The sequence below is a fragment of the Pteropus medius genome, unplaced genomic scaffold (genome assembly GCF_902729225.1).
Source record: "Pteropus medius unplaced genomic scaffold, Ma_sr-lr_union100, whole genome shotgun sequence".
In the NCBI taxonomy this organism is placed as follows: domain Eukaryota; kingdom Metazoa; phylum Chordata; class Mammalia; order Chiroptera; family Pteropodidae; genus Pteropus; species Pteropus medius.
The window spans coordinates 1-57,932 of NW_024344321.1; the positions used below are offsets into that span (position 1 = coordinate 1).

At 36.7% G+C, this 57,932-nt stretch overlaps 3 protein-coding genes across 3 annotated transcripts; all 3 read left to right on the plus strand.

Annotated features, from left to right (window-relative positions):
- Window positions 1-457: 457 nt before the first annotated feature.
- OR11G2 (olfactory receptor family 11 subfamily G member 2) lies at window positions 458-1,417 on the plus strand. The gene has a single exon (XM_039869888.1). The coding sequence runs from the start codon at window positions 464-466 to the stop codon at window positions 1,415-1,417; it is 954 nt and encodes a 317-aa protein (XP_039725822.1). The 5' UTR covers window positions 458-463.
- Window positions 1,418-26,917: 25,500 nt separating this feature from the next.
- Window positions 26,918-27,910, plus strand: LOC120608095 (olfactory receptor 11H6-like). The gene has a single exon (XM_039869889.1). The coding sequence runs from the start codon at window positions 26,918-26,920 to the stop codon at window positions 27,908-27,910; it is 993 nt and encodes a 330-aa protein (XP_039725823.1).
- Window positions 27,911-47,247: 19,337 nt separating this feature from the next.
- LOC120608096 (olfactory receptor 11H6-like) lies at window positions 47,248-48,240 on the plus strand. The gene has a single exon (XM_039869890.1). It carries the CDS (start codon window positions 47,248-47,250, stop codon window positions 48,238-48,240), a length of 993 nt encoding a protein of 330 aa, XP_039725824.1.
- The last annotated feature ends 9,692 nt before the right edge of the window (window positions 48,241-57,932 follow it).

A 57,932-nucleotide genomic window follows, 5' to 3' on the forward strand; every position in this document is an offset into this window, starting at 1 on the left:
TGCCTACAAGTAGCTGCATTAGGTGACTGCTCATGGAGAACTTAGGAAATGCACATAATCATTCACACATACCAAAAAAAAATTATAGAAACCCTTCTAGATGCAAGGATCATGACACTTCTATGACACTGCTGTTTGACATAACAGTAACCCCAGCCTACTCTTAAAAAGATGTTTGCCAAGAAGAGAGCTAACCCAGTATATTTAGTTTAAGAGGAGAGATAAAGAGAATTATACCATGTAGTGTCAGTCTACATTGCTTTCTCATGCCTGAGTAAGATATTTGAGGTAAGGATTTTAATTTTTTTTTCACTTCTATATCCCCAGCATCTAGAAAATATACCTAGTAAATACTAAACACTCAATAAATATTGAATGTATAATGGACAAATAAACAAATCTCAGTTTCTTGTTTCGAAGAGAAAATGAACTCCTTGTGCTAATCCAGGGATATTCAGTAATTATGGGTCTTTTCACAGCTCACAAACTCATGAAACTCTCCAACAACTCCAGTATCATCACTGGCTTCATCCTCCTGGGCTTCCCTTGCCCCAGGGAGGGGCAGGTCCTCCTCTTTGTGCTCTTTTCTGCTGTCTATCTCCTGACACTCATGGGCAATGGTTCTATCATCTGTGCTGTGCACTGGGATCGGAGACTCCACACGCCCATGTACATCCTGCTCGCCAATTTCTCCTTCCTGGAGATCTGGTATGTCACCTCTACTGTCCCTAACATGTTGGCCAACTTCCTCTCTGACACCAAGGTCATCTCCTTCTCTGGGTGCTTTCTCCAGTTCTACTTTTTCTTCTCGTTGGGTTCTACAGAATGCTTTTTCTTAGCTATTATGGCATTTGATCGATACCTTGCCATCTGCCGGCCTCTACATTACCCCACTGTTATGACTGCACATCTCTGTACCCATCTTGTGGTCAGTTCTTGGGTACTTGGTTTTCTCTGGTTCTTGATTCCTGTCATCATCATCTCCCAAATGTCCTTCTGTGGCTCCAGGATTATTGACCATTTCCTGTGTGACACGGGTCCTCTTCTAGCACTCACTTGCAAAAAAGCTCCTGTGGTAGAGCTTGCCTTTTCCACTTTAAGTCTTGTGCCCCTCATCATTCTTTTTCTCTTCATCATGGGATCCTATACTCTGGTGTTAAGAGCTGTACTGAAAGTCCCTTCAGCCACTGGACGAAGAAAGGCTTTCTCCACGTGTGGGGCTCATCTCTCTGTGGTTTCACTGTTCTATGGCTCAGTGATGGTCATGTATGGGATCCCAAAGACTGAGCATGAAGCTGAAATGCAGAAGACTGTGACCCTGTTTTACTCTGTTGTGACCCCACTTCTTAACCCTGTGATATACAGTCTTAGGAACAAAGATATGAAAAAGGCCCTGCAGAAATTTCTGGGGATATAAAAAATGTTAATCAGTAGGGCTCGTGGGCAATTAAAGCTCAAAACTGTATTTAACTTATTTAAAAATATTTACAAATATTTTGAAATGTCTATGAGCACTCACCTGTACCAGACCGCGACAATGAATTTTTTTTTGTTTTTTTGGACAATTTTAAGTCCTCTGCTCTTATTTATTTCTTTCCTCTGCATCATGGGGTCCTATGCTCTTGTCCTGAGAGCTGTGTTGAGGTTGCCTTCAGCAGCTGGCTAAAGGAAAGCTTTCTCCACCTGTGGGTCCCCTTTGGCTGTGGTTTCACACTTTTATGGTTCAGTGATGGTCATGTATCTGAGCCCAACGTCTGAGCATGAAGCTGGAATGCAGAAGCTTGTAACTGTTTCTTTTTGTGAGAACCCCACTCATTAATCCTGTGATCTATAGTCTGAGGAACAAAGATATGAAACATGCCCTGCAGAAATTTCTGAGAATATAAAAATCAGAACCTCATTCAAAAAAATCTTTAGGCAACTGGCTTATCTTCATACTTTTCACATAAAAAAAAAATTAAGTAAATAATTAGTAGCATTGTGAGAATTATTCTTCCTATTACTGAACCTATTGATCATGGCTGTTTGTACTTTTCTGAGAATCGTTAGTGCAAGAAAAGACTCAGAGACCTTATGCAACTCTCTCACTTTGTAGATGAAGAAGCTGGAGAACGGATATTTGGGGTTATTTGTTTTGGTTATAATTTTTTGATCCCACGGAAGAATCTTATTCATTGTTTAAAGAACTGTTGTTTCACTCATAAAGAGAAAAATACATTAAAAAATGTAAGAAAGTATCATTTTTTGCCATTCAGATGTGTAGCCATCCAATATTCTTTCATCTGAAGAGGGGAAAATATATATACATTACTACAGGAAGTGTAAACTGGTACAACCTCTACTTAGGACAAATTGGAAACAGCTTATCAAAATTTCAAATGCCCATATTCATTAACCCAAAAGTTTCACATCCTCCTAGATACTTGACCTACACATATCATTATGCATATTGGAAAATAGGGATGTATAAAAATATTCATTGCAGTGTTTTTTGTAAGAGCCAATTTTTAGAAACCATTTAAATGCCCATTTATTAAGAACTATTTACATAAATTATATGTCCGTGCAATGGAATACAATGTAGCATTTTCTAAATGAGGGAAATTTAGATGTACAGAAATGGAACCACCTCCAAGTTATATTGTTGAGTGAATAAATGATGAATAATATGTAAGCTATTTATATATGTCATTTATGTGTAAAATTATAACTTTGTGTTTGTGTTTTAAAAAAGGAAAGAATATAATTTCAAAGGATAGATAAGAAACCTAACTGGTTGCATTTGGGAAAAGAGGGTGTCTTGGATATAAGAGAATGAAAAAGACATTTTCATTTTGTAATCTGTGGTATCTTTAATACAAAATTCTATAGTAGATGATTATGATGATCATGATGATGACATTGACAATGACATCTCTACTGGCGAATTTTCTGAGAATTAGACCCTAAAAAGCAGTCCCCCTAAATCCCAGTGTTCCTTCAGGAATCTATGGAGTAGGCCGCCTTCCATGGCAAACAAAGAAGTCAGGATCTAAGACCCAATAGACATCATTTCATTCAGATATTTTGGTACTCAAGGGAGAATGTGGGAAATTACTTTGTCTTCTGAGGATTTGTGAGAGAAAATAAACTGTGTCAAAGTTATAACTAGTCTCTTTTCAGGACTACTATATTTATATTGTTTATTGTTCACTCATTCGTTTAAAAAACACTTAATAAATACCATCAGGTACAGAGCTAGAAAATAAGTCAGATAAAGAGAATAAGTCATGTTTCAGTCTATCATGAAGCTGACAGTCTAGAAAGAGATAAATATTGAACAGTGAAATGTTGTATAACCAAAAGAGTGTTAAACAAAAAAAAGAAGTTTAGGCTGTAATAAAGAATAAAAAAACATTTATTTAAGCAAAGGAGAGATTGCAATCCTGGAGACACATATTCAGGTAGCAACTTAAATTGTGCTCCAAAGAGAAAAAAGAAAGCACGCTTAATAAAGACAAAAAGCTACAAATGCTATTCCCATTTAGGTCTTCATTGAAGGATGCTGATTATATTAACAGAGATTGATTAGATTAGGTTTGTTATGTAAGTGAAGGATACTGGTGGGTGAGACAGACTGGCCCCTTCCTAGGTAAAGAATACAGGTGGTCTGGTTGCCATGTAAGAAGAATATGTTGTCCATGATGTGGTCACACAGATGGCTTAAAAGTTCAAAAGTTCGTGAGTGGGATATGCGTAAGATAAACATCTTTATGGCCTCCATTGTAGTTTCCTTGACACAAATGGCTTTATCTTGGCAATTTCCATTCAGGAGAGGAAGGGAAGAAGATTTAGTCAAACCAACAAAAATGAGGTTTAAAACCAGAAAATGATGATGGGGAACGTGGTACCAGAAGGGAATATGAAAAATAATGGGTATCATTCCATAGATGTTGGTAGTCTTGAACTAACCAGTAATATACACATTCTAAGAAAAGAGTCTATAACAACATGACACAGAAACTCACCAGCAATCAACTTAGCTGCAGAATCAGGTCTCCTGCACTTTCGCTACAAGAAAATGGTTTTATATCTGAGACATCTCTGCCACTGAATAGTAGTAGAAAATATACATAGCAGAGCAATATTTTTGGTTCTCTTTCTCAAAGAAATGGTAGCTGTGTTCTGCTCAGTAGTGGAGAGTGTCAACCAAGCTATGCCCTCAGTAGGTATATTATCTTCTGAAACTTCGCTACTTATGAGAAAAATCAATCAAGAGAAAGAATCAGTCAAGAGAAAGGATCAGTGATGTATCAGAAGAATCCAGTATTCCTTTACCTGGAAACTCTACACATATGCTTTGTCTTCCACAGTGAATAGTTCTGTTTGCAGATAAACAATGTCTTGCTAATACAGCCTTTTGGCTGTGAAAGAATTCATACAGGACATGTTTTTTCCATATTGCTTTTGTTAAGTCTAGGTGATTGATGTGAAAGATGACTTGGGAGTGAAATGAATTCAAAACAATTTTCTTAGAGTATGTAGTGCACTTACAATGACACCACAAGAAGACTACGCTTCCTTTTGACCCATAGAAGGAGACGACACAGGATTTGTTTTATGGGATCGTTCCTTCTAGCTTAGGAATGATGCAACTACAGAACACCAGTATTTGTGTTCTCAACTTGCATTTTACTTAGCTTTCCCTTTTGCCACAACAAAATGATTTGTTCAGCTTTATCTATCCACACTTCCATTTTAATATTCTGCAGCTTATATTTTTAAATTAAGAATTAAAATGCTTAAACGTTACCACTCCTTATCAGTGTTAGAGTTACCAAAAGCTTAAATCAAACATCCTTTTTGAATAAATGCTTGGATTTCTATGTAATTATGTTTGTTAAGTATAAGAGGAGAAGAAATGGAAGATACAATTGTGACAACGTGGGTCATCATACATCACAAGTAAAGGAGCACTGTACGGGTTCCTGCGGAACTCTCTAGGATAACTTATTTTATTAGACAGAAAAGCACATTTTTACCTTTTTAATATCTCTGACAGTTAGATGTAGCTTGTAATTAATGATGTGTCATAGTTTCATTGGCAGATTTTTCTTTCTTAGAGATGTATAAAATAGTGCCGTGTGTTACAGCTGAATGTGTTTTGATTTGAAGACATGCTGCTGGTGTGTTTATTACCATGTGAGGTTTTTCCTGTGAGAATATTGGGATGAGAAGGTCATATGTGTGAAAGAATATCGCTTGAAATTTAAACTCTAAAATGCATTTCCTACTTTTACTATTGAAGGGTATATTGAAGTTTTTTTAATAATCATCTCTTACACGTCCTTAAAATTACATAAATGTCTAAGCTATAAAACTTCAATAAATTGTTTCTTTCTCTAACAAATTCAAACTTTTAATGCTTCTCTTCTCTTTACTTTTTTAAAAATTTCTTGCATATGCATGTGTCCTTTATATCTGTGGAAGGAGGCCAACAGAAGTCGAAGTTCTTCCATTCTCTGTTAAATGAACAGCAATAATTCTAAGGTCTGCTCGACATTAAAGAGGGCCAAAACTACGAATAATATATTTTCAACTTACTGCTCATGAAAGCTCTTTGCAGAAAAAATCTTGAACTGGACTTTTTTAAAGTTCCTATGCTTTAAAACAGCCTTTGTAGTAAATACATATAAATAGGTGCCAGCTAAAGACACATATCATGAAAGAAGGCATGATAGGAATTTTCAGATTTCAGGAAGGGCTACTATTTAAGTACTTCTGCTTTGCATAAGGCATTTGTTGGTGAATAGAAGTTTTATAATTTGTAGTTCATTTATTTTATTTTCCCGAGAATAACCTTTTCCAACCTGTTCTCTGCTTGGCAAAGTCTTTCTTATTCATTCAGATTTAGCCTTCTCTGACAACCTCATCTTTCATTAAAGCAGACTAATATGTAAACATCAACACTGTAGCATGCATTATAGTAATAATTTTTTAAAAAATTTTATGGCGACATTGCTTAACAAAATCCAACAATTTCCACTGCATATTTTATCATTAAAGTATATATATATATATACATATATATATATGTATATATATATATGTATATGTATATATATATATATACACTGTATATTCCCTTCCCAGAGTTGATTTCTTTTTTTTCAATATTAAGTTTATTGCAGTAAAATTGGTTAATACAATTATATAATTTTCAAGTGTACATTATATTTTGACATCTCTATATTCTATTGTGTGTTTACCCTCCAAAGTCCAGTTTCCTTCAGCTACTGTGTATTTGATACCCTTTACACACTTCACTTTCTCACTCTCTTCCTATTATTGACTCCTTTACTCCATCTATGTCCACGCTCCTTCCTCACTCCCTACCTTCTGGTAACCAGTACGCTATAGTCCATGTCCATGAGTCTCTGTTTATCCTGTTCATTTGTTAATTTTAGACTTATATCCCACATATAAGTGATATCAAGTGATTTTCAGTCTGGTTTATTGTGCTTAGCATGATTATCTCGAGGTCCATCCATGTTGTCACAAATGGCAGCATTTCATCTCTTCTTATGGCTGAGTAATATTCCGTTGTATATATGTACCAAAGCTTCTTTAGCCAATCATCTATCGTAGGACACTTCGGTTGCTTCCATGTCCTGGCCACTGTGAATAATGCTACTATGAACATCAGTGTGCAATAATCATTACGGATATGAGTTTTCAAGTCTTTGGGGTAAAAATCCAGTAGAGGAATTGCTAGATCATATGGTAGATTAATTCTTAGATTTTTGAGGAACCTCCATACTGTTTTCCATAGTGCCTGTCCCAATTTGCAGTCTCACCAGCAGTGTATGAGTGTTCCTTATTCTCCACATCCTCTCCAACATTTGTTATTACATGTCCTGTTAATTATATTTATTCTAACAGGTATCTCATTGCGGTTTTGATTTGCATTTCTCTAACACTAGCGAAGTTGAGTATCTTTTCAAATATTTGTTGGCCATTTGTATGTCCTCTAGGGAGAAGTGTCTGTTCAGGTCCTCTGCCCGTTTTTTCATTGGATAATTTGATATTTGTTGTTATTGAGTTGCATGAGTTCTTTGTATATTTTGGAAATTAGGCCCTTGTCAGAGGTCTTGCTTGCAAATATATTTTCCCATTGAAATACCTTTACCTTGTTGACAGTTTCTTTTGCTGAGCAGAAGCTTTGTAGTTTGATGTAGTCCCATTCATTTATTTTTGCTTTTACTTCCCTTCCTTTTGAGGTCGAATTCATAAAATTCTCTTTACGTCCAAGGTCCTTGAGTTTAGCTCCTGTTTTCTTCTATGCATTTTATTGTTTCCAGTCTTATATTCAGGTCCTTAATCCATTTTGAGTTAATTTTGGTGTGTAGTGATAGACAACAGTCTAGTTTCATTATTTTGAGTTGGCTTTCCAGTTTTCCCAGCACCATTTTTGGAGACTCTCCTTTCTCCACTGTATGTTTTTGGCTTTTTTTGTCAAAATTATTTGCCCATATAAATATGGGTTTACTCCTGGATTCTCGCTTCTGTTCCACTGGTTCATGTGCCTGTTTTGCTGCCATTACCATGCCATTTTGATTACTGTCGCTTTGTAGTATAATTTGAAGTTGGGCAGAGTGATGCCTCCAGCCTCGTTCTTTTTTCTCAGAATGGCTTTGGCAATTTGGGGTCTTTTGTGCTTCCATACAAATCTGATAATTTTTTTCTATTTCTTTAAAAAATGCCAATGGGATTTTTATGAGGATTGCATAAAATCTGTATAATGCTTTAGGTAATATGCTAATTTTAACTATGTTGAGTCTTCCCATCCAGGAACACAAAATATCTTTCCATTTCCTTGTATCTTCTTCAATTTCTTTTAATAGGGTCTTGTAGTTTTCATTAAATAGGTCCTTCACATGTTTCGTTAAATTTATTCCTAGGTATTTTATTCTTTGTCTTGTATTTGCAAAAGAAATTATTTTTTCCACTTCTTCTTCTGACACTTTGTTATTAGAATATAGGAAGGCTATAGATTTTTGAAAATTGATTTTGTATCCAGAAACTATACTGTATTTACTTATTGTTTCTTGTAGTGTCCTTGTGGAGTCTTTAGAGTTTTTATATAGAGAATCATGTCATCCACAAATAGTGACAGTTTGACTTCTTTGTTTCCTATTTGGATGCCTTTTATTTCTTTCTCTTGCCCGATTGCAACCACTAGGACCTCCAATGTTATATTGAATTACAGTGGCAATAGTGGACAGCTTTGCCTTGTTCCTGATCTTAGAGGGAAGGTTTTTAGTTTTTCACCATTCAGTATAATGTTAGCTGAGAGTTTGTCATAGATGACCTTTATTATGCTAAGGTACTTTCCTTCTATACCGATTTTGTTAAGTGTTTTGATCATAAATGAGTGTTATATTTCTCGAAGGCTTTTTCTGCATCTATTGATATGATCATATGATTTTTATTTTTTAATTTGTTTATGTGGTGTATCACATTAATCAATTTGTGTATGTTGAATCATTCCTGTGCCCCTGGGATAAAGCCCACTTGATTGTGGTGTATAATCTTTTTAATATGTTGCTGTATTCAGTGCACTCGTATCTTATTTAGGATTTTTGCATCTGTGTTCATAAGAGATACCAGTCTGTAATTTTCTTTTTTTTCATTATCCTTACCAGGTTTTACTATCAGATGCATATTGGCCTCATAAAATCATTTGGATGTATTGTCTACTCTGATTTTTTGGAAGAGTTTGAGGAGAATAGGTATTAAATCTTTGAATGTTTGGTAGAATTCACTGATGAAGCCATTTGGTCTTGGACTTTTACTTTTTGGTAGTTTTTTGATGATTGTTTCAATTTCCATACTGCTGATCTGTCTCTTTAGATTTTCCAGTTCTTCTGATTCAGTCTAGGAAGGTTGTATTTTTCTAAGTACTGATCCATTTCTTCTAGGTTATTATGTTAGGTGTTATATACATTTTCATATTATTCTTCTAAGATCCTTTGTAATTCTGCAGTGTCTGAATTAATTTCTGCCCCTTTCATCCATGATTTTTTAAATTTGTGTCCTTTTCTTTTTTCTTTAGTGAGTCTAGCCAGGAGTTTGTCAATTTTATTATCCTTCTCAAAGAACAAACTCTATGTTGCATTTATTTTATCTATTGATTTTTATTTTTTTTCAATTTCACTTATTTCTGCTCTAATTTTGATTATTTCTTTCCTTCTTCTGACTTGAGGCTTCATTTGTTCTTCCTTTTCTAGTTTTTTAAGATGAAGCATTAGGTTGTTTATTTGGGCTCGTTCTTGCTTTTGGAGATAGGTCTGTAATGATAATAACTTTCCTCTTATGACTGCTTTTGCTGTGTTCTAAAAGTTTTGATATGTTGTACTCTCATTATCATTTCTTTCTACGTATCCCTTGATCTCTCTTTTTATTTGTTCCCTGACCCAGTTATTCTTCATTAGCATGTTGTTTAATCACCATGTGTTTGTGGTTCTTCCTGATTTCTTCTTGCAGTTGATCTCTAATTTCAAAGCACTATGATCAGAGAATATAGTTGGTATGATTTCAAACCTCTTATATTTGTTGAGGCTATCTCTTTCCCAGTATATAGTCAACTCTTGAGAATGTTCCATGGGCACTAGAGAAGAATGTATACGCAACTGTTTTGGGATAGAGGGCCCTGTATATGTCAATTATGTCCAGTTGTCTAAAGTGTCATTTAAGAATGTTATTTCCTTATTGATTTTCTCTTTAGATCATCTGTCCTTATCCAACAATGGAGTTTTTAGGTCTCCTACTATGATAGTGTTGGTCTGTTTCTGCCTTTTGTCTGTTAGTATTTGATTTAAATATTTTGAGGCTCCCTGATTGGGAGCATATGTATTAATAAGTCTTATGTCTTCTTGGTGCATGTATCCCTTTATCATTATGAAGTGTCCTTCGGTATCTTTCTTTACATTTTTTATTTTGAAGTCTATTTGATCTCATATTAATACCGCTACTCCTTTTCTCAGAATGCAATTTGCTTGAAATATCACTTTCCACCCTTTCACTTTGAGTCTATATTTGTCTTTGGAACTGACATGTAACTCTTGGAGGCAGCATATGGATGGGTTTGGTTTTTGATCCATTCTGCAACTCTGAACCTTTTTATATGTGAGTTCAATCCATTTATATTCAGGGAAATTACTGAAATATGAGGTCTTCTTACAGCCATTTTATCTTTTGCTTTCTGGTAGCTTGGTGTTTCCATTGATTCCTTGTTCTTGTGTTTCTGTTTTCTTTATTTTGGTTGGCTTTTGTGGGGTTTCCCTCTGATTCTTCTTGTTTTGTGTTATATATTTCAATCCTGAATTTTTGGCATGTGGTTAACATTACGAATATGAAAAGGGTAGTTATATATATATAGTCATCCATTTTCTTCTGCGCACGCCTTATCTCCATTCCCCTTTGCGAATTTGGATATTTAAATCCTCCCCTTTACAGTCATTGTTATCTCCATTTGTTCCTATGTATGTTGAACATTCATTACTATCTTGCTATAGCAATTCTCTTATTATTTAAGCATACAATGCCCTGTTCTTAGTAAGGATTGCGCTCCTCTGCTTCCATTTGCCTGATAGTCACTTTACTCCTAATTATGTATAACTATGTAGCAGAGTGTAGCTACCTTTTATGAAAATGTTAGACTGGCTCCTGATGAAGATCTAGAAACTGATAACAGGGGTTGCTTCAGGCGAGTAGAATTTGATGTATGAAGAACAAAAGAGTAAAGGAGACTCATTTTCTTCGCACCCACTTTTGAACTTTTTAAAATTCTTTGCCATGTGCCTACATTCTTTGTTTGCAAATAAGTAATAATACAGTTGTTTTTGAACAAAGAATAACTTTCTAGAGGAATTTTCTGATAATTAGATCTAGAAAATCGTTTTCTCCCCACAATTCTAGCTTTCCTTAGGAGCCTAGTCATTTATAGAAAAGTTGAAACGGGGCCCTAAGAACACCTTAACATTATTCCACACAGACTTTTTGGTATTTTAGAGAAAATATGACAAATGTCTTTCTCTTCTTAGGCTTGTACAAATACACTGTTATAAACTCTAACCAGTTTGCCACATTTATGTATATATGTCGTCTCCCTCATCATCAATTTTTGTTGTTGTTTATCATTGTCGTTGAGCACCTATAATACCAGACATTGAGTCAGGAAATAAATTTGATACTAAAGTATATAAGACACATTTTCTTCTCTCACAGTCTCATGGTAGAACTGTAAAGTAAAATTGCAAGGGTTTTCTTTTTATTAAATGGTAAGAGTGCAAAAAGTGAAGAAAGACTAAATACTAGGGGAGATCATGCAAAGCAGCATGTATGAAAGCACGGTTCTGTGTCATGTGAAAAAGGACTCAAGCATAACTAATTAAAGGGCATTGCCTTTTTGCAAGTACACCTCAGGTTACAGAATAGAAGTGCTTCTAGAAATTTTCTGTAGACTACCATATAACTAACCACTCCTAGAAATGATTATTGAGTTCCCCAAATAAGTGCGATGACAAAATGCAATATACATTAAAGTCCAAACAAAAGTATGATATTAAAATTTCAAGTAAACATTGGTTGTAGCAATAGAAAGCCACGTTACTTTGATCTGCCATCCTGTTAAGAATAAAGAAAAATAAGAAATAAGAGAAAGTAATAAAACTTGAAAACTAAAGAAAAAAAAGGAAAATCATAAGTCAAAATTTTTATGAAAGTCCGAGTGGTGAGCACTTAAAGTTATTCTTATTCAGAGAGCACTTACCTATAGTTCGTTCAAATCCGTAAATTTCATGACAAAGCCTGGTTGGAGAAATGAAGATGACAGGCCTCACATGAAGCTGGAGCCCTTAGTGGTCTTCGTCCTCAAGTAAGTATGAACAAGAACTAAACCTGACACCACTTAGAAGGAAAATTAAAATTCACCATCCCCGGAAATTAGTGGCCATGATTCAGCTGTTGCTTGGATTTACACACAGTTTTCTACAATTTTCCCAGTATGTTGCCTTCTTTTGATTCAAAGGTATTTAATTTTCCACTAGAGACACTGCCATTCCCTTCCCTTTGTCTCTCTTCATGAATGGACACACACACACGGACACACACACACACACCCCTCACAATACCATGGTTCTTAACAAAATTTTAAATATTTTAATTCTCTAGGATAACCCATATGTTAGGCCATAAAACAGTCTTAAAATTATTTAATTAAATGTTTTGGAGTGACATTGGTTAATAAAATTATGTTGGTTTGAATTAAACAGTTCAATAATACATTATATGTATATTGCATTGTATGTTCACCAAACAAAGTTAAGTTTCTTTCAATCATTTTACATTTTACCCCCTTTACCCGTATTTACCTGCCTCCTCCCCTCTTTCCCTTTGGCAACCACTATACTGTTGTTTGTGTCCATGAGTCACTGTTTGTCTTGTTCGTTTGTTGCTCTCAGTTTTATATCCTCAGTTTTATATAAGTGAAATCATGAAAGCATGATAATTTCAAGATCCATCTATGTTGTCGCAAATGGCAGTGTTTCATCTTTTCTTATGGCTGAGTATGAGGCAAGCAATACTCTGATATTAAAGCCAAAATCACTATAAGAAAAAAGAAACTGCAGACCAATATACCTTATGAATTTAGGCAAAAATCCTCAAAAAAAATACTAGCAAACCAAAAAGCACAAGCAACAAAAAATAGATCAATTGACTCCATCAGAATTTAAAACTTTTGTCCATCAAAGGACACTATCAACAAGATGAAAACATAACCCATGGAATGGGAGAAAATATTTGCAAATCATATATCTGAAATAGAGTTAATTTCCAGAATATATAAAGAACTCTCTTAAACTCAACAACAAAAATTTTTTTTAATTTGGCAAAAGACTATTTCTCTAAAGAAGATATACAAATGGCCAATAAAGATGTGAAAAGATGCTCAACCTCACTAATCATTAGGAAAATACAAATGGAAACTACAATTAGATACCATTTACAAAAAAATTTTTAGAAGAAAGAAAGAAATAGAGATGATGTGGAAAAACTGGAGCACCAGCACATTGCTGGTGGAAATGTTAAACGGTGCTGGCACTGTAGAAATTAGTATGGCAATTCCTCAAAAAATTAAACATAGAATTATCACAAGATTCAGCAATTACACTGGTAGGTGTATACCGAAAAGAACTGAATACAGGGAATCGAAGAGATACTTGATGTTCACCCATGCTCATAGCAGCGCTATTCACAATAACCAAAGAGTGGAAGCAATCCAAGAGACCTTTAACAGATGAATGGATAAACAAAATACTATATATACAAACAAGGAGGATTATTCAGCCTGGATATGGAAGGCCATTCTGACACATGCTACAACATGGATGCACCTTGGTGAAGTAAGCCCATCACAAAAGGACAAAATTTGTGTGATTTTTTATATGAGGTACCTAGAGAAGTAAATTTATAGAGACAGAAAGCAGCATGGTGATTGCCAGGGGCTGGGGAGAGTGGAATGGGAAGGTATTATTTAATGGGTACGAGATTCAGTTTGGAATGATGACAAAGTTCTGGAAGTGACTGGTGGTGATGGTTGCACAACAATGTGTATGTATTTACTGCCATAGAACTGTACACTTAAATTTAAATGATCATTTCTATGTTATGTATAGTTTACCAAAATAAAAAATATACATTTAAACCATCAAAAAGGTAATAGAGAAAAATGAACTAATGAAAATACTTGAAGAACTCAAAAGAAATTAAGAAAAAAGAAATAAGGAAACAAAAAGAGACAGGACAAAAAGAAAACAACATATCAGTAGATAAGGACTGGAAGCAAAAATTCACAGATGGCAAGTGTGTGAAGAAAACACACTCCTAGAGAGTATAAACAACGTACATTGTGAACATTCCCTATATTTCACAGTGAAAAAGACTTCCTGAAAACAAAAAAAAGTTCTTTGGAAACTTAAACAGACATCTCACCATTGCCTTTGAAACATTATTCCTGCCTTTGCTCTGTGAGCCAATCTAACATAACTACATGAAAACTAAAGGATGTTAAATCAAAGAGCCTTGACGGAGTCATAAACCAGGCCCAGGGGAGACTGAAGACTTCACAACAACCTAAGACAAAACTTTAAGTGCTCCCTTGAGAATCTCAGCAATACATTCTTCCCCTTCATTCACCTGTACCCTCTTTTCTGAAATATCCTCATGATGTTCTTACTGTATTTCTTCAAACTACTCTACAGCAAAAGTAACTAATATGTAAAACTCACCTGTTGAAATTTCTCTGGTAGGTGAGATGAGTGAAATATTTGGGTGCCTGTGGGTGATTAAGGTCTTTTATATAGCCCTTGAGGAAAACATCCATAGGTCAAATGAGAACCTCGCCTCCAGGATTGACTATGGTGCTGTGCTTCTTTTCACTGGCTGTCATATCTCCCAACAGAAATACCCCTTTGCTATAACCGTTTTTTTTTTTTTTTTTTTTTGAGCACCTCAGGAAGGGAGAAAAGGGAGTTTAAATGTTTTAATTCTGTGTATCCTAGGTTTCTCAGGGCCAGGCCCCTGGGTTTTGATTCCATGTAAGGAAAGAGAACCATCCATAAGAAGATAGAAACCCAGTGTTTATTCCCAGCTTTGTCCACACTTAGCCCTGTTATGAACTTCAAGTAACTTTTCTACCTGTCTAGGCATGACTGTATTTTCTTCGATGACATCTACAAATTGATGGAATATCATTTAATAATAATATATTTTGCAAAATTTGTGGGTTTCATGTTTCTGGATAGTCAGTTTCATCCACAGTATCTCCAGTAATATAATAATGTTACATTATATGAGCTGTGGACTCCAGCGCCCCCCTCCTCAGATCTCCGTCAGTTTAACAAGCCCTGAAACTTTCTTGCCTAAAGACTCACGAAGGAATGCCTCATTGTTCAGAATTTTGATAAATTACATACTTTGGTACTAGAAGACTGTTCAGTGTCATGCTCAGTTACTGATTTTCTACAATGGCTTCAATTAAATAAAATTTATTCCCATTTCTTTTGTACATTTCATAGGTAATATAATGTCTTTTATTTAACCATTTACTTTCTGTATCTTGAATTATTAACACTACTAGGTTTTAATGTCTTCTTCCTTTATATCAGAAAAGGTATATGTTTTTAGTGCCATAACATACAAGGAGGTCAGTAAAATAAATCTGAGAAACCAAAAAGAGCTGGCCATAGCCTTGCTATGTGATATATGAGAACTGAGTGAATTTTTAATCTAGCGTTTTAGGTTCACTTAAATTTTTTTTTTCTTCATTTAGGTTTCTAAATGATTATGCTAAAAAATTTACCCTAGTTACTTTGTAATCATATTTATTGGCAGTATTATTATTTACAACAGCAGCTATACATTTTTCCAGAATATTCCAAGAACAATCCCAGTACATTCCAAGAACTGTACTAAGCATATGTATTCAACAGTATTTTCACAAGAGCCCTGAAAAAGAAGTGTTAACTTGCCCAAAAGCATACAATATGTCATACGGTATTGAAACCAAATTATCATGACATTATCATTTATTTTCCTTTAAGTACCATGATATAATGGGACTATCAAATTAAGTATTAGGGATTGAGTCAATCGATTGTAAACCATATTCTGCTGTGGTATGTCATCACTTAGATTGCCAGAGTGACTGTTCTCTTCCGTCTTCACCAAGCTCTTTAAGACTGAGAATGCCCCATTTTTCTTTCCAGGTTAAATGTGTAGCTGCTTTATTCCACCACTGGACCATCCAAACGAAGAAAGCATTTACATTGGTCTTCTATGTGCCCAGGACAGATGTTAAAAATATTTAGGAGGGGAAATCAATAGGATTTGTGATTAAATGCATATAAGAGGTGTGGGTCCCACGTCTGGCTGTGATCCAGGCTTGCGGCTAGAGATAGAACTCCGGATACAAAATGTTACATTAATGTAGTAAGGTGCCTGCGCCTAACTTGTACAAGTACGACTCAGCTTATTGTTTATCACGCATGTTTGGCAGAATGCCACTATTGTTCTCTGACATATATAAAGCCTACGTAGTCTCCTAGTGCAGAAGCCCGCACTCCCCGCAATAAAGCCTGGTGCCTGCTGTTTCATTCTCATGTCAGCTCCTCAAGCATTTTTTTTTTTCAACTGGGCGTCTCACCACTGAAGCCTTCCCTCTTAATCAGCTCGGCACTGACAAGAGATGACAGAATTAGAAACTGCCTTGAATAATTCTCAAGTTTGTGGCTTAGCAAATGCTAAATGGCCTGTTGAGTGAAGAGTGATTCCGTTCACCAAGAAGCAAATACAAAAGGGAAAGGGAGACATTATGATAAAAAAGATGGAATAAGAAGAACTAAGCAAAATAATGGTCATAGGTTTGAAAATATAAAAGAGGATAACGGACTAGGGAGGCTTATATGTAGAATGGACCCTCAAACGTGACAGAGATATGAGGTGAATTGGGATTAGTGTGCCACAGGTTAAATGTGGTTTTGCTACGAGTTTGGTCAGTACATTGATAACAACCTAATTTCATACTAAGGAGGTGGATAAATCTATAGAAAACAATGCAGCCATGGAATTGATGACATAGAATTAAATTTTTGACATGGAAAAATTAATAAAATATATTAAGTTAAAAAAACAGGTTAGAAAACAACATATTTTGAAAATCCCATTTGAACTCTTAAAGAAGGAATGCAGTTCTCCAAGGAGTTAACCTTATTTGCTCCAGGAACTGGAATCATTTTTGTCTGTTTCTTTATTTTTCATGTTTTAATTACTTTTTTAAAGTATTTTTATTTTGAAAATAATTATATTTTGGTAATATAAATTTTGAACGTTATAGCATTAATAAAAAGCTCAGAGTGCACAATGGGCATTCATAGGTCGAGAGTTATCTGAGAAGTATGTCAACTACTTTCCACTTGGGGAGAAAGGTAAAAAAAAAAAGCTATTTCGCTCCTAATTCTTGGTTTAAAAATTAACTCAGACTAAGTTGTTCTATTAGAAATAATTAACTATGAGAGGGAAAAAGAAATCAAAACTGATAACCACTTTTTGTCATTCATAGAATGTAGTCCTTCCAAGATTCCAAAATTTCAAAGAGAAGAGAGGAATTTTTTTAACCTAACCCATTGATACAGACTATCCAAGTAATATGAAGATCTAGTGTTATGAACCCAATTTAATTAAAATGGAATATTTAATTAAAATGGAATGAGCAGTATTGTTGATTGGTGGCTTTAAATAAAAGCTAGTACTTAGTGGATGGGTCATTCCAAAGTAATTGCCAAATAGCCAGTATATGTACCTTGCATAGGTTTCCTACAAGTTTTTCAAGAAACAAAACGAGTTGTATAATGGTGTTTTCCATCTTCTCTGCAGTCCTGGGATTCATCAATATTTCAGCAAAAAGCAATGGGACTGAGTTCCAACTCCTGGCCACACTGGTTGACAGGAATTGCAGTTTCTTCTCACTGTTCTTTAGGATCTATATATTTAACATCATGGAAAATGGGACCATTATCTTTGCTATGCGGGGTGACTAATGGCTTCATACCCCAATATTTATTTTCTACAGAATTTTGCTTTTCTTGAAATCTGGCACATTATCTCTACTATGCCCAGGAGGCTAGTCAGTTTCATCTCAGAGCCAAAAAACATCTCTTTTGTTGGCTGTCTCTTCTAGTTATAATTTTTTTACTTCCCTTGGTGCAACAGAGGCATATTTCCTCCGCATCATTGCATGTGATCAGTAGAATGGTATCTACCACCCATTGTACTAGCCAACTGTCATAATACAAAGAATCTGCTCTGTCTCTTTACCGGGCATTTGGGTTCCTTACTTACTCTGTCTCCAGTATACAGCTCTCTCAATTGCCTTTCGATCATTTTGTGTGTGACATAGTCCCTCTGATGGCTCAGTCCTGTGCCCCAGCTCCTGTCACTGAGATCGTCTTCTACGTTCTGAACTCCCTCATTATCATCCTCACTCTGGTACATTCTTGGCCCCTATTCCCTATTAGTGATAGCCATGTTAAGAGTTCCTTCAGCAGCTGACCAGCAGAAGGCCTTTTCGACCTGTGCATCACATTGAGAGTGGTGTGCTTATTCTTTGAGATTCTTTTCACAATGCACATGAGCCCCACAGGTGATAACCCAGCTGAAATTCAGAAGACTATAACTGTTCTATTTCATGGTAACTCCCATCTTAAACCTCCTTATTTACAGCATGTAAGAAAAAGAGATAAAGGCTGCTCTGAAGAAAGTCCTGAGGATAAAATGAGCATATACTAATCTACATGAGACCAAGCAAACCATTGTCCAGGCATCAAAGAATAATTTATAAGGTTTGATTTACTGCTGCTACTTCTCCAACACACATTTTAAAGGACATATTTCTAGCAGATTCCCTCAGTATTTTATTCTTCGACTAATCTGGAAGAGCTAAAGTATAGTTAATTCATATTACATACCAATCATAACAACAATATTTTCATCATGAGTAACTCCAGTGAATAGTGATCTGTGTGCATTGTATCAGTGCTATTTCATGCTGTTTTAGCTTTGATTATTGAGAATTGGCATGGAATGTAGAACAAGAGCACTATTCCCAGGTGAATCATTATTGGTGTACTTAAGGCATTTATTAAGACTGTCCAATATTTTAAAAAGTGAATAAATAATCTAATTTAAATGCCTAATGGATACACGTCTAAGGATTTAATAACAGAAAAGTTGTCTTATCACCATGACCAACTAAACATAATTGACACTTACAGAGCCTTCCATCCCAAAACGACTGCTTATACATTCTTCTCTAGTGCACATGGGACATTATCAAGAATCAAACACATATTGGGACACAGAGATAGCCTCAACAAATATAAGAGGGTTGAAATCATACCAACCATATTCTCTGATCATAATGTTTGAAACTAGAGATCAACTGCAAAAATAAATTAGGAAGAAACACAAATACATGGAGATTAAACAACATGCTAATGAAGAATAACTGGGTGAGAGAAGAAATAAAAAGAGAGATCAAGAGATACACAGAGGAATAATAATGATAGTACAACATATCAAAACTTTGGAACATGGCAAAAGCAGTCATAAGAGGAAAGTTCATATAATTACAGGCCTATCTCCAAAAACAAGAATGAGCCCAAATAAACAGTAATCAAAATGACATGGTATTGGCGGCAAAACAGATACAAAGACCAGTGGAACAGAATCAAGAGTCCAGAAGTAAGCCCATATTTATATGGGCAAATTTTTTGACAAAAAAAGCCAAAAACATACCGTGGAGAAAAGAAAGCCTCTTCAAAAATAGTGCTGGAAACTGGAAAGCCACCTGCAAAACAATGAAAATAGACTGTTGTCTATCACCGCACACCAAAATTTACTCTAAATGGATTAAGGACCTGAATATAAGACCAGAAACAATAAAATGCATAGAAGAAAACATAAGAACGAAACTCAAGGACCTTGGACTTAAAGAGGATTTTATAAATTTGACTTCAAAGGCAAGGAAAGTAAAAGCAATAAGTGAATGAGACTACATCAAACTAAAAAGCTTCTGTTCAGCAAAAGAAATCATCAACAAGGTAAACAGAAACATTCCGAATGGGAAAATATATTTGCAAGCAACACCTCCAATAAGGGCCTAATATCCAAAATATACAAAGAACTCATACGACTCAATAACAACATAAAACCTAATGACCCAGTCAAAAAATAGGCAGAGGACCTGAACAGACACTTCTCCCTAGAGGACATTCAAATGGCCAACAAATATTTGAAAGGTACTCAACATCGCTAGCTATTAGAGAAATGCAAATCAAAACTACAATGAGATACCATTTCATACCTGTTAGAATAGCTATAATCAACAGGACAAATAATAACAAATTTTGGAGAGGATGCGGAGAAAAAGAACCCACATACACTGCTGATAGGTCTGCAAATTGGTATAGTCACTATGGAAAACAGTATGGAGGTTCCTCAAAAAACTAAGAATTGATCTACCATTTGATCCAGCAATCCTTCTGCTGGATATTTACCCCAAAGACTTGAAAATCCATACCAAAAAGATATTTGCACACCAATGTTCATAGCAGCATTATTCACAGTGGCAAGGACATGGGAGCAACCGAAGTGTCCTATGATAGATGATTACCTAAAGAAGTTTTGGTGCATAAATACAATGGAACATTACTCAGCCATAAGAAGAGATGAAATACTGCCATTTGCGACAACATAGATGGACCTCAAGATGATCATGCTGAGCAAAATAAGCCAGACAGAAAAAGTTAAAAAGCACATGGTATCACTTATATGTGGGATATAAATCTAAAAGCAAGAAATGAACAGGACAAACAAAAAGAGACTCATGGACATGGACTATAGGCTAGTGGTTACCAGAGGACTACAGAGTAATGGTTACTAGTGGGATGGGGGAGGAGCGGGGAGGTAGACAGGGTAAAAGAGATCAGATAAAGGGGTTAAGGGGAGGGTGAAGTAGGTAAAGGAGATCAAATATATGGTAGCTGAAGGAAACTGGACTTTGGGTGGTAAACACAAGATAGAATATACAGATGTCAAGTTATAATGTACACCTGAAAATTATATAATTGTATTAATCAATGTTTCTGCAATAAACTCAATAAAAAATAATAATAGACTTAAAAAAATAAATAAATTATTACCCCCAAAATAGTTTCATTGGCAAAAGACTAGAGAATGGCATGGGCATTTTAAAATTCTTATTTGGAGTTGTCAAATTTAAAAAATTGGTTCTTTATTAAGGAATTTTTATCTGTAACCTGTCTTTGAGGATTTATCTTTGGAAAGGGGAAAAAGCAATAGAGCTCATGTTCCAAACAGCAAGGGGAAATCTTCCTAGACCCTACAGAAGCAAATTCTATTTCTGCAATGTTTTCATGAAAATCTTAAGAAATCATGGAATTAAGGAATCCACTCCTGAGGCTCCTGAACCACGCTTAAACATATTATGATTATGCAAACATTTACAAAAGATTTTCATATCTATATCTCATTTCATTCTATATCAGCTCTATGGAGTATGCAAGAAACGTGAGCATGTATCTAATGTTTAAAGAAATCAGCTCACCAAGTTCTTTCAGCTCATTGAAAACACTCAGGCAAGGACCTAGATTTTCTGTGTCCTAGATTTCTACTACCCCACACCTCTCTTTGGTTTCAACTGTGTTCCCACCCAGTGCCAACCTTTTATCCCAGGTCACTCCCTCTCATATGATGCCTGCATAATCTCCTCCATTGTTTCCCAGCCCATGCCAGGGCTCTTTCAAAAGCTCCTCAGATGCCTAACTCCATCCCTGCTTTTCCAGAAACATCACCTATAACTAAGCTTCAAGTGCCAATTATCCCTAGTAGAATCATTCTTTTTTCATTAAATTTATTGGTCTGACATTGGTTAATAGAATTATATAGGTTTGGGAGTGGCTCCGTAGTGCAGTGGTTAGCATGTCTGCTTTACACACAGAAGGTCCTGGGTTTGTGCCCCAGGTGGAACCATGGCCCATACCCCAGGGGTGCTAGGCCTCGGGTGCAACAGGCCCTAGCGCCCCAGGTGCACGCGGCGAGCATGTGGGAGGAGACGCCTTCAAAGATCTAGTTCATAAGGGGAGACGGCAACATCCATAGGTCAAGGGTGGAAGAGGGGAGGTGGGAATTAAAGAGGAGAAAAATAATTATATAGGTTTCAAGTGTACAATTCAATAATATGTTTATGTATATTGCATTGTGTTCACCACCCAAAGTTAAATGTCCTTCCATAATCATATCTTTGACCCCTTTTACTCTATCTACTTTCCCTCTCCCCTCTTTCCCTCTTGCAGCCACTAAACAGGTTTTTATTTAAATGTCTATTTATTTAAATGTCATCTATTCTACGAGTTTTCGTTTGTCTTCTTTGTTTGTTGCTCTCAGGTTTATATCCCACTCGTAAGTGAAATCATATGGTTCTCAACATTTCTGTCTGATTTATTTTGCTTAGCATGATAATCTTAAGATTCGTCCTTGTTGTCATTCTTAACTCTTTTGCCAAACCATGCTCAATTCATTCCTGATCCTACAGAAATCAATCCCAAGCTTAGAAGCTGTTTCAAACATACCCATCCATGGTCTATGGTCATGCCACCCTGAACAAGCCCGATGTCTGATCTCAGCAGCTAAGCAAAGTCGGGCCTGTTAATACTCCGATGGGAGACCACCTAGGAAGACCAGGTGCTGTAGGCATAAATAATAATAATAAAATAAAATAAATAAAAATAAATGTCAAACATATCCATCCTTAACTCGAACTCTAACACCCTCGTCATCCTCATAGTGGTTCTCACACTTCAGCATGCATCAGATGCGCATTGAAAGTTTGTTAAAACGTATTGCTGGGCCCCACACTCAGAGTTGCTGACTCATGAGTTCCGGGCAGGTCCTGAGAACTTGCATTTTAACGAGTTCTCAGGTGATGTTAATGCTTCTGGTCTGACTATATGTTTGAGAATCTGCTCTGTCCTTACACAATCTCACTCCAAAACTCAGTAGTGTTCTCTACTTGAACTCTGACTATGATTGAATTCATCTATCCCTCAGATTCTGTGCCTCATCTCCTTTGTTCTCCTTACCTTGATATCAATAAAAGAATTCATACTTCCAACCTCAGAGCCATTTACAGCGCTAAACATTCATTTTCATTAGTATCGTATCGCGTAAGTCAACAATATTACAAATCAGATATGCCTTTACAGAAGACTAAATTTTTTCAAACAAATGTGTTCAAGCTATACTTAAAATTGAAATTGAAAAATTAGATTCTTTATCTTACATTGAATATAACGAAATTAAATAAACTATGGACAAAGATATTTTTAAGTGCTCACAGGTTTGGGACCAAGAATCAAGCTCGTCTACTTTGGCAAGACAATCACACATGCCCATACACACACACACACACACATACACACACACACATACACACACATTCACACACTTTTACATACACACATATTCTTTTCTCTTTCTCTCCTCTCCCATTAACTTGTCCAACCCCCTCCTCTCCTGCACTCCACAATCCAGGTAGATCGGTTCCTTAGATGAAGGATATCTCCACAAACTAGAAAATTTTCCCAGCCTCTCTTGGATTTTTATTGTGACTTTTGTGTCTCACTACTCAAACCACTAGGGGAAATATACACAAATAGGTAAGATTAGATGCACGCGCAGAGATACATGCAGAGGGAAATAGGTGCCTCCCAATGAGAATATTAGGGAACTACAAATCCATTCAGGGGAGACTTGAAAACTCTTAATCACTGACAGGAAAATTGCATTTTATTTCTTTCAGAATACTAAAGGAAGTCATTTTCTGGAGCCACCAATACTGCTCTCCATCTTCGAATGAGCTTTTAGATTGTGTAATGAGGACAGTCTTATGACTAGAGTTTCTCTCACATCTTCCTCTTAGAGTCAGAAACACCATCAGGTATGTCTGATGCCTCAGTGCATCACTGCTCCTGGAAATTTACTTCTGTCAGACACTAAGAGCATGCTGGTTCTTCTGTAAGTCCATTCATTATTTATTCCTTTGTTCTTTGTTAGACCCTGCATTTCTCTCAACATGCTACTGACGAGCACTCAGGGTGATATATTCACAGTAAGGGCTCACTCTGGTATCACAGAGTTCACACTATACAAGTCACTTAGGGAAAATGGGGCTTGAATGTCTTGGATATTTACGGGGGTTGGGGGAGCATGAAATTTCCTTCATTTAGAATGCAGCCTGAATCTCGTATCACTTAGTTTCTAATATTAGTGAGTGAAGTTTTGATCGACTAATATCCTTCAGCAAAGCAATTAATTCAGTCTGTTATTTTTTCAGTTTTATTGGAAAGTGGCAAATGAATATTGACAAAGAAGTAAGCGAGCAGACCCTTGTCCTTTGGATTCATCTCTAGATTAACCTTCAAAACACAAATATTTAAAAGAAGAATCCCTGCACCTACAATTCTAAAAGTGCTCTTCCCTGGACAAGTGGCTTAAATCCCCAGCAAGCGGTGGGGTTTATGGAGGAGGAACTGGCTCCTTTAGCAGTTCCTACGGAAAGAATTGTCCAAGCTCCTCGTTCCTCCTCTTCTCTCCAACTGGTCATTTATTGTATCACCTGAAGTGAATAGAAAGATGAACAACATAGATTAAGATTCACCATTTGAGCTACCCATACATGTACTTTGGAAGTGGGGGCAGTAGAAATAGACGCAGTGAGATCTCAAATCGTCTGTGTCATTCATTTTTCCATCTTTCTCTGATCCCATATTCCACAGTGAACTAAAATTTCACTGCAGCACAAATGTCAAAAGGTCTTGGACATTATGAAGTCAAATGACTAGGTGGGAGTTAAGACTTACGAGGTCTGGTTCCAGGTCAAAACTCATGAATTGGAATTATATTTCTCTTCTTGGTGCCAAGGACTTCCTGGCTTGTAAATACAGTAAGTCAATTCATGTCTCATGTCTCTGTCTACTGTCTTGAAAGGCCCAGAATATCTCCTTTATGTCAAATCGAGTTTGATATTATTCTACTACCCTCACTACATGGATTTATCAAAGTTATTCCTAACTGGAATAAGTATCTTTTTTCAGGCCTACGGCTAACAGTTGGACACGCTGTGAAAAACAGTGCAAGGAAACCTCAGTCACACAGAGACATGACTCTGCAGATGTAGGTGGCCGTCTTAATTGTTTTCAACCATAGGTTCCAAAAGGGGAGACTTTTATTTTTCATGTTTATCATCGTACCCGAGAACCTACCACAGTTCTAGGAACGTAAATGGTGAATAAACATTTGTAAAATGCCTAAATGAATAAGTAAATGGAAAATGGGCTACAATTTAAATTCAGCATTCAATTTTTTTTTAATTAAAAGCCCTTTAGATGGTCAAGAGTATGGGGAGCACAGCAAAGGGAATGCAGTCGGCATTAATGTAATGGCTGGGTGTGGAACCAAAGGAGAGAAAGAGCAATCAGAGGGATGGTTTCATAAACTATATAAATCTCCAACCAATGTACTATATACTTGAAACTAAACAAACAAACAAACAAACAAAAAACATTAACTATATTCTCCTACCTAAAAATGATAGCCTTTGGCCTGGCAAACACAGGTATAGTTATGAAAAGTATATTTGAAATTATAACTCTATTAGAAATTTTGGTACATATGGTCATCATAATTACAGCCTATTAAACTAAATTGCTTGGATAAAATTTAGATTTTCATTAAAAAGGTGTTAATTATAAAGAATCTTTTTTGTAATCATTCTAGAAATATTGTTAATCAACGCAAATATCCAAAATTTTCTTGGCAATAAAACATATATCCTCTGGGTTTGCTTTAGGTTTCATCAAATACTGAGAAACAGGCCACTTGCTCTCTGAAGATTGGACACATGGCATAAGGATGCAATTTTGTGAGTATCTTAACAGTGTCATTAGTAAATAATATGGTCAATTAACCTACTTTTGTAGTCAATATATCACTATATTTAAAATATCGATGGTGGCTTACCCAGCGAAATATCTTGAACTTTAACTCTATCCATTATTCAATTGAGGAAAGTATAAGATGATGAATAAACAATTTATGCCCTTTAGGGCTTAATTCCATCAAAAATGAAGGCATGGGGTGGCTCTATAGTGTAGTGATTAGCACGTCTGCTTTACATGCAGAAGGTCCTTGGTTTGCATCCCAGGTGGAGCCACGGACCATATGCCGGGTGCGCCAAACCTGAGTGTGCCAAACCCGGGTGCGCCAGGCCCCAGGTGCGCCAGGCCCCGGGTGCACATCAGGAGCATGTGGGAGGAGACGGTCAACCTTCAGAGTCCAATTCTTGAGAGGAAATGGCAATATCCAAGATCAGGGTAAAAGCAGGGGAAGGGAATTAAAGAGGAGTATAAAAAATAATGAAGGCACATGGTTTTATATACTAAAAAAGTGGACATATCAGCTGCAAAGTACCTCAAAATTTCAGCCATGATGTAGAATGGTGCAGCTTCGGGGAACACGAGCCACTGAAAATGGTGGCCTCCAAAAGAAATCATGTACAGGGGACATAGTAGCTGGCATCAGTTATTTAAGCCCCACTATCACCACCACCATCACCATAATGGAAGAAAAATTAGACTTCTTTTGTATAGGTTCATTGAAAGGGATGAGTCCAAGATCATTGTGTATAAGTAATAAAAGAGACAGATTTTGCTCAACACGAAGAAGTACTTTGAGAGAACCAGAGCTCCTCAAGATGGAAATGGACTGAATTGTTCAGCAAATCCAGATGCCACCTAGCAGAATGGGATCTACAGGGAGCTAGATAGAGGGTTTTCAAACCATTTTACAAAACCCTGAGAGTTCTCAGCTGCTTTCTGAGAGCAGAAAAGCAAAGAGGCTTGAGACTCCCACCCACAGTTACATGCTTATCTGATTTTTATTGGACTTCTACATATGAAACTCCTACTATGGAGGCAACTTTACAGCTATTTTTGTGTCAGATTTATACTCAAATGTGCTTTTATAGAAATATTTGAAATGAAATGAGGTTTGTTCCAAACCAGTCTCCAAATGGACCAGTGAATCTCGGAGTTACTGGCTTTGCACATTGATATAAAAAGAAAAAAACCCTTAAGTCTCTCTGGTCTCCAGTTTCATTATCTGCAAAATAGAGAGATAAATCACACCCCCTATAGCTCAAAGTGTCATTTGGAAGACAAAATGTACATTCTCAATGTACATGTTCATTACTATTCACTCCTTAATTGCTTCTGTGTCTCTAACAGCTTTGGGATCCCAGAACACAGCAACACATTTTGTGACTGAGTTTGTCCTCCTGGGTTTCCCTGGTCCAAGGGAGATGCAGAACTTCTTCTTCTCGTTAATCCTGGTAGTCTATCTGCTGACGCTGCTGGGGAATGGGGCTATTGTCTGTGCCGTCAAATGGGACAGGCAGCTCCACACGCCCATGTACCTCTTCTTGGGAAACTTTGCCTTCCTAGAGATGTGGTACGTTTCCACCACTATTCCAAACATGTTGGCTAACATCCTCTCTGATACCAAGACCATCTCCTTCACTGGCTGCTTCCTTCAATTCTATTTCTTTTTCTCACTGGGCACAGCAGAGTGTTTCTTCTTATCAGTTATGGCTTATGATAGGTACCTGGCCATCTGCCGCCCACTCCGTTACCCCTCCATCATGACTGGGAAGTTCTGTCTGATCCTGGTCTGTGTTTGCTGGGTGAGTGGATTTCTTTGCTATCCAGTCCCCATTGTCCTTATCTCCCAACTTTCCTTCTGTGGACCCAACATCATCGATCACTTTGTGTGTGACCCAGGCCCATTGTTTGCACTGGCCTGCATCCCTGCTCCTTCTACTGAGCTTATCTGCTACATCTTAAACTCAATGATCATCTTTGGGCCCTTCCTTTTTATCTTGGGGTCTTATACTCTGGTTCTCAGAGCTGTGTTTCGTGTTCCCTCTGGTGCTGGTCGAACTAAAGCTTTCTCCACATGTGGGTCCCACCTAATGGTGGTGTCCCTGTTCTATGGAACCCTTATGGTGGTGTATGTGAGGCCAACTTCAGAGAACTCAGCAGGAATGCAGAAGATCATCACTTTGGTATACTCAGTTGTGACTCCGCTCTTAAATCCCCTTATCTATAGCCTCCGAAACAAAGACATGAAAGATGCCCTAAGGAGAGTTCTGGGATTAGGAATTAACCAAAACTGAGACATGTCTTGAAAGAGAGGGAGAATCTGGCACTTCTGACCTTAATTACTTATAACAACATTAGAGAATAGCTTCAAGAAATCATGTTCTGGCTCCCAGTTAAGTAGAGGAAGAGACATATTTTTCACAGTCCATAGCAGTTCAAGTTCAGCTTATTCATGATAAATGTTCAATAAAACATTTTTAACAAGTATAACCTCACTGAGTTAATTGTATGGTGTTATGTACATATTTTTCCTGTGATGTATCTTTCCTGATTTAAAGCCAACTGGTAGAAAATGAGATGCATATATACCTTGGGCCTTTCAAGTGAGAGTTCAATCCTCTAAATTCAGAAACTAAATATGTTTAAAGACAATGAGTCCAGGGGCCACCAAAAGATAAACAAACAAATAAACAAACAAACAAACAAATCAGCAATAAATATTTTCCATTATCGAGGCTTGCACACAAAAAACAAAGCAAGTTTCATACCTCTATCACTTGGAGATCAAGTACAAACTCTTTTTCCTACCATTCAAAGCCTTCACTCAATAAACTGCTCCATGCTGTCTTCTCCCATACTGATCCATTGAGCCCTGCACTTCACAATGCTCAATCTTGTTATTTTACCTTAAATGCATTTTCTCCCAATTAGGCATTTACTCACAGTGCCTCCTCCCCAAATCTACTGTGACTACTCCAACACTTCTTGTCATATGGGATAACAATGCCCTAAACATATTTTTATGCCTCTCAGAAAGCTGTAGGGCAAAGTCAGAAAAGTATTTAGAGAAATTATACCAAGAACAAAGTCTATTTTTGAGTCCAAACACCAATCTGAAACAGGAAAACCATCAGGTGAGAGTCCAATCTACTTAAAATGACAATAAATCCTTTAAGTTATGGCCATACCAAGAGGTTGTACCAGAAGGACAGGCCTGCTGATGTTAGATGAGGAAATATTCTAGTACAGTGTTTCTTAAATCTTTCCATCACCAAAAATGGTCAGAAAACATGGGGCATTTGGGGACAATATTTTTTGGAAATTCAAAGTTTTATCTTTTTTTTCCTCCTATAGCTGGTGATTCTAACCCAAGCATCAGTGTGGTCTTCTGTAGATTTGTTCTAAACTCTAAAATATGTTTGTTTGTTTGTTTGTTTATTTGTTTGTTTTTTTAGCATTTTATTTTTAGTTTCAAGTATACAGTACATTCGTTAGACATTTACGTAGTTTATGAACAATCTCCCGATTACTCTATCACCCCTCTGGCCCTACACAGCCATTACATTACTGCTGACTACTTTCCCTATACCGCGCTCCCCATCCCCATGACCTATCAACTACTAATTTGTACTTCTTTAACCCTTCACCTCTTTCACCCATGTCCCCAACTCCCACTCCTCTGGCCATCACCAGACTTTCCTCTATGTTTGTGAGTCTGTTTTCAATTAGTTTGTTCTTTTTGTTCATAGATCCCACATATAAGTGAAAACTATGGTATTTATCTTTATCTGACTTAGTTCACTCATCATAATAACCTCTACGTCCATCCATATCATTGCAAATGGAAAGACGTCATTTTATTCACGACTGAGTAATATTCTATTGTATATATTAACCATAACTTCTTTATCCAATTGTCTATTGATGGGCATTTAGGTTGCTTCTATATCTTCGCTATTGTAAACAGTGTGTCCATGAATACAGGGACGTATAGGTCTTTACAAATTACTGTTTTGGTTTTCTTTGGATAAATATCGAGAAGTACAATTGCAAAGTCAAAAGGTAGATCCACTTTTAATTTTGAGGAAGCACCAGTCCAAAAGGAGGGTTCCTTTTTGTCCACACCCTCGCCAACACTTATCCTTTTTTGATTTCTTGGTAATAGTCATTCCAACAAGTGTGAGGCGATATCTCATTGTGGTTTTGATTTGCATTTCTCTGATGACTAGTTATCTTGAGCATCTTTTCATATGTCTTTTGGCCATCTGTATTTCCTTTCTGAAGATATAACTAATCAAATCTTCTGCCCATTTTTTAATAGGATTTTTGTTTTTTTTGGTTGTTGAATTGTATGAGTTCTTGACATATTTTAGATATTAACCTCTTATTAGGTATATCATAAACAAATATTTTCTCTTTAGTAGGTAGTCTTTTCATTTTGTTGACTGTTTCTTTTGTTGTGCAAAAACATTTTAGTTTGATATAGTCCCATTTGCTTATCACAAACTAAACTTTCTGCTCCATAATACATAAATATTTGGTATAATACAAAATTATCTTCTTTGAATAAAATTGTCCTTCAGAAAGGAATTTAATTTGCACTTTTGTGTATCTCATGGCAAAAAATCACAAATCCTCTTTGAGAAACACAAAGTTAACGAGACCAAGAGAAATGCTGCACATTATTTTTAATAATCCCTATGGGCCAACTTTACAGAAATATTAATGAAACCCACAAGCAAGAAGTAAGAAGGTTCCTAGAGAAAGCATGGAAAGTTATAAGATCACATGATTCTCAGATACCTGAGAATTCTCAGTAGTGGCTAAAAATGACACATATATTAAAACTAGCACATGGTTTCAAAACACCCTGTAGGAAATAGGCTACTAGAATTTTATGGTGCAAAAGAAGTAAAGTAAGCCATGCATGAAGCTCTCACACAGTGATTCCACATTAAAGCCAGTAAAAGAGAATCTTCGTGACCTCCTTGTAAAGCTTCATGGTCCATAGGAGACATCTTCTCTGATGGGCATTGCTGTGTTATACACCTCAGGTGGGCCTATTCCCCTATACCTTTGTTCATTCAATATGCTCAAGTGATTGGGCATCAAAAATATTGGTTTCTCCTTCAGCTCAAGCACAAAAATTTTTAAAATCTCTCAGAGTAGTTATATCACCATGGAACTCACACTCTCCAAAATAAGTTCACTAACTGGTGCCAAAGTCATCCACAGGTCATCCCCATCTCAAAAAACTTGGGTGCACCGGGAGTAGTATGACATTTACAGGTATTTTGAATAAAACAATATGGAACTAGCTCCATTCACTGGAATGGAAACCAAAAGAAAATAAAGGTGTGGCAGAGGGAGCTCCTCTTTCAGCTCTCCCCTCTTTGTGCATTCCATTACTCATGGGCACTGTCAGGACAGGTGACATTAAAAAACAATAATGGATTCTGGGAAACATGGCAGAGTGAGAGATGTCCTCAGATCTCTCCCCTTGAAACAACAATAAGCTGAACATCTAAAACTTAACAAAAAACACCCAAACTACACAGCAGCATATCTGAGCGTGGGATCTGTGTATAAGAGCTACCACAGGTCAGAACCCCAGGTGTCAGGCAGTGGACTGGAAGAAATAAAGAAGCTGCCTATCATAGCCGCTAGAGCTCCCTGCAGGAGGAGGGGGAGGGAGAAGGAGTGGCAGGTTCCTTGAACAGCCCTGCCTGGGAAAGCTGTGAGCTTCCCACGGCGGCCCATGGCAGAGCCCAGTCATCAGGACAGAAGGCAGAGAAGTGGGACGGCAGAGAAACGACAGTTGATTTTTACCGCACAGTTGCAAAACAGAGGCTGAGCCACAGCACCCAACTCCCAACCCAGAGGGCCCCTTTCTCCATATCCTCCGAGACTGATCACTGCGGAGCCCCAGGAGAATCTGAGCAAACACTGCCAAGACTGTCGCTAACACTGACAAGGACCGAAACTGAGGGTAGCGAGCATGATTAAATATCTACGAGAAAATAAAGAAGGCGTTAATTTAGGCTTTATATAAAGCAGGATCCAAGAGGCTTAGATGCCACCTACTGGAAACCAAAAGAAAAGCGCCTTCTTTGCAGCAGGCTAAAGAGACACCTTTATATAATAAATCTTTTTTCTGGAAAAACAGCAGAATACACTTCCATTAATGCCCAGGCAGAGAAGTAGTCCATTAAACACCGTGAACAACCAAGGTGACAAGGCATCTCAGGAAGAAAGAGAAAAATCTCCAGAAAATAAGCTTACAGACAGAAATATGAGATTTAAATGACAGAGAATTCAGGATGGTATTTCTGAAAAAACTCAGTAAGTTCCAAAACAAGTCATATCAACAATTTCAGAAATTGAAAGAACAATGAGATGGGATGTGGATCTATAGTGTAGTGGTTAGCACATCTGCGTTACACACAGAAGGTCCTGGGTTCACGCCCCAGTGAAGCCACAGTCCATGGTCAACGGCCATGCCACCCGGAACAAACCCAATGTCTGATCTCAGAAGCTAAGCAGGGTCAGGCCTGGCTGGTACTTGGATGGGAGACCACCTAGGAAGACCAGGTGCTGTAGGCATAAATAATAATAATGATAATAATAATAATAAACAAACAAAACAAAACACCACTACATGAGCAGAGCAAGGAGATTGAAACTCTCAGAAAGAACCTAATAGATATTCTGGAGATGAAGAACACACTTCAAGAGTTGAAAAATGAAATAGCAAACTTGGGAAATAGAGTCGACCAAATGGAGGAAAGGATCTGTGATATCGAAGACAGAAATCTAGAAATAAATCAGAAGGAAGAAGAGAGAAACCGAAGAATGAAAAATAATGAAAGAGAACTTCAAGAACTACTGATACCATCAGGAGAGGAAACATAAGAATTATGGGCATTATCGAAGGCGAGGAAAATTAGCAGGAACTAGAAAGCATTTTCAGACAAATAGTGGATGAGAATTTCACAAATCTAAGGAATGAGCTGGAGCTTGGAATTCAAAAAGTCAACAGGACACTCAACTATCTCAACCCAAAAAGGCATTCACCAAGACACATTATATTAAAGTTAATCATTTTCTTTCTGTATCTTGAATTACTAGCTCTTATGTTTTAATTTCTTCTTCCTTTATATCGAACCAAGCTGTATGTTTTTAAGTACCATACATATAAGGAGGTCAGTAAAATAAATCTGAGCAACCAGAAAGTACTGGCCACATGTTTGGTGTGTGATACATGAGAACTCAGTGAATTTTTAATCTAGCATTTTAGGTTCACTTAAATTTATTTTTTTTTTCATTTAGGTTTCTAAATGATTATGCTTAAAAATTTACCCTCGTTACTCTGTAATCATATTTGTTGGCAGTATTATTATTAACAACAACGGCTATGAATTTTTCCAGTATATTCCAGGAACAATCCCAGTACATTCCAGGAACTGTGCTAAGCATATGTATTCAACAGTATTTTCACAAAAGCCCTGAAAAATAGGTGTTAACTTGCCCAAAAGCACACAGTATGTCATACAGTATTTGAAACCAAATTATCGTGACATTATCATTTATTTTCCTTTAAGTACCATGATATAATGGGACTATTGAGTTAAGTATTACTGGATTGAGTTGATGAGTTGCAAACCAGACCCAGCTGTGGTATGTCACCACCTAGATTGCCAGAGTGAACCTCACCAAACTCTTTCAGACAGAGAACCTCTTAAAATGAGGTTCTCAGTCCTTCTTATAGAGGCCCATTTTTCTTTCCAGGTTATATGTGTACCTGCTTTATTCCACCACTGGACCATCCAAACAAAGAAAGCATTTACGTTGATCTTCTATGTGCCCAGGACAGATGTTAAAAACATTTGGGAGGGAAAATCAATAGGATTTGTGATTGATTGCATATGGGAGGTGACGGAATTAGAAACTGCCTTGAATGACTTTTCATTTTGTGGCTTTAGTAAATGCTAAATGGCCTCTTTAGTGAAGAATGGTTCCATTCACCAAGAAGCAAATGCAAAAGGGGGAGGGAGCCATTATGAACAAAAAGATGGAATAAGAAGTACTGAGCAAAATGGCAGTTATAGGTTTGAAAATATAAAAGAAGGTAACAGACTAGGAGGGTTGTATAGAATGGACACTCAAACATGACAGAGAAATGAGGTAAGCTGGAATTAATAAGTCACAGGTTAAATGTGGTTTTGCTACGAGTTTGGTCAGTATGTTGATAACAACCTAATTCCATTACTAGGGAATTGGTTAAATCTAAAGAAAACAATGCAGATCTGCTTCCTGTCCATATTTGGATGCCTGGTGACTGACTCAACAAAGACTCTAAAGGGGTGAGCCAGTGAGGAAGGCACTATTAGTATCTCTGTTACACCGATGAGGAAACAGAAACATAGAAAGATGAAATCAATTGCCCAAGATCACAGTTGGAAGTTGCTTGCAAACATCAGCAGAGACTCTAAGGTATAGAATTGGAATAACCTTTTGCTCCAACCCTGAGTGACAAGACAGATAGTTCCATTCATCTATAGAGTGATGTGGATATGTATATTAGAAGAATGAAAAAAATTATAAACAAATATGATATCAGCAAAAGTCCCTAAATGCCCTCCATCCTTTTTCTAACAAATCTAAAGTCAACTTCAGGAGAAACATGGTGGAGTGAGAGATGTCTCCGGATTTTTCCCCTTGAAATAACAATAAGCTGAACATCTACAACTCAACAAAAAAACACCCAAACTGCACACCAGCATGTCTGAGCATGGGATCTGCGCATGAGAGCTACCACAGGTCAGAACTCCAGGTTCAGGTGGTAGATGAGGAAAAATTAAAAAACTGCCTCTCTTGCAGCCACCAAAGCACCATGTAGGAGGTGGGAGAGGGGAGAAGGTGTGGTGAGTTCCCTGAACAGCCCTGCCTGGGAAAGCTGTGAGTTCCACGCAGCTGGCAGCTAGGCCCAGTCATCAGGGTAGAAAGCAGAGAAGCAGGACGGCAGAGAAACAACAGCTGATTTTTACCAGCTGCAGTTGCAAAACCAAGGCAGAGCCGCAGTACTGAAGATCCAACCCATAGGGCCCCTCCCCCATACCCTCCGCGATCAAACACTGCAGAGCCGAAGGGGAATCTGAGCAAACGCTACTGAAACTGTCACTAACACTGACAGGAACTGAGAGTGAGGGCAGTGAGAGTAATTAAACATCTATAACTAAAAAAAGGACATTATTAAGACTTTATATGAAGCAGAGATCCAAGAAGCTTGGACGCCACCTACTGGAAGCCAAAAGAGAAACACCTTATTTGCAACAGGCTAGAGACCATTATATAATAAATCTTCTTTCTGAGGAAAAAAAAAAAACAGAATACATTTCCATTAATGCCCAAGCAGAGAAGTAGTCCATTAAACACCATGAACAACCAATGTGACAAGGCATCTCAGAAAGAAAGAGAAAAATCTCTAGAAAATAAGCTTACAGACATAGAAATATGAGACTTAAATAACAGAGAATTGAGGATGGTACTTCTGAGAAAACTCAATGAGAGCCAAAACAAATCACATCAATGATATCCAGGATTGAAAAAGCAACTATATGAGCAGAATGAGTTCTTTAGCAAGGAGATTGAAACCCTCACAAGGAACTTAATAGATCTTCTGGAGATAAAGAAAATACTGCAAGAGTCGAAAAATGAAATAATAAGCTTGGGAAATACAGTTGACCAAATGGAGGAAAGGATCTGTGATATCAAAAACAGAAATCTAGAAACAAATCAGAAGGAAGAAGAGAGAAACCGAAGAATGAAAAATAATGAAAGAGAAATTCAAGAACTAGTTGATACTATCAAGAGAGGAAACATAAGAATAATAGGAATTCTCGAAGAGGAGGAAAAGGAGCAGGAATTAGAAAACATTTTCAGACAGATAGTGGGCAAGAATTTCCCAAATCTAATGAATGAGCGGGAGTGTAGAATTCAAGAAGTCAACAGAACACCCAATTATCTCAACTCAACAAGGCCTTCACCAAGACATATTGTATTAATTATCAAAAATCAATGACAAAGACAGAATTCTCAGGGCAGGCAAGTAAAAGAAGACGGTAACCTCTAAATGAAAACCCATTAGATTATCATCGGACTTCTCAGCACAAGCCAGAAAGGAGTAGAATCAAATTTTCAAAATATTAAATGAAAGGAACTACTAGCCAAGAATAATGTATTTGGCTATGCTCTCCTTTAGCTATGAGGAGAAATAAAGACCTTTCCAGACATACAAAAATTGAGGTAATTCTCCACTACAAGACCTGCACTACAGGAAATACTGAAAGGGGTCAGCTCAACTAAGAAAAAAAATGACAAAAAAATACATAACTAGGAGTAAAGTGACTATCAGGCAAATAGAAGCAAAGGAGTCAATTGTTACTAAGAACACGGCGTTAAAAGCTTAATTAATAAGAAAAAAATGCTATAGCAAGATAGTATTAAACATTCAGCATGCATATGAACAACTTAAGACAACAATGATGGAAAGGGGGAGAATTCAAAGATTCAAATTCACAAAGGGGAATGGAGATAAGGCACATGCAGAAGAAAAGGAATGACTATATATATATAAAAATCCTTTGTATATTCATAATGGTAACCACATGCCAAAGATTCAGAACCAAAGTATGTAACATAAAACAAGAAAAACCAAAGGGAAAACCGCAAAAGCCAACCGAAATAAAAATAAATAAATAAAAAACAACAGAAACACAAAGACAAGGAAGCAATGGAAACACCGAGCTACAGAAAGCAAAAGACAAAATGGCCATAAGAAGACTTCATATTTCAATAATCACCCTAAATGTAAATGGACTGAACTCACCAATAAAAATGCACAGAGTTGAAATTAGATCAAAAACAAAACCCAATTATATGCTGCCTACAGGAGACACATCTCAGTTCCAAAGACAAATATAGACTCAAAGTGAAAGGGTGGAAAATGATATTTCAAGCAAATGGCATTCACAGAAAAGCGGGAGTAGTGGTACTAATATCAGAAAAAATAGATTTCAAAATAAAAAAGGTAAAGAAAGATACTGAGGGACACTTCATAATGATAAAGGGAATCATGCACCAAGAAGACATAACACTTATTAATATCTATGCTCCCAATCAGAGAAGCCTCGAAATATGTAAAGCAATTACTAACAGAACTAAAGGGAGAAACAGACCAAAACACTATCGTAGTAGGGGACCTAAATACCCCACTGTAGGATATGAACAGATCATCCAAACAGAAAATCAATAAGGAAATAATAACCTTAAATAATACATTAAACCAACTGGACATAATTAACATATACAGAGCCTTTCATCCCAAAACAGCTGCTTATACATTCTTCTTGAGTGCATGTGGAACATTCTCAAGAATGGACCACATACTGGGACACAGAGATAATCTCAACAAGTATAAGGGAGTTGAAATCATACCAACCATATTATCTGATCATAATGCTTTGAAACTAGAGATCAACTATGAAAAAAAAAGTGGAAAGAACCACAAATACATGGAGATTAAACAACATGTTACTGAAGAATAACTGGGTCAGAGAAGAAATAAAAAGAGAGATCAAGAGATACATAAAAACAAATGATAATGATAGTATAACATATCAAAACATTTGGGACACGGCAAAATCAGCCATAAGAGGAAAGTTCATATCATTACAGGCCTATCTCCAAAAACAAGAACGAGCCCAAATAAACAATCTAATGTTTCATCTTTAAAAACGAGAAAAGGAAGAACAAATGAAGCCTCAAGTAAGAAGAAGGAAAGAAAAATAATCAAAATTAGAGCAGAAATAAATGAAATTGAAAACAAACAAACAAAAACAATAAAAAAAATGCATCAAAGACTTGAGAAAGTTAATAAAATTGACAAACCCCTGGCTAGACTCACTAAAGAAAAAAGAGAAAGGACACAAACAAAATCAGGGATGAAAGAGGGGAATTAATGGCTGACATAGCAGAAATACAAAGGATCATACAAGAATGCTATGAAAAAGTATATAACACCAAATTTAATAACCTAGAAGAAATGGACTAGTACTTAGAACAATACGACCTTCCTAGACTGAATCAAGAACTGGAAATCTAAAGAGACTGATCAGCAGTATGGAAACTGAAACAATCATCAAAAACCTACCAAAAAGTAAAAGTCCAGAACTAGACGGCTTCACCAGTGAATTCTACCAAATATTCAAAGATTTAATACATATTCTCCTCAAACTCTTCCAAAAAATTGAAGAGGAGGCAGTATTTCCCAACTCATTTTATGAGGCCAATATTGATCTGATATCAAAACCTAGTAAGGATAACACACAAAAAAGAAAACTACAGACCAATATCTCTCATAAACACAGATAAAAAAATCCTAAATAAGATACTAGCTGAATAAAGCAACATATTAAAAAAATTATACACTATCATCAGGTAGGCTTCATCCCAGAGGCAAAGGGATGGTTCAACATACACAAATCGATCAATGTTTATGTGATACGCCACATAAACAAATTAAAAAATAAGAATCTTATGATCATATCAATAGATGCAGAAAAGCCTTTAACAAGATACAGCATCCATTTATGATCAAAACACTTAACAAAATCGATATAGAAAGAAAATACCATAATATAATAAAGGTCATATATGATCAGCCTTCAGTTACATTATACTTAATGGTGAAAAACTAAAAACCTTCACTCTAAGATCAGGAACAGTGCAAGGTTGTCCACTATCACCACTGTTATTCAATATAACATTGGAGGTCCTAGCGAGTGCAATCAGGCAAGAGAAAGATATAAAAGGCATCCAAGTAGGAAATGAAGAAGTCAAACTGTCACTATTGGCAGATGACATGATTCTTCATATAGAAAACCCTAAAGACTCCACAGGAACACTACTAGAAACGATAAGCAAATACAGTAAAGTCTCTGGATACAAAATCAATGTTCAAAAATCCATAGCGTTCCTATATCCTAACGACTAGGTATCAGAAAAAGAAGTGGAAAAAATAATTTCTTTTGCAATTGCAACAAAAAAATAAAATACCTAAAATAAATCTAACAAAACATGTGAAGGACCTATATAATGGAAACTATAAGACTCTGTTAAAAGAAATCAAAGAAGATACAAAGAAATGGAAAGATATTCCATGTTCTTGGATTGGAAGACTCAACATAGTTAAAATGACCATATTACCTAAAGCATTATACAGATTTAATGCAATCCCCATCAAAATCCCATTGGCATTTTTTAAAGAAATGGAACAAAAAAATCATGAGATTTATATGGAAGCACAAAAGACCCTGAATTGCCAAAGCCATCCTGAGAAAAAAAATGAGGATGGAGGCATCACTCTGCCCGACTTCAAACTATACTACAAAGCCATAGTAGTCAAAATGGCACAGTATTGGCAGGAATATAGACACACAGACCAGTGAAACAGAATCAATAGTCCAAAAGTAAACCCATGTGTATATGGGCAAATAATTTTCGACACAAAAGCCAAAAACATACAGTGGAGAAAAGAAAGCCTCTTTAATAAATGGTGCTGGTAAAACTGAAAAGCCGCCTGCAAAACAATGGAACTAGACTGTTGTCTATCACCACACACCAAAATTAACTCAAAATGGATTAAGAATCTGAATAAAAGACCTGAAACAATAAAATGCATAGAAGAAAACATAGGAATGAAACTCAAGGACCTTGGACTTCAAGAGGATTTTATGAATTTGACCTCAAAGGCAAGGGAAGTAAACGTTAAAATAAATGAATAGGACTACATCAAAGTAAAAAGCTTCAGCACAGCAAAAGAAATCGTCAACAATATAAAGAGACAACCATCCGAATGGGAAAATATATTTGCAGCAACACCTTCGATAAGGGCCTAATACCCAAAATATACAAAGAATTCATACGACTCAATAACAACAAAAAAAACAAACGATCCAACCTGAGCATGCATTTCTCCCTTAGAGGACATACAAATGGCCAACAAATATATGAAAAGATGCTCAGCATCACTAGCTATTAGGGAAATGCAAATCAAAACCATAATGAGATACCATCTCACACCTGTTAGAATAGCTATAATCAACAGGACAAGTAATAACAAATGCTGGAGGGGATGCGGAGAAAAAGGAACCCTCATACACTGCTGGTGGGACTGCAAATTGGCACAGCCACTATGGAAAACAATATGGAGGTTCCTCAAAAAACTAAGAATTGATCTACCATATCATCCAGAAATCCCTCTACTAGGTATTTACCCCATAGACTTGAAAACTCATACCTGAAAAAATATTTGTACACCAATGTTCATAGCAGCATTATTCACAGTGGCCAGGACATGGAAGCAACCAAAATGTCCTATGATAGACGATTGGCTAAAAAAGTTGTGGTACATATATACAATGGAATATTACTCAGCCATAAGAAAAGATGAAATGCTGTCATTTGCGACAACGTGGATGGACTTCAAGATAATCATGCTAAGTGAAATAAGCCAGAGAGAAAAATTTGAAAATCATATGATATCACTTATATGTAGAATATAAACCTAAAAGTAAATGAACAGGGACTTATGGACATGGACTATAGACTAGTAGTTACCAGAAGGAAGGGTAGTGGGGGAGATAGGTGGAGAAAAAGGGGTCAAATTTGTTGTGAAAGAAAGAAATCTAACTATGGGAGTTGAACACACAACGTAAGTGTATATTTGCCTTACTGATAAAGTGTACACCTGAAACAATGTTACTATTAAAAAATATAAATTAATTTTTTTTAAAAAAGAAAGATTTGATTTACTGCTGCTACTTCTCCAACACACATTTTAAAGGACATATTTCTAGCAGGGTCCCTCAGAATTTCATCTTTCAACCAATTTGGCAGAGCTAAATATCGTTGTTTCACATTATATACCAATTGTAACAACAATAATTTCATCATGGATAACTCCAGTAAATAGTGATATGTGCACATTGTATCAGAGCTATTTCATGCTATTTTAGCTTTGATTATTGGAAGTTGGCGTGGAATGTAGAACAAGAGCACTTATCCCAGGTGAATCATTATTGGTGTACTCAAGGCATTTCTTAAGATTGTCCAATATTTTAAAAGGTGAATAAATAATCGAATTTAAATGCCTAATGGATACACGCCTAAGGATGTAGTAACAAAAAAGCTGTCTTAGCTCTATGGCTTTTCATTACTGAGTGTCTTCCAGATAGAGACAGATTGAATTTTCTTGCTTATATAAGTGAAACATGTTTTAACATCAGATAATATACAAATAATTCTTTCAACAAAACTTATTGAGCATTTACTATGTTCTAGGCATTCCTTTAGATACCAGAGATACAATATCACCAAAATAGTCAAAAACCACTATCCACTTTTAGTTTACATCCCACTGGAGGACAGACAGGAAAAAAATAAGTAAAATATGTAGCATAACAGAGAGTGATAAGAACTATGGAAAAAGGAGGAAAGAGGACAGGAAGTATGGGGGAAAAGCCTGAAATTTTAGATAGGATGATCAGCAATGCCACACTGAGAAGCATCACTACAGCAAAAGCTTGAAGGAGATGACAGAATGAGTGAAGTAGACAACTTAGGGAAGAACATTCCAGGCAGAGGGAAGAAAGTTCTCTATAAGATACTAAGGCAGGATTGTGTTCAAGTAACAGCAAGGAGGTTGGTTGGGCTGGAGTCAAGAGGTAAGGGGGAAAGTGTTGGAGATGATGTCAGAGTGAACAGAAGGCCAAATCGTGCAGGACACTGTAAGCCACAGTCAGAACTTTCAGTTCTGCATGAGGGAAGCCTTTGGAGAGTTTTGAGCAGAGGAATAACACAATTCTGTCTGCTTTTAAAAGGGTCATCCCAGAGTAACATAATTTTTGTCTACTTTTAAAAGGGTCATCCCATAGCAGTTTCATTGACAAAAGATGAGAGAAAAGCATGGGCATTTTTAAAACTCTTATTTTGAGATGTCAAGTAAAGAATTTTGTTTCATTTTTAAGGAATTTGTATCTGTCACCTGTCCTTGAGAATATACCTTTGGAAAGGGGAAAAACCCACGGAGCTCTTTTCCTCAGGAGCAATGGAAAATCTTCCTAGACCCTACAGAAGCAAATTCTATTTCTGCAATGTTTTCATGACAATCTTAAGAGATAATGGAACTTAAGGAATCCACTCCTGAGGCTCCTGAACCACACTTAATCTTATTATGATTATACAGACATTTACAAAATATCGTCATACCTATATCTCATTCCATTCTTATATCAGCCCTATGGGGTACACAAGAAAGGTGAGCATGTATCTAATGTTTAAAGAAATCAGCTCACCAAGTTCTTCTAGCTCATTGAAAATGCTTGGGCAAGGATCTAGATTTTCTGTGTCCTAGATTTCTATTATCCCACACCTCTCTTTGGTTTCAACTGCGTTCCCACCCAGTGCCCACCTTTTATCCCAGGTCACTCCCTCTCATATGATGCCTGCATAATCTCCTCCATTGTTTCCCAGTTCATGCCAGGCCTCTTTCAAAAGCTTCTCAGATGCCTAACTCCAACGCTGCTTTTCCAGATACATCACCTATAACTAAGCTTCACATGCCAATTATCCCTACTGGAAACATTCCTTTTTTATTAAATTCATAGAGGTAACATTGGTTAATAGAATTATATAGGTTTTAAGTATACAATTTAATAATACGTTTATGTATATTGCATTGTGTATTCACCACCCAAAGTTAAATTTCCTTTTGTCACCATATATTTGACCCCTTTTGCTCTTTCTTTCCTCTCCCCCGCTTTCCCTGTGGTAATCACTAAACTGTCATCTATTCTATCAGTTTTTGTTTGTCTGTCTTGTTCGTTTGTTGCTTTCAGTTCTATATCCCACATATAAGAGAAATCATATGGTTCTCAACTTTTTCTGTCTGACTTATTTTGCTTAGCATGATAATCTCAAGATTCATCCTTGTTGTCATTCTTAACCCTTTCTCCAACCATGCTCAATTAATTCCTGATCCTACTGAAATCGCTCCCAAACTCAGAAGCTGTTTCAAACATACCCATCCTTAACCTGGACTCTAACACCCTCATCACATACATAGTAGTTCTCATACTTCAGCATGCATCAGATGCACATTGAAAGTTTGTTCAAATGTATTGCTGGGCCCCACATTCAGAGTTTCTGACTCACGAGTTCCAGGAGGGTTCTGAGAACTTGCATTTTAATGAGTTCTCAAGTGATGTTAATGCTGCTGGTTTGAGAAACTGCTCTGTGCTTACACAGCCTCACTCCAAACCTCAGTAGTGTTCTCTGCTTGAGCTCCGACTATGATTGAATTCATCTCCCCTTCAGGTTCTGTGCCTCGTCTTGCTTGTTCTTCTTCCCTTGGTATCAATAAGAGAATTCAAACTTCCCACCTCTGAGCCATTTACAGCACTAAACTTCCATTTTCACCAGTATTGTATCATGTAATTCAACAACATTACAAATCACATACTCCTTAACAGAGGACTAAATTTTTTCATGCAAATGTGTTCAAGCTATACTTAAAATTGAAATTGAAAAATTAGATTCTTTACTTTACTTTGAATATAGCGGAATTTGGTAAACTATGGAGAGACAAAGAACTTTTTAAGCGCTTGCAGGTTTAGGACCAAGAATCAAGCTGGTCTACTTTGGCGAGATGATCACACACACACACACACACACACACATACACACACATTCACACACCTTTACATACACACATATTATTTTCTCTTTCTCTCCTCTCCCATTAACTTGTCCAACCCCCTCCTCTCCTGCACCCCACAGCCCAGGTAGATCGATTCCTTAGAGGAAGGATATCTCCACAAAACGGAAAATTTTCCCAGCCTCTCTTGGATTTTTATTGTGACTTTTGTGTCTCACTACTCAAACCACTAGGGGAAATAACACAAATAGGTAGGATTAGATGCACGCACAGAGATACACGCCCAGGGAACTAGGTGCCTCACGATGAGCACATTAGGGAACTACAAATCCATTCAGAGGAGACTTGAAAACTCTTAATCACTGACAGGAAATGCATTTTATTTGTTTCAGAATACTAAAGGAAGTAATCTTCTAGAGCCACCAATACTGCTCTCCATCTATGAATGAGCTTTTAGATTGTATAATGAGAACAGTCTTATGGATAGAGTTTCTCTCACATCTTCCTCTTGGAACCAGAAACACATTCAAGTATGTCTGATGCATCAGTGCACCACTGCTCCTGTAAACCAACTACTGTCAGACACTAAGACTATGCTGGTTCTTTGGTAAATTCATTAATTCTTTGTTCCTTTGTTTTTGTTAGGCCCTGCATTCCTGAGGAGTGCTCAGGGTGATATGGTCACAGTAAAGGCTCACTCTGGTATCACAGAGTTCACACTATACAAGTCACTTAGGGAAAATGGGGCTCAAATGTCTTGGATATTTGCGGGGGGTGGGAGAACATGAAATTTCCTTCAGCAGCCTGAGTCTTGTATCACTTAGTTTCTAATATTAGTGAGTGAAGTTTTGATTGAATAATATCCTTCAGCAAAGCAATTAATGCAGGCTGTTATTTTTTCAGAGTTGTTGGAAAATGACAAATGAATATTGACAAAGAAGTAGGCGAGCAGACTCTCTTGTCCTTTGGATTCGTCTCTAGATTAACTTTCAAAATACAAATATTTAAAGGAAGGAGAATCCCTGCACCTACAATTCTAAAAGCGCTCTTTCCTGGGCAAGTGGCTTAAATCCCCAGCAAGTGGTGGGGTTTATGGAGGAGGAACTGGCTCCTTTAGCAGTTCCTATGGAAAGAATTGCCCAAGCTCCTCGTTCCTCCTCTTCTCTCCAACTGGTCATTTATTACATCACTTGAAGTGAATAGAAAGATGAACAACATGGATTAAGATTCACCATTTGAGCTAACAATACGTGTACTTTGGATGTGAGGGCAGTAGAAATAGATGCAGTGAGATCTCAAATCATCTGTGTCATTCATTTTTCCATCTTTCTCTGATCCCATATTCCACAGTGAACTAAAATTTCACTGCAGCACAAATGTCAAAAGGTCTTGGACATTATGAAGTCAAATGACTAGGTGGGAGTTAAGACTTACGAGGTCTGGTTCCAGGTCAAAACTCATGAATTGGAATTATATTTCTCTTCTTGATGCCAAGGACTTCCTGGCTTGTGAGTACAGTAAGTCAATTCATGTCTCATGTTTCTGTCTACTGTCTTGAAAGGCCCAGAATATCTCCTTTATGTCAAATCGAGTTTGATATTATTCTACTACCCTCACTACATGGATTTATCAAAGTTATTCCTAACTGGAATAAGTATCTTTTTTCAGGCCCACGGCTAACAGTTGGACATGCTGTGAAAAACAGTGCAAGGAAACCTCAGTCACACAGAGACATGACTCTGCAGATGTAGGTGGCCGTCTTAATTGTTTTCAACCATAGGTTCCAAAAGGGGAGACTTTTATTTTTCATGTTTATCATCGTACCCGAGAACCTACCACAGTTCTAGGAACGTAAATGGTGAATAAACATTTGTTAAATGCCTAAATGAATAAGTAAATGGAAAATGGGCTACAATTTAAATTCAGCATTCAATTTTTTTTTAATTAAAAGCCCTTTAGATGGTCAAGAGTATGGGGAGCACAGCAAAGGGAATGCAGTCGGCATTAATGTAATGGCTAGGTGTGGAACCAAAGGAGAGAAAGAGCAATCAGAGGGATGGTTTCATAAACTATATAAATCTCTAACCAATGTACTATATACTTGAAACTAAACAAACAAACAAACAAACGAAAAACATTAACTATATTCTCCTACCTAAAAATGATAGCCTTTGGCCTGGCAAACACAGGTATAGTTATGAAAAGTATATTTGAAATTATAACTCTATTAGAAATTTTGGTACATATGGTCATCATAATTACAGCCTATTAAACTAAATTGCTTGGATAAAATTTAGATTTTCATTAAAAAGGTGTTAATTATAAAGAATATTTTTTGTAATCATTCTAGAAATCTTGTTAATCAATGCAAATATCCAAAATTTTCTTGGCAATAAAACATATATCCTCTGGGTTTGCTTTAGGTTTCATCAAATACTGAGAAACAGGCCACTTGCTCTCTGAAGATTGGACACATGGCATAAGGATGCAATTTTGTGAGTATCTTAACAGTGTCATTAGTAAATAATATGGTCAATTAACCTACTTTTGTAGTCAATATATCACTATATTTAAAATATCGATGGTGGCTTACCCAGCGAAATATCTTGAACTTTAACTCTATCCATTATTCAATTGAGGAAAGTATAAGATGATGAATAAACAATTTATGCCCTTTAGGGCTTAATTCCATCAAAAATGAAGGCATGGGGTGGCTCTATAGTGTAGTGATTAGCACGTCTGCTTTACATGCAGAAGGTCCTTGGTTTGCATCCCAGGTGGAGCCACGGACCATATGCCGGGTGCGCCAAACCTGAGTGTGCCAAACCCGGGTGCGCCAGGCCCCAGGTGCGCCAGGCCCCGGGTGCACATCAGGAGCATGTGGGAGGAGACGGTCAACCTTCAGAGTCCAATTCTTGAGAGGAAATGGCAATATCCAAGATCAGGGTAAAAGCAGGGGAAGGGAATTAAAGAGGAGTATAAAAAATAATGAAGGCACATGGTTTTATATACTAAAAAAGTGGACATATCAGCTGCAAAGTACCTCAAAATTTCAGCCATGATGTAGAATGGTGCAGCTTCGGGGAACACGAGCCACTGAAAATGGTGGCCTCCAAAAGAAATCATGTACAGGGGACATAGTAGCTGGCATCAGTTATTTAAGCCCCACTATCACCACCACCATCACCATAATGGAAGAAAAATTAGACTTCTTTTGTATAGGTTCATTGAAAGGGATGAGTCCAAGATCATTGTGTATAAGTAATAAAAGAGACAGATTTTGCTCAACACGAAGAAGTACTTTGAGAGAACCAGAGCTCCTCAAGATGGAAATGGACTGAATTGTTCAGCAAATCCAGATGCCACCTAGCAGAATGGGATCTACAGGGAGCTAGATAGAGGGTTTTCAAACCATTTTACAAAACCCTGAGAGTTCTCAGCTGCTTTCTGAGAGCAGAAAAGCAAAGAGGCTTGAGACTCCCACCCACAGTTACATGCTTATCTGATTTTTATTGGACTTCTACATATGAAACTCCTACTATGGAGGCAACTTTACAGCTATTTTTGTGTCAGATTTATACTCAACTGTGCTTCAAAGTAGAAGGATATATCCGAAGTTTACAGTGAGACTGGAGGTTATAGAAATATTTGAAATGAAATGAGGTTTGTTCCAAACCAATCTCCAAATGGGCCAGTGTATCTAGGAGTTACTGGCTTTGCACATTGATATAAAAAGAAAAAAACCCTTAAGTCTCTCTGGTCTCCAGTTTCATTATCTGCAAAAGAGAGAGATAAATCACACCCCCTATAGCTCAAAGTGTCATTTGGAAGACAAAATGTACATTCTCAATGTACATGTTCATTACTATTCACTCCTTAATTGCTTCTGTGTCTCTAACAGCTTTGGGATCCCAGAACACAACAACACATTTTGTGACTGAGTTTGTCCTCCTGGGTTTCCCTGGTCCAAGGGAGATGCAGAACTTCTTCTTCTCGTTAATCCTGGTAGTCTATCTGCTGACGCTGCTGGGGAATGGGGCTATTGTCTGTGCCGTCAAATGGGACAGGCAGCTCCACACACCCATGTACCTCTTCTTGGGAAACTTTGCCTTCCTAGAGATGTGGTACGTTTCCACCACTATTCCAAACATGTTGGCTAACATCCTCTCTGATACCAAGACCATCTCCTTCACTGGCTGCTTCCTTCAATTCTATTTCTTTTTCTCACTGGGCACAGCAGAGTGTTTCTTCTTATCAGTTATGGCTTATGATAGGTACCTGGCCATCTGCCGCCCACTCCGTTACCCCTCCATCATGACTGGGAAGTTCTGTCTGATCCTGGTCTGTGTTTGCTGGGTGAGTGGATTTCTTTGCTATCCAGTCCCCATTGTCCTTATCTCCCAACTTTCCTTCTGTGGACCCAACATCATCGATCACTTTGTGTGTGACCCAGGCCCATTGTTCGCACTGGCCTGCATCCCTGCTCCTTCTACTGAGCTTATCTGCTACACAGTCACCTCAATGAACATCTTTGGACCCTTCCTTTTTATCTTGGGGTCTTATACTCTGGTTCTCAGAGCTGTGTTTCGTGTTCCCTCTGGTGCTGGTCGAACTAAAGCTTTCTCCACATGTGGGTCCCACCTAATGGTGGTGTCCCTGTTCTATGGAACCCTTATGGTGATGTATGTGAGGCCGACATCAGAGAACCCAGCAGGAATGCAGAAGGTCATCACTTTGGTATACTCAGTTGTGACTCCGCTCTTAAATCCCCTTATCTATAGCCTCCGAAACAAAGACATGAAAGATGCCCTAAGGAGAGTTCTGGGATTAGGAATTAACCAAAACTGAGACATGTCTTGAAAGAGAGGGAGAATCTGGCACTTCTGACCTTAATTACTTATAACAACATTAGAGAATAGCTTCAAGAAATCATGTTCTAGCTTCCAATTAAGTAGAGGAAGAGACATATTTTTCACAGTCCATAGCAGTTCAAGTTCAGCTTATTCATGATAAATGTTCAATAAAACATTTTTAACAAGTGTAACCTCACTGAGTTAATTGTATGGTGTTATTGTGTACATATTTTTACTGTGATGTATCTTTCCTGATTTAATGCTAGCTGGTAGGATAATGAAATGTGTGTACTGGAGCCTTTCATGAGAGGGTACAGTCTTCGAAATTCAGAAACCAAATATTTTTAAAGACAATGGTTACAGTATCCATTTAAAAAAAAAAAACAATAATGGACATTTTCCATTGTTTGAGGCTTTCACACCAAAAACAGAGTATGTCTCATACCTCTATCACTTGTAGATAAAGTATAAACTTCTCTTCCTGCCTTTAAAGTGTTCGCTCAATAAACTGCTCCATGCTGTCTTCTCTCGTACCGATCCACTAAGCCCTGAACTTTACATTGATCAGTCTTGTTATTTTACCTTAAATGCATTTTCTCCCAACTAGGCATTTTTACTCATAGTGCTTCCTCCCCAAATCAATTGTAACAACCCCAATACTTCTTGTCTTATGGAATAACAATGCCCTAAACATAATTTTATGCCTCTCAGAAAGCTGAAAGCAAAGTCAGAAAATTATTCAGAGAAATTATACCAAGAACGAATTCCATTTTTGTGCCCAAATTCCACGCTGAAACAGGAAAGACATCAGCCAAGGCCAATCTACTTAAAATGAGTGTATACTCTTTGAGTTATGGCCATACCGAGAGGTATGCCAGAAGGATAGGCCTGCTGGTGCTAAATGAGGAAATACTCTAGTACAGTATTTCTCAAACCACCAAATCGTGTTGGCAACATTGGTCAGAAAACATGGGGCATTTGGGGACACTATTTCTTTGAAATTAAAGTTATATCTTTTTTTTTTCCCCCATAGCTGATGATTCTAATCCAAGCATCAGTGTGGTCTTCTGTAGATTTGTTCTAAACTCTAAAATATGTTTGTTTGTTTGTTTGCTTGTTTAGCATTTTATTTTATTATTAGTTTCAAGTATAGAATACATTGGTTAGACATTTATGTAGTTTATGAACAATGCCCCGATTACTCTATCACCCCTCTGGCCCTACACATAGCAATTACATTACTGCTGACTACATTCCCTATGCCGTGTTCCCCATCCCTGTGACCTATCAACTACTAATTTGTACTTCTTTAACCCTTCACCTCTTTCCTTCATGCTCCCAACCCCCATTCCTCTGGCCATGAAAGTTTGTCCTCTATATTTGTGACTCTGTTTTTGATTAGTTTGTTCTTTTTGTTCCTTAGAGTCTACATATAGGTGAAAACATATGGTATTTATCTTTATCTGACTTAGTTTGCTCAGCATAATAACCTCTAGGTCCATCCATATCATTGTAATTGGTAGGATTTCATTTTTTTTCACAGCTGAGTAATATTCTACTGTATATATGAACCATAACTTCTTTATCCAATCATCTGTTGATGGGCATTTAGGCTGATTCCATATCTTGGCTATTGTGCGTTTGTGAATACAGGGACGTATAGATCTTTACAAATTACTGTTTTGGTTTTCTTTAGATAAATCCACAGAGGTGTAACTGCTGAGTCAAAAGGTAGATCCATTTTTAATTTTTTGAGGCACCACCAGACTTTTCCATAATGGCTACACCTATTTGCAATTCCACCAACAGTGTGCGAGGGTTCTTTTTTCTCCACATCTTTGCCAGCACTTGTTTTTTGCTTCATTGATGATAGCCATTCTGACAGGTATGAAGTGATATTTCATTGTGGTTCTGATTTGCATTTCTCTGATGACTAGTGACCTTGAGCATCTTTTCATATGTCTTTTGGCCATCTGTATTTCCTTTTTGAAGAAATAGCTATTCAGATCTTCTGCCCATTTTCTTATTGGACTTTTTGGGTTTTTGGTTGTTGAGTTGTATGAGGTCTTTATATATTTTGGGTATTAACCCCTTATCAGATATATCGTAAACAAGTATACTTAGTAGGATGTATTTTCATTTTATTTATGGTTTCTTTTATAGTGAAAAAATGTTTTAGTTTGATGCAGTGCAATATGTTTATTGCTAACTATACTTTCTGCTCCATAGTACATAGTACATAGTACGATATTTGGTATAATACAAAATTATCTTCTTTGAGTAAAATTGTCCTTCAGAAAAGAATTTAATTTGTGCTTTTGTGTATCTCATGGCAAAAAAAATCGCATATCCTCTTTGAGAAACACAAGCTTAATGAGACCAGGGGGTTCCCCCAGAGGAAATGCTGCACATTATTTTTAATAATCCCTATGGGCCAACTTTACAGAAATATTAATGAAACCCACAAGCAAGAAGTAAGAAGGTTCCTAGAGAAAGCATGGAAAGTTATAAGGTCACATGATTCTCAGATACCTGAGAATTCTCAGTAGTGGCTAAAAATGACACATAAATTAAAACTAGCACATGGTTTCAAAACACCCTGTAGGAAATAGGCTACTAGAATTTTATGGTGCAAAAGAAGTAAAGTAAGCCATGCATGAAGCTCTCACACAGTGATTCCACATTAAAGCCAGTAAAAGAGAATCTTCGTGATCTCCTTGTAAAGCTTCATGGTCCATAGGAGACATCTTCTCTGATGGGCATTGCTGTGTTATACACCTCACGTGGGCCTATTCCCCTATACCTTTGTTCATTCAATATGCTCAAGTGATTGAGCATCAAAAATATTGATTTCTCCTTCAGCTCAAGCACAAAAAAATTTTAAAATCTCTCAGAGTAGTTATATCACCATGGAACTCACACTCTCCAAAATAAGTTCAATAACCGGTGCCAAAGTCATCTACAGGTCTTCCCCTTCTCAAAAACGTTGAGTGCACCAGGAGTAGTATAACATTTATAGGTATTTTGAATAAAACAATATGGAACTAGCTCCATCCACTGGAATGGAAACCAAAAGAAAATAAAGGTGTGGCAGAGGGAGCTTCATTTTCAGCTCTTCTCTGTGCATTCCATTACTCATGGGCACTGTCAGGACAGATGACATTAAAAAACAATAATGATGGTAAAAACAAATCAGTGTGTATGAGGACGAAGATTTACATAGGATTTAATAGTGAATATGTTAGGAACTGTGTCCTACAATTATTTTGGAAATATCCATGACATTCATTTACCAGGCTTTCCCTACAGCTGACTAATAGTTTTTCTGTGAGGACTTTTTGTTATTGTTGTTTTTCTACTGTCACATAGAATAGTCTACATCTCAAATACATAGAACTAAGTCTTGTGCATTTTGATTTTCAGTCAAAGTCTGTGAACCTGAGTTCAAGTCATTATTGTTGATGTTCCAGAGGTCAGTGGCTGCTCTCTGCATTGCTATGTTCCCGTCTTGTTGAGGAGTGGTGTCTTCTTTGGAAAGCACAGAGTTCCCATAGTGGGGAGTCATTTTTTCTCACCACAATGATCATCAATGCAGGTTAGTTTAGCTCTTCATAATCATTCTAGTTTCGAACCCTAAAAGAACTTAACCTCATCTTTCAGCTTCTTTCTCTTGGTTTCTCCACAAAACAACAACCTGCTCTGATATAACCAGCTCAACAGGAAACTTATGTTTGCTTCTAAATGAGCAGGTTCATAGTTCACTTTCTGCTATACTAACTTACTGAGCCCACAAGGGCTGCATCATTATACATGTATTTATCTTATTTAATATAACCTCACTGAATAGAAGAGGTTTTTTTCCTATTTGATTATGTTCAGTGAGTACTCTAAATATCTTATTTATACCACTTCTATCAAAATTATTTTTAGGGGAAATTCTCTTATCAGTCAAAAAATTAAAAGTATCTTGTTAAAAACTCTGGAGATTCCAGTATGTCACACCTATCATTGTGCTCTTTTCTCTGAGTTGTATTTGATTCTTTAAAAGACATTTACCTTGGTGATGATGTTCTAAAGAGAATAAGGGTAAATTTTGAAAGATGAGTGAATAATTACTTTCGAAACACCTTTGTTTCCTTTTCTTTTTTCTTTTATTTTGAAAGCTGGGTGGCTATTTTTTAAATAGACTAAAGTAATATCTTCCAACAGTGAATTTTATCTTCCAAGAAAATTCAATAGTGAATTTTAAGGGCAACGAGAGGCACCAGTAAGGAGAGCTTTAGAAGAGAATCACCTGGTGATTTTAATTTTCTTCTTCCATACATCTCATATGTTGTATTCATCTTTAATGACGTACATTTTAAATGTACATGAAGATATATTAGAAGAGATGTCAGAAACATGGCAGAGTAAGAGACATCCCCTGGATCTCTCTCCTTGAAACAACAATAAGCTAAACATCTAAAACTCAACAGAAAACACCCAAACTACACAGCAGCATGTCTGAGCATGGGATCTGTATTTAGAGCGACTACAGGTCAAAACCCTGGTGTTGGGTGGTGGACTAGGAGAAACAAAGAAGCTGCCTCTCTCTCAGCTCCCAGAGCTCCCTGTAGGAGGAGAGGGAGGGGAGAAAGAGCTACAAGTTCCCTGAACAGTCCTGCCTGGAAGTGATGTGAGCTCCACATGGCTGGCGGCAGTGCCTCGTCATCAGGGCAGATGCAGAGAAACGGGGATGGCAGAAAAGCGGGGATGGCAGACAAATGACATTTGATTTTTACCAGCCACAGTTGCAAAATCAAGGCTGAGCCACAGCCCTTAGCCTCCAACCTAGAAGGTCCTTCCCTCAATATCTTCCAAGACTGATCACCGCAGAGCCCCAGGGGAATCTGAGCAAATGCTACTGAAGCTGTTGCTAACACTGACAGAAACTGAGACTGAGGATAGCGAGCATCATTATACATCTATAAGGAAAAAAAAAGACATTATTAAGACTTTATATAAAACAAAGATCAAAGAGGCTTAGACACCACCTACTGGAAACCAAAAGAAAAACACCTTCTTTGCAACAGGCTATAGACCATTATATAATAAACCTTCTTTCTGGGGGAAAAAAAAATCAGAATACACTTCCATTAATGCCCAGGCAGAGAAATAGTCCATTAAACACCATGAACAACCAAGGTGACAAGGCATCTCAGAAAGAAAGAGAAAAATCTCCAGAAAATAAGCTTACAGACATAGAAATATGCAACTTAAATGATAGAGAATTCAGGATAGTACTTCTGAGAAAACTCAATGGAATCTGAAACGAATCATATCAACAATTTTAGAAATTGAAAAAACAACTAGATGAGCAGAATGAATTCTTTAGCAAGGAGATTGAAACCCTCAAAAAGAACCAAACAGACCTTCTGGAGACAAAAAACATACTGCATTGTCTATAGCCATGCAACCCTGAACATGCCCGATCTTGTCTGATCACAGAACCTAAGCAGGGTCAGGCTTGGTTAATACTTAGATGGGAGACACCCTAGGAAGACCATGTGCTGTAGGCGTTAAACAAACACATGCACGCACACACTGCAAGAGTTGAAAAATGAAATAACAAATTTGAGAAATAGAGTCAAATGGAGAAAAGGATCAGTGATATCGAAGACAGAAATCTAGAAATAAATCAGAAGGAAGAAGAGAGAAACCAAAGAATGAAAAATAATGAAAAAGAAATACAAAAACTAGCTGATACCATCAGGAGAGGAAACATAAAAATAATGGGACTATTCAAAGCAGAGAAAAAGGAGCAGGGATTAGAAAGCATTTTCAGACAAATAGTAGACTAGAATTTCCCAAATCAAAGGAATGAGCTGGAGCTTGGAATTCAAGAAGTCAACAGAACACCCAATTATCTCATCTCAAAAAGGCCTTCACCAAGATTATTGTATTAAAATTATCAAAAATCTATAACAAAGACAGAATTCTCCAGGCAGCCGGGGAAAAGAAGACGGTAACCTCTAAATGAAAACTCATTAGATTATCGTCGGACTTCTCAGCACAAACCTTACAAGCCAGAAAGGAGTGGAATCAAATATTCAAAATATTAAATGAAAGGACTACCACCAAGAATAATGTATCCAGCTAAGCTCTCCTTTAGACATGAAGGAGAAATTTCCAGACATACAAAAATTGACAGAATTCTCCACTACGAGGCCTGCACTACAGGAAATACTGAAAGGGGTCAGCTCCTAAAACAAAATGACAAAAAGTACATAATTAGGAGTAAGGTGACTAGCAGGCCGGTAGAAGCAAAGGATTGCAACCCTCACTAAAATAGGGCATATTAGCTTAAAAAAAAAGAAGAGATTTGCTATAACATAGTAATGAACATTCAGCATACGTAGAAACAAATTGAGACAACAATGACTGAAAAGGGAAGGATTCAAAGATCCAGATTCGGAAAGGGGAATGGAGATAAGCCATGTGCAGAAGAAAAGGGAGGACTGTATATATATATATACAGTCCTCCCTTTTCTTCTGCACATGCCTTTCTATATATGTATATATATATATATATACATATATATATATATATACATATATATATATATATAACTATCCTTTACATATTCGTAATGGCAACCTCATGGCAAAGATTCAGAATCGAAGTATATAACATAAAAAGAGAAGAACCAGAGGGAAAACCCACAAAAGCCAACCAAAATAAAGAAAACAGAAACACAAGGACAGGAAGCAATGGAAACACCAAGCTAACAGAAAGCAAAATATAAAATGGCCATAAGAAGACTTCATATATTAATAATCACCCTAAATGTAAATGGACTGAACTCACCAATAAAAATGCAGAGTTGAAATTAGATCAAAAACAAAACCCAATTATATGCTGCCTACAGGAGACACATCTCAGTTCCAAAGACAAATATAGACTCAAAGTGAAAGGGTGGAAAATGATATTTCAAGCAAATGGCATTCACAGAAAAGCGGGAGTAGTGGTACTAATATCAGACAAAATAGACTTCAAAATAAAAAAGGTAAAGAAAGATACTGAGGGACACTTCATAATGATAAAGGGAATCATGCACCAAGAAGACATAACACTTATTAATATCTATGCTCCCAATCAGAGAAGCCTCGAAATATATAAAGCAATTACTAACAAAACTAAAGGGAGAAACAGACCAAAACACTATCGTAGTAGGGGACCCACTGTAGAATATGAACAGATTATCCAAACAGAAAATCAATAAGGAAATAACAACTTTAAATGACACATTAAACCAACTGGACAAAATTGACATTTACAGAGCCTTTCATCCCAAAACAGCTGCTTATACATTCTTCACCAGTGCACATGGACATTCTCAAATATTGACCACATACTGGGACGCAGAGATAGCCTCAACAAGTATAAAGGGGTTGAAATCAAAACAACCATATTCTCTGATTATAATGCTTTGAAACTAGATATCGACTGTAAAAAAAAAAAAAGTGGGAAGAACAACAAATAGATGGAGATTAAACAACATGTTACTGAAGAATAACTGGGTCAGAGAAGAAATAAAGAGAGATCAAGAGATACATAAAACGAATGATACTGACAGTACAACATATCAAAACTTTTGGGACACGGCAAAAGTGACCATAAGAGGAAAGTTCATATCATTACAGGCCTAGCTCCAAAAACAAGAACAAGCCCAAATAAACAACCTAACACTTCATATTTAAAATCTAGAAAAGGAAGAACAAATGAAGCCTAAAGTTAGCAGATGGAAAGAAATAATCAAACTTAGAGCAGAAATAAATGAAATTGAAAACAAAAAAAAATAGAAAAAAATAAATGTATCAAAGAGTTTGTTCTTTGAGAAGGATAATAAAATTGACAAACTCCTGGCTAGACTCACTAAAGAAAAAAGAAAAAGGACACAAATTTTAAAAAATCACAGATGGAAAGGGCAGAAATTAATTCAGACACTGCAGAAGTACAAAGGATCTTACAAGAATAGTATGAAAATGTATATAACACCTAACTTAATAACCTAGAAGAAATAGACCAGTACTTAGAAAAATACAACTTTCCTAGACTGAATCACAAGAACTGGAAAATCTAAAGAGACCGATCAGCAGAATGGACATTGAAACAATCATCAAAAAACTACCAAAAAGTAAAAGTCCAAGACCAGATGGCTTCACCAGTGAATGCTACCAAACATTCAAAGATTTAATACCTATTCTCCTCAAACTCTTCCAAAAAATCAAAGAGGAGGCAATACTTCCCAACTCATTTTATGATGCCAATATCACTCTGATACCAAAACCAGGTAAAAATAACACAAAAAAAGAAAACTACAGACCAATACCTATTATGAACAAAATGAAAAAATCCTAAATAAGATACTAGTGAACATAATACAGCAACATATTAAAAAGATTATACACCACGATCAAGTGGGCTTCATCCCAGAGGCACAAGGATGGTTCAACATATGCAAATCGACCAATGTGATACCACATAAACAAATTAAAAAATAAGAATCATATGATCATATTAATAGATGAAGAAAAAGCCTTTAACAAGATACAGCATCCATTTATGATCGAAACACTTAATGAAATCAGTATAGAAGAAAAGTAGCTTAGCATAATAAAGGCCATCTATGACAAACCCTGAGCCAACATTATACTTAATGGTGAAAAACTAAAAACCTTCGCTCTAAGATCAGGGACAAGGCAAGGCTGTCCACTATCGCCACTGTTATTCAGTATAATATTGGAGGTCCTAGCGAGTGCAATCAGAAAAGAGAAAGATATAAAAGGCATCCAAATAGGAAACGAAGAAGTCAAACTGTCACTATTTGCAGATGATATGATTCTTCATATAGAAAACCCTAAAGACTACACAAGAACACTACTAGAAACAATAAGCAAATACAGTAAAGTCTCTGGATACAAAATCAATGTTCAAAAATCCATAGCGTTCCTATACTCTAACAACGAAGTGTCAGAAAAAGAAGTGGAAAAAATAATTCCTTTTGCAATTGCAACAAAGGAATAAAATACCTAGAAATAAATTTAATGAAACATGTGAAGGACCTATATAATGAAAGCTACAAGACCCTATTTAAAAAAATAGAAGAAGATACAAAGAAATGGAAAGATATTCCATGTTCTTGGATTGGAAGACTCAACATAGTTAAAATGACTATATTACCTAAAGCATTATACAGATTTAATGCAATCCCCATCAAAATCCCATTGGCATTTTTTAAAGAAATGGAACAAAAAAACATGAGATTTATATGGAAGCACATAAGACCCCGAATTGCCAAAGCCATCCTGAGAAAAAAAAAAAAAAATGAGGCTGGAGCCATCACTCTGCCCAACTTCAAATTATGCTACAAAGCCACAGTAATCAAAATGGCATGGTATTTCAGGAAAACAGACATGTTTATATGGGCAAACAATTTTCAACAAAAAAGCCAAAAACATAAAGTGGAGAAAAGAAAGCCTCTTCAATAAATGGTGCTGGGAAAACTGGAAAGCCACCTGCAAAACAATGAAACTAGACTGTTGTCTATCACCGCACACCAAAATTAACTCAAAATGGATTACGGACCTGAATATAAGACCTGAAACAATAAAATGCATAGAAGAAAACATAGGAATGAAACTCAA

Excerpts from the sequence above, each read along its gene's own strand:
- OR11G2 (XM_039869888.1), top strand. The coding sequence starts at position 464 with ATGGGTCTTTTCACAGCTCACAAACTCATGAAACTCTCCAACAACTCC.
- LOC120608095 (XM_039869889.1), top strand. The coding sequence starts at position 26,918 with ATGTTCATTACTATTCACTCCTTAATTGCTTCTGTGTCTCTAACAGCT.
- LOC120608096 (XM_039869890.1), top strand. The coding sequence starts at position 47,248 with ATGTTCATTACTATTCACTCCTTAATTGCTTCTGTGTCTCTAACAGCT.